Source organism: Hyperoodon ampullatus (genome assembly GCF_949752795.1).
Source record: "Hyperoodon ampullatus genome assembly, chromosome: 2".
NCBI classification, from domain to species: Eukaryota; Metazoa; Chordata; class Mammalia; order Artiodactyla; family Ziphiidae; genus Hyperoodon; species Hyperoodon ampullatus.
Genome location: NC_136915.1, coordinates 18,050,208 through 18,121,088, shown reverse-complemented (window position 1 = coordinate 18,121,088; position 70,881 = coordinate 18,050,208). Strand labels below are relative to the sequence as shown.

The 70,881-nt window shown below is 48.9% G+C and overlaps 2 protein-coding genes across 5 annotated transcripts; one reads left to right on the top strand and one right to left on the bottom strand.

The window, feature by feature from the left end:
• The first annotated feature begins 1,145 nt into the window (after positions 1-1,145).
• WNT4 (Wnt family member 4) lies at positions 1,146-27,280 on the top strand. Of its 3 annotated transcripts, none has more exons than XM_079697619.1 (6): positions 1,191-1,276; positions 15,339-15,392; positions 16,220-16,455; positions 25,667-25,756; positions 25,853-25,995; positions 26,709-27,280. In XM_079697619.1, exons 1-6 carry the CDS (start codon positions 1,200-1,202, stop codon positions 27,174-27,176), a joined length of 1,068 nt encoding a protein of 355 aa, XP_079553745.1. In that variant the 5' UTR covers positions 1,191-1,199; the 3' UTR covers positions 27,177-27,280. The 3 variants fall into 3 exon arrangements, with proteins under 3 accessions (XP_079553746.1, XP_079553745.1, XP_079553744.1); XM_079697618.1 differs by having other exon boundaries at positions 25,625-25,756; XM_079697620.1 differs by lacking the exon at positions 15,339-15,392 and having other exon boundaries at positions 1,146-1,276; positions 25,625-25,756.
• Positions 27,281-48,625: 21,345 nt separating this feature from the next.
• Positions 48,626-67,813, bottom strand: CDC42 (cell division cycle 42). Of its 2 annotated transcripts, none has more exons than XM_079697572.1 (5): positions 67,692-67,813; positions 65,184-65,256; positions 54,736-54,845; positions 54,416-54,613; positions 48,626-49,753 (listed from the first exon to the last, which is right to left on the bottom strand). In XM_079697572.1, the coding sequence occupies exons 1-5, from the start codon at positions 67,794-67,796 to the stop codon at positions 49,664-49,666; spliced, it is 576 nt and encodes a 191-aa protein (XP_079553698.1). In that variant the 5' UTR covers positions 67,797-67,813; the 3' UTR covers positions 48,626-49,663. The 2 variants fall into 2 exon arrangements, with proteins under 2 accessions (XP_079553698.1, XP_079553699.1); XM_079697573.1 differs by lacking the exon at positions 48,626-49,753 and adding an exon at positions 51,112-51,243.
• Between the last annotated feature and the right edge of the window lie 3,068 nt (positions 67,814-70,881).

Here is a 70,881-nt window from a genome sequence, read left to right as displayed (position 1 = left end):
TTCATTTCATTCATTCATTCCACAAACATTGCAGCCACCCACGCTGTGCCAGCTAGGGGCTGATCTGCCGGATCTGGAAGGATAAATAAAACAGGCACACAGAAAACACAAACGCAAAGCAAGACTTGGCGAGTGTGCTAAAAAGAGACCTTCCCTAATCTCCTTCCACCCTCACAACCCCTAGGTCTTATGTCCATTTCTTGGAGGAGAAAACGGAGGACTGGAGAGGTAAGGGGCTCGGTCAAGACCCTGCTGCTTAGGGCGCGCCCAGATCTTGTGGCCAGCCAGAAGCGAGGTTTCGGATTCCGGCAGTCTCCGGCCACTGTCCCAAGCTGCCCGAAGCTGGGGAGGCCCCGTCCAGCTCCCGGAAGGCTGGAGGGAGGTGAGCGCCAGGGAGGGGCTGGGCCAAGAGGACGCGCCGGCCGGGAGGCAGGGAGGGGCCTGGCGGGGGGCGGCCGGGCGGCACCGAACTCCCTGGTGCGCAGCCCGGGTGCGCAGCTCCTGGCGCCCGGAGCGCAAGCGGCTGGGTGCGCGCGAGCGGCAGCCGCGCTCGGGCCAGTCCGCCACAGTCGGGCAGGGGTCGGGTTCCGAGGCGCCGGCGGGGGGCGAGGCGGGGCGGAGAGGGCGGCGCTGCAGTGCCCGCAGCGGCGGGCTGGGGGAGCTGTGCCCGCCTGTCCCCCAGGCTCGGGCGGGGGCCGGGCAGCTGGGTCGCCGCGCCTCTAGCCCGGCCGAGCTAGGCGACGCGCAGCCAGGCGTGCCTGGAGCGGGCTCCGGCCCCAAGTCCTCTCGGGCGCCCGGCCGGGGAGGCCCCCGGAGAAGCCAGTCCCGCGGGCCAGGGCGGCCGTGGCCGCCGCCGCTCCGGCCCGCCCCCGGGGGGTGTCCCGGGCCGCTGGGCCCGCCCAGGTAACCCCATCCTCGGCCCGCCCCCGGCCCGCCCCCCCGGCCGCCCGCCTCCCTCCGCCGCCGTCGCCGCATCCCGGCTCTGGGGCGGCGCTGACAGTCTGGTCCGCGCCGGGCAGCGGGCGCAGCAGCGGGCAGGGCTGCCGGCAGGCACGGAGGCAGAGCCCCGCCGCGCGCGCGCCCCGGCCCGCGCGCGGCGCCGCGCCCCAGCCCGCCCGCGGGGCGCCCACCTGCCGCCCCGACGGGAGGCCCCCAGCGGCCGCAGCCGCTGCCCGGGGCCGGGCGCCCGCGGCGGCACCATGAGTCCCCGCTCGTGCCTGCGTTCGCTGCGCCTCCTGGTCTTCGCCGTCTTCTCGGCCGCCGCGAGCAACTGGCTGTAAGTCGGGCCGGGACCCGGCTGGGCCGGGCGGGAGCCGGGAGGGGCGGGGCGGCGCAGGCCCCGGGGGCAGCGGTCGGTGCCAGGCAGCGCGGGGCAGCGGGCGCGGGGGCGCCCGGCAGGTGTCTCGGCCGCGGGACGCGAGGCTCGTTCGCCCTCTGCACTGCCGCCGACACCGCCCGGGCCTCCCTCCGACACCCCTCTGCCCGCGTCCCAGCCCAGAGGCTGCAAGGGTGGCGGCGGCTTCCGCACCCCTAGGCGGCCTCGGGAGCCCGAGAGCGCAAGGGGTGCGAGAGCGAGACCGCGGCCGGCGTGGGGTGCCGGGCGCGGGGCGCAGACCGGGCTGGGCTGACAGGTCGCCGAGGAAGCCCATTACGGGGAAGAACCCTGGCTCCTAATAACAGGTTAATCCCCAGAAGTCCAGGGGCGAGTTCCCCGCGCCGACCTGCCCCGCGCGGCGCTGCGGGCTGGGCTGGAGGCGTGCAGAGACCTGTTTCTGCTTGGGGGGCGGGAGCCGGGAGAGAAGGAGGGAAGGGACGGGACGCCCGGCATCCGAGAGACCGCAGCCGACGCTGGACGGCCTTGGTTCTCCCTGGGGCAGGAAGAAACTCCGTCCAGACCTTAAAGAGCACAGCAGCCCTCCACCTCCCTCAGTCTCACCTAAGGAGGGATGGGTAGTGACCGCTGATGACCTGTTTCTCCTTGACTGGGCCTGGCTCAGGGGACTCCCTGGGAAGATTGGCTCGGGGGGTGGGGGGATTCTAAAGGATGAGCTTCCATGAGTGGGTGAACAGGGAAGCAGGAGGACCCTGGACCCCTTCTTCATCTCCCTCAGTCACCATTCCCCCAGTCCCAGGCTTAACCCTGGTCCCAATTCCTTCTGCCCAGAGCTCTGCCCCCATCGGCTGTGGGCAGCCAGTGGGGAGCCCAGCTCCAATATTGATCTGAAAAGCATGAGGTGGGAAGGGGGATCGCCAACAGTGTAGCTGGGGTTTCCATGGAGACAGCAGGAGAGGAAAAAAAATTCTCTCTGCATCAAGACCAAAGAACAAATATCTCCCATGAAATTGCCCCGAGTGTCCAATGGCTGTTGCTATGAGGTCATTGCAGCCGCCAGGGCCCCGCAGGCTGGAAGGAGTGTGTTCGTTGGGGTCAGAGCCACCCAGGGCTTGGGGGACGGAGGTGATGTGGAATTCTCCCAGCTGTTCTGAGAGCAAGAGTGAGCGACTCCAAGGCAGGCTGAAGTGGCTGCGGCGCTTTTGTTTTTCTTGGAGACTGAATTCGATTAACACTTCAGGGGCAGTGGCAAAGTGTACAGAAACCAGGGCACCACCACCTCCCTCCCACTACCCACAGTAGGCCATCCCCCTGAGAGGGGCCTGGGTCGCAGAGCCAAGGAGGGGAGCTGATTTGGACTTGGGGAAGTCCGGGGTCCCTGGAGCTGACTCTGGAAAGCATGGGTTCAGAGCCGGGGTCTCCAGAGCGAGCGTGAGCAAGAACTGGGTATGACCAGCCCAGGGCTGAAGGCTACTAAAAGGCAGAGGAGGAAGCGGTGGTCCAAGGGTCTGACCCAGGCTGTCGGGAAAGAGCGCGACATCCACAGTGGAAAGTCCTTCAAGAGCATCTAGCGTTTTGGCTCATTTTACAGATGAGGAAACTGAGGCCCCAGAAGGGGAAGCTACTTGCTCAAACTCAGAGCTGAGAACTGAACCCAGGTGCTCTGATTCCCAGCCAGTGACACACGCCCTTCCCTGAAGCCATCCCAAGGTTGAGCCAGTGTGGCCCAGGTGGTGTCACCACCCACCCTCAGCCACATCCCAGCCCAAAATCCCAGCCAGGGAGGCAGCCCCAGCTTTGGGTCACGCAAACCATGGGGAATTCCAACAGCTCAGTTCTCGTGCTGCGCCATGAGGGGGGTGGGGTGAGGAGGGGCGGCCTTCTCAAGAGAAGAGAGGTTGGCAAACCTGTTCTCTGCAGCCGCGATGGTTCAGGTTGCCACGAAGCAGGTCTCCGGATGACCCAGCTCACTCCTGCTCCACCCTGGGCTTCGAGCCAAGGGTCTCTCTGCTCAGCCCAAGGCAGGGAGAACAAGGGGCTTCCCAGGACGCTGCCAAACCAGAGAGGCTATGATGGAGAAGAGATCTCTGGGCACATTCCAAGACAGGGTCCATCCCCAGGCCAGGGACTGGTCCAGCTCTGGGGGAAATAGATGTCACAGCCTGGTCTCCAAGAGGAAGACAAGATAAAAGCAGATCACGAATGGATGAGACCATGGACATGCTGTTGCTGTCAGAGGAAAGAGTTGAGTGTGAGCTGGAGTGGTCATGGAGGGGACTTGGCCTGGAGGTTGTAGAATCATGACAGTAATGATTATAGTAGCTCCCCCTGTACTAGCTAAATCCTGACAACATCTGAATCCCATTTTACATATGAGAAAATTGGGGATCACAGAGGTAATTGCCCCAAGTCACCTAGCTAGTAAATGACAGAGGCATCTGACCCAAAAGCTACCTCTAGAAGGAAAAGCTTCTGGAGGGCAGATGTCCATCCAGGCATGGTAGCTGGCACTGTGTCTTTTCAAGTGTGAGCCACGCTGGAGGTCTGGCTCCAAGAGGATGGCTGGCAGCGCTCTCAGAGGGGCAAGGCCCGGGTGTCCACTCCCCTTCTAATACCTGGAGTCAGGCTTCCGTCCAAGGTCGGCTGGCTGGCCGGTTGCAAGAGCCAGTGCTATCTGTTGTCTCCGAAGGGCGGGTGGCCTGGAGGGGAGGCCAGGTGTCCCGCTGCGTGCAGCTGTTGGGCAGGATGGAGCTTGGAGATGGGAGGGCTGTGCAGCCTGAGGCCTGGGCAAGCCCAGAGAAGCTGGAAGCTGTTGATTAGACTTGTGTCTGGCACCAGGAGTGAGTTGACAGCTTGTGGCAGCTCCCACCGAGGGAGGGATGGAGGGATAAAAACAGTCCATCGGTGGAAGGCCTGGACTCTGCCACAGACCTGGGCTCATAAATGTCTCTGAATGTTCCCCCCGGCACTGGGGCTATGCTGGAAGTCGGGAGACCAGGGTTCCAGTCCCAGCTTGGTCCCCAGTGCTGGGTGGCCTTGGATGGGCCTCTTTTTCCCTCTGGGCCACAATCCTCAGCAGATTGTTCTGAACCCCAAATGGAAGAGTTAGAGAATAGATAAACTAAAGTTTCATCATTGTGGGTTTCCCGAAGAAAGGCAGTGATGTGCTATGCTGGGGCCCCAGCAGAGGCCCAGTAGGTGAGGGCAGGGGGCCTGTGCTACACTCAAAGGTAGTCCAGCAGAGTGGCTAGGACAGTTTGTATGCAGTTCCATCCCAGGTCTGCCACTGACAAGAGTAGTGACCTTGGACATGTTACTCAACCTCTCTGAGCCTCGGGTTCCTCATCTGTAAAATGGTACCCATGCTTGGGGGTGACGAGGCCAGAGAGAGCCCGTGCATGTGGCATGCTGAGAACAGTGCCAGGCACAGCGATAGAAACTGCAGCCATGGCTGCTGCAGGACGTGGAGGGCAGCTGTCACTGAACTGGGGGAGCTGTGCCCCTGGTTACAGAGATGATGGAGGGAATGGACCTTCAGGCTGCTGCCCCTAAGCGCCATCTACCCAAAACGGTGCTGTCCAGACCCTGTGATCTTACACAGGTCACACAGGTAGGATCCGAGGCTGCTGCCTCCCTGCTCTTCAGCCAGGGCCCCTGCAAGAGCCTCACCAAGCCAGGGAGACCAGCCGGGCTCCCTAGCAAATCCTGCCAGACAGAGGGGTTGCTGCTGGGAGTGCCCTTCGGTGCCCCTGGGGGAGGCATCTCCCTGCGCACTGGATCTGACTGCCCACAGGTGTGTGCCTCCGTCTCCGGGCCAGGCTCCCATGTGCCTGCTCACGCAGCAGAGGTGTGTCACTGCCCTGCCTGTGGGCAGAGTGAGGGCTGGCACTCTGGGTGCAACTTGCTGGCCCAGGTGTGGGCAGAGCCAGCCAAGATGTGCAGTGCCAGCCCCACAGGTAAAGGTGTGGTCTGTCTCCCCCAAGAAGTGTCAGCCTAGTCTCCAGCTATAAAGGATCCCTCGCTCCCTTCTAAGTAGCAAAAACCCACCCCCTTGGATCACCTCCCATGGCTCTGGGCATTGAATCATAATCACTACACACCCACAGCTGTTTACAGTCTACAGCAGGATTTCTCAAATCCACCATTGATATTTGGGGCCTGTCCTGTGCACTGTAGGATGTTTACCAGCATCCCTGGCCTCTCTACCCGCTAGACACCAGTAGCACCCGCCCAACTAGGTGACCACCAAAAATGTCCCCAGACATTGCCAAATGTCCCCTGGAGGGCAAAATCACCCCTGGTTGAGAATCGGTGGCTGACAAAGCATTTTCACAGCCATTTCCCTATGAGAACCACATAACTTCTCCCCCTCCCCCTTCAGAGGAGGGAGTCTGTATTCTCTTCAGCCCCACTTCAGAGGCCCAGAGATGCAGTGACTTCCCCAAGGACATTCTGCACGTCAGAAGCAGGACTTGAACTTGACTTGCTCTCACATGTCCAGATCTCATGGTTTTTATCCCCTGCCTATAGAACTGTCTCGTATTGTATATAACTATAGTCTAATAACGTGGCTCCTTCTACAAGGTTATAAACCTCTGGAGGCTGAGGCTGTGGCATCAACACTGCTCAGCAGCCTCAGTGCCTGGCATATGTCTGGCATGTAGTAGGTGCTCACTCGACATTTGATAAACAAACAAAGGACAGGCCTGTTCGCTCCAGAGGGTAGTAAGTTGCTGTCACATCGTGCCCCACTTTCAAAGACCTCGAGTGGGAGGGAGGCTCTGCTCTACTGCCTTGAGCCTCAGGTGATGCTAAGATGTGCCAAAGTGGGTGTCAGGACGTGTGGCTGTCACCCGGCAGATGCGCTGCCCTGGCCCGCAGCTCCTGGCCAGGCCACCCGCTCAGAGCCAGGCTAAGCGCTCGCTCCCCTCACCCTACTCCCAGGGCCCCGGGACCAGGCTCTGCCCGAGGGGTTTGCTCAGGCAGCAGTCACGACCCAGCTGTCTGCTGTGGCTTGACTTTCTTCCTTCAACCCTGGATTAGCAATTGAGCAACTCAGCATCTGACAAGACAGTGCTCCCCAAACCTGTTGAAACTCGCCCAACTCGGGCCCTGTGGGTGCATTTGGAAAGCTGAGCAATTGTACCACGGCTCCTCCTCTTGTTCCTCCCTCTGGGAAGAAGGGCTTGGCCTGAGCCAACTGGGCACGGAGTTGGCCGGGGAGCCGCTGATGGGGGTGGGGGTTGCATCACAGCTGCCCCCACTCCAGTCACCCCCGCTCCAAACGAGCTTGCAAGAGCTGCTCGGCAAACTCAGCTGGGAGGCGAAGCTGCGACCCCATGGTTGCTGTCCAGATTTCTACAGGAGTTGCCAGGTTTTATCTCTGAGTCCTGAACTGCGTCTTCTGTGATTCGGCCAAACCCAGGAGAAGGCATGCTCCCTGCCGTGACCCCCCCGCCAGCTCCCCCTTCCCTGCTCCAAACCCCTCTCCACCTCCCCCATCTCCTGGCAAACTTGAAACCAAACTCTGTTTTTAAAGTTCCCTGGCCAAGTCAGAACCCCCGCAGCAGAGGGGACCTGGTCTGAGAAGAGAGGCTGGGCGGGGAGGGTGGAAGGAGGGAGGGATGTGTCCTGGGAGGGAAGGAACCCCCTGACAGCTCGAAGTTCACAGGGGAACTTTGGAGCGGCCCATTGGAAGCAGCATGAAATTGCTGATGAAACTAGAGGGGCCTCTTCCCTGCTGTGACCCTGGAGGGTGCTTTCAGACCCTGTTTCTCACTCTGTTCACACACAAGTCATATCATCGCAGGGTTGGGTCCCAGGAACTCTTTGCCGAGGACTGGAGACAGCAGGGTATTCCTCTTGAGTCAGTGATGCCCAGCTGTCCTGGCACCCCAGGCATAGAGGGCAGAATCACAGCCATCAGAGTCAGAGGGGTTCTCAGAAGTGATCAGCTTAGCCCCCTCCCGGGACACAGAGCCTCCAAACAGGAGAGTGAGTGCCTGGTAAGCCCTATTCAGTCATGTCAAGCACTTACTTGTCCAGACCTACGCTCCCTCAGGCACTGTGCTAGGCACTTGGGGTCACAGAGCATATTAGTGGTAGAGCTGGAACTCGACCCCAGGTCTCCTGACTGTCTTCCCAGAACTTTCCCTACAGCAGGTGAAAGCAGAGCTGCAGCCCATACACCTAGCCAGTCATCTCTGCTGGAGGTGATGAGCAACAAGGGAGGAACCAAGGTTTTCCTATCTGCCCTGTTGGGGTGGGCATGCAGGCTCAGCCACAGGCTCTCCCAGGACTGGGCCTTTAGAAGGGGTGCACCAAGGCCAAGGCACTCGCTAGAAACCTGAAGCCACCAGAGCATGAGCCTCAGTCCAGGAAGCCAGCGCCGGCCCTGGACAGCTCATGCAGCTTCCCCATCCCTCCCTGGTCCTCATCCCCAGGGCTCCCTCAGCCGAGCTAGGGAGGACAGTTCAATGGTTCGATGGCTCCAAGGTCAAGAAAGGCACCCTGGGGACGAGGGTTGGATGGGTCTTTGCAAGGGAGAAGCTCTCTGCTGGTAAATTAGGGGGGCAAGGCAAGGTGAGGAAGTGCCTTACATTCGACACCCACTCACCCCACAAGCACACCTGCCCCAGAGAGAGAAGAAAAATTCTCACCTCTGGCACAGCTCTGGAACCATCCAAGCTCAGGTCTGAGTGGCTACTTCCTGGCCCTGAGACAGCCACCAGCACCCCTGGGAACAAATACTGTGAGATGGGAAATGGGGGGGCTCCCAAATAAGAGGTGGGGGACAGGAAAGACATACAGGGAGCTGAAAATAATGGAAACTGGGATGTCAAGAGACGGAAAATACGGGTGCTGAGGCTTCTGCAGATGGGGAGTAAAGGGAGCTAGGGATCCCAGGAGACAGGTAGAGGGGGAATTAGCACCCTAAGGTGCAGGAGTGGGGCCTTGGGCTCCACGCCCGCACGCCCACCCCAACAGGGCAGATGGGAAGACCTTGGTTCCTCCCTTGTTGCTCAGAGGAGGCTGTCATTTCCCCCCAGCTGGGGAAATGCACTGGGGACAAAGAGAACGTGACTTGGGCATTGAGAACTCTAGAGTTACGCTATGTCTGGGAAGAAGGTGGCGTGAAGGCAGCACCCGCCACCCCACCACCACTGGGAATGTCTCCAAGGCCAGCCCCTCCTCGCTGGCTGCCCCTCCAGGGGGTTCAGGCCAGTGACAGCAACTCCTTCCATTGCCTGAGTAGCTGCAGAGACCACCAGCCCAGATGCTGTCCAGGCAGCCACATAACCCCTGAGACATTGCCCTCCCCAGCACCCCTCACTCCTGAAAGCAGCCCTGAAAGATGCCTTTACCATAGTTCAGAAGAGACATGGGGCTCTAGAAAGACTCATCAATCGAAGAAGAAGACCACCTTCCTCAAATCATTGTCCACTGATGCCTAACCATCATGCCCTCGATGCCCTGGGCTATCTCTGGAGCCTGATCAGCCAGCCCAGGCTTAGGAGCCAGTATGACCTGTTTTCAAATCCTGACCACCACTGACACGGCCTTGAACACATGCCTCTCTGAACCTCAGTTTCCTCATCTGTAAAATGGAGGGGACGGGGCTTCCTTGGTGGCGCAGTGGTTAAGAATCCGCCTGCCAATGCAGGGGACACGGGTTTGAGCCCTGGTCCGGGAAGATTCCACCTGCCGCGGAGCAACTAAGCCCGTGCGCCACAACTACTGAGCCTGCGCTCTAGAGCCCGTGAGCCACAACTACTGAAGCCCGCACGCCTGGAGCTCGTGCTCCACAACAAGAGAAGCCACCGCAGTGAGAAGACCGCGTACCACAACAAAGAGTAGCCCCTGCTCACCGCAACTAGAGAAGGCCTGTGCGCAGCAACGAAGACCCAACACAGCCAAAAATAAATAAGTAAAATAAATGTTTATTAAAAAAAATGGAGGGGATGATACCCACCTGGACAACCCTGCATGGATATATGGATATATATCCATATAAGGATATAGTAAAGCATGTGGCTGTTGTTTGAAGAGCACAAGTGACAAGGGACATGAGGTCCCTTTCTTCTAGTCATCTAGTCCCATGAATGGTTTCCAAGTCCCCTGGGCACACCTGAGCTAGTCCTACATCCCCACTGTCCCTGCCCTCCCCACCCCAGTGTCCCCAGCTCCTAATCTCCTAACAGGACCATCCCCCCCCATCCCATCCCTCATACTCTCGGTCCTTGGAGGATCCATCTGATGGGCCAGAATCATCGGAAACATGTTCACCAACTCTGCATACTCCGTCCAGAGACTATCAAGAATCTACAGCTGGGGGGACTTCCCTGGTGGTCCAGTGGTTAAGAGTCCTCACTCCCACTGCAGGGGGCATGGGTTTGATCCCTGGTCAGGGAACTAGGATCCCGAATGCTGCGTGGCCAAAAAAAAAAAAAAATTCGACAGTTGGGATCGAGGCTGAAGTGATCCACTGTGCCCCATGAGCGTGTGCCCTGCCCTCCGGAGTGCTCAGCTGAAAAACAGGCTGGGAACCCAGGTGGAAGAGAGCTGATGGAACCAAGCCAAAGAAGACAAATGAGCAGAACTGTCTGGGGTCCAGAAGAGGGTCCAGCTCAATGGACTGTGACAAGGCTTTGAGAGGGCAGTGATGATGACGATGACAATGATGATAAACATCTTAATGATGATTATGTAATACTGTTGCCAACAGGGGAAGAGTGCCTACTATGTGACTATTTAATTCACTTAAGCCTCCTGAGATCAGAACTATTCTTCTCCCCATTCTAGAAGTGAAGACACTGAGGCTCAAAGATGTTCCCTCTCTTGCCTCAGTAACACAGAGATGGGACGCTGACCCAGACGGTCCATCTCTCCTGCACAGTGCACCACGCTGCCTGCCACGCAAAGGGATAAGAGTCTCCGGGGCCGGGACACTGTAGGGAAGAGGACAGCAGGAGACTAAGACCACGGGTACAGAAACCCTCAAAGGTCTGACGACAACTGGGGGTGTGGAAGGCTCCTGGGGAACGAGGTGCTCCCCACCTGCCTCGAGCGCACAGTCCCGGATGGGTCTGGGTCCCTCTCACCCTCACCCGGCCACGCCTCCCCAGACCACGCCTCCCCAGGCGGCTCTCGGCTCATCAGGGGCTCATTTCCTTCCGGCTCCTCCTCCTGCCGCTTGGCCCCCTTCCTCCCTGGTGTCGCCGGCAGGCACGACCGCTCCTGAGGAGGCTCTAAATGTGGCCCGGCCGGGTGGGGAGGCCAGAGGGAGGGGGTAGAGAGGCCTGGGCTGGCGTCCCAGCCCCCACCTGGAGACCATGGGGCCAGGACCCACGACGCTCATCTGCTTGGCCTCCCAAACGCTCCAGCTATTTCCCGTCCCCTGTCCTCTTGACGCGCAGAGCAAGAGCTGGGCAGGAGTCGCGAAGAGGTGCGGATTTTCCTCTAGGAATTTGTATATTTTTTTAAAAAAGCAAGCAAACCTGGAAAAGCTTGGGACAAGCCCAGCTAATTTTAGTTTCTAATGAAAACAGCAGGTGGCCGAGAGGATCTGATCTCCCTGGCAGGGCCAGGGCCCTCCAGCCTCGCAGGCTGCAGGCACGGGCCGGGCGTGGGGAGGGCCTCCTGGGAGGAGCCTGAAGGACCGGAGCCCCTGCTGGAGAAGACGGGGCACGAGCTGCCTGGCAGCGGGTCGGCCCGGGGTTGGGGGGTAACCTGATCGATGGCACGGCTGTGGCTGGAGTCCTGCGTGGCCGGGGCAGCGGGTAGCAAATGGCTAAGCCTGTGCTCAGCAGTGGCAGGAAGAAGCCAAATCGGGGCGATGCAACCAGAATGAGAGAAGAAGCAGGGATGGCCGAGGCCCTCCACAGGCCGGCCCAGCCCAACGCAGTCAGCGCCCCCCCGCACACGCCCAGGCTCTTGGTCTCCTCCAGGAATGGCTTGTGCAGTTGACATTTGAGCCGGCCCGGCTCCAGGTCAGCAAGTGGCACGCGTGTCTCTGGAGGAAAGGTTGAGCCACCTGAGGGTGCAGAGAGGGGATTCCTGAGGCCCCTGGAACCAGCTGGGCCTCGCCCGTAAGGGTCTCCAAGTCCTCAGCAGACCAAAAAGCCACAGAGCCTCCACTTTCTCCCCTCACCGCCCCGCCCCCAACCCTGAGCACTCTGCCAGGACGGGGGCAGAGGGGACCTAGTCAGGACAGAGCCATCCATTTATGCTGCAAGCATGTATTGAGCACCTTCTAGGTGCCACACCCTCTGCTAGGCATCGAGGAGGCCACGGACTGGACATGACACCGAGGGTGGTGTTAGCCCCCTGCAGCTGTCAAACAAGGCAGATCCACAACCAGGGTACAGGGGAAAGAGAGGTCCCAGTTTGAGCTGGGTTTGCATTCCAGCTTTGCCACTCACTAGCTGTGTGACTTTGGGGAGTCACTCCACCTCTCTGGGCCTCAGTTTGCTCATCTGTAAAATGAGGCCAGGCACCCTAACCAGATACCAGAACGAGCAAGCAGTGTGGGCAAGGGCGTGTGATGCCTGAGGTCCTAACTCTCCCCACTCCACTCCCAGTTCCATTTCCAGTTCTGATACCCAGCCCTTCCCAGGCAAGACCCTGGGATCTGAGAGAACCAGAGTGAGTTGGGGCCATGCCTCCTGTGGCATGGCAGGGGACAGCTGTAGAGCCAGACGAAGGCAGGGGCTGGGGGTGGTGGGCATTGGTGCCAACCTTGGGGGCAGGGACACTCCTCAGCGGAAGAGGGTTCTCAGCCTCTTCCTGGGAGCTGTCCCAGTGACTCACACCCATGGCAGGCCAGCAGCTCACCCCTAAATCCCTGTTACTGTTATTTCAGCCCGTGTCCCTCGTTGAGTCCTGAGCTTACAGGAGGCGGGGGTGGGTGGCCCCTCAGGTCCCTTTCACGCCTCTTCAATGGCAGGGGCTCCGTCTATCTGCCTGGCATGGGGCCAGGGGGACTTTGAGGCTTGAACCCCCCCCCGTCCCAGCGGACTCTGACACAGACCCACTCATTTATGGTACCGTGCGGAGACAGGCTCCGAGTGGGGCGGGCACTTGCCCAACGTCCCACAGTGCGTTGGTGGCTCAGCCAGGCCTCCCCAGCTTGTTCCTCCTGCCCAGAGAACCCCTGCCTTGAACACAGAAGCCAGGGCCCAGCACAGCCCCACCTGGCCCCTTGGCAGGACACAGAGGGAGCAGAGGCTGAGATAGGGACAGGTCAGCTCTGTGCCCCCATGTCACAGAGGGAATAGGGGGCCCCACCTTCTCCTAGAGACCAATCCTGGCATCTGAGCAGGAAAGGATCTAGCTTTAGGCCCAGTTGCTAGTCCCCTCACCCGTGGCTTCCCAAACGTGTACCTGGCCCACGGCCAGTAGCCGAGCTCTTGGTGCCCCCTGCAGGCCAAGAGCGCCAGGTGGGACTAGCTCCGTAGCTGGCAGAGGCGGGGGATGCACCTAGGTAGGGCAGAGGAGCTGTCAGCCCCCTCCCCTTGCAGATACACCCTCCCCGGACCCCCAGCCACCTTCCCACCCTTGTCTCCCTTCTGAGAAGCTCAGGCTTCTGCCCAGGCCTCTTCGGGACACTACCAGCCTCTGTGCATCCTCTGGGCAGGACCTGGTAGAGAAGGCTGTGAGGCTCCCGGGAGGCAAGGAATTCAGGAAAAGCGAGGGGAGGTGGGACTGCCTCAGCCCAAGACCACCCACCTCCCACCAGCCTGAGCTGCCAGGGAAGGGCGAGATCTTCACAACTACGGCGCACCCAAGATGTGCCGGCCGAGAGCCAGATGCACCAGCCACGTCAAATCACGTTAATTTCTCACAGCAGCCTGTGGGATTGCCAGATCAAGAAAGCCAGACGCAGAGAGGCCCCGCGGCTTTGAGGAGGAGAGAGGGTCCCAGAATCAGATTCCTTGGGACTTAGAAAGAAACATCCCCAGTGGTTACTCACAGACTTCCCCTAAAGTGCCCTCCAGGCCATTGCCAGCCTGGCTTCACAGCTGCTGCTGGGAACGTGTGAAAAGCCCAGATGCCCACCAAGCCCTGCCTGGAGTGGGGCCCAGACACCTGCACTTTCAGCAAACCCCACAAATGTTTCGATGCGCAGCCAGATATGAGAATCATCACTCTGGTCCAGCCCACGTGCCTGACAAATAGAATCCAGCTGCTGATTGTACACCCCCGGGGGTGGAGAGCTCAGCAACCCGCAGGCGGCCCACCAACTGCACCCTGACCCGCATCCTTAGGTCAAACGAACCCAGCTCCCACCAGCCTCTGCCCACGGGTGACGTTCAAGTCCTTGAGCCACATAAAAGAATATTGTCTCTACCAAAGGTTTTGAAGTCAGGCAAAACCAGGTTCAAGTCCTGGCTCTGCCTTTACTAGCTGTCTGACCTTGCCCACAAAGCAAAGTACTTAACTTGTCTGTGCCTCAGTTTCCTCCTCTATAAATGGGGGTTCATTGGCTTGCTGGGAGGATTAAATGCAATCATGTAAGTAAAGTCTTAGGCTTTACTGATTAAGGGCCATACAAGTTACCTATTCTTATTGTCATTGTCATAAAAATCTCCCATATCTTACTAGGCTTTCTGTGTGCTTTTCTATCTGGGTACCATGCATTTATTCATTCCTTCACTAAGTAAACAGATGTCAAGTTCCTGCCCCATTGCCTGAGGCCCCACGTAAGACCATCTTTCACATACAGGATCCCTTTAGCGCCTGACAACAGTTCCCTGACTTGGCCACAATCGGTGGTCTCCCCCTCACATTACAGGTGGAAAAACTGAGTCCCAAAGAGCAGTGGCCTTTGTCCTTCTTCAGACAAGAAATCTGTGCAGCTTCCCTAGTAAAGATGCACTGGCATCTTCACCTCTACCACCCAGAGAGCCATTCCCCGCCCCCCCCCCCCCCCCCGCCATCAGGCAGACCTGGGCTGCTGCACTGGTTCACTGTGGTCCCTGGGGCAGTGGGACACTTGCTCTGCTTTTGTTCAGAGCCCCTGATCTGTGGGGCTGAGGCTGAGGGTAGAGCCAGGGTCTGGGTCTCCTGCTGGGAGGTGGTGGGAAGGCCCCTTTCCTTCTCTGAGCTTACCTGTAAAATAAGGAGTCTGGACCAGACCACCTGTCAGGGAACATTCCTTAAGGCTGTGATTCCGTGCACCCTGCTGCTCCTCCAAGAATCTGGAAGGCAGCTCCAGGCAGCCCTGCCTGCCCTGGGAGGTGGCAGGTGCATCTCCCACTGAAGAGCGGGGAAAGGGAGGCAGGGGAGGGAGAGGGGGCCTTCCCGAGTCACCACTCAGCTCTCCTTCCACCATTAGGCTGCTACTTGTGTGCCTACTATGTGCACTGGGCCCTGGCCAGGGACGCTGGGATGGGGTGAGGGGACAGCTTGAGGGGCAGTGGTTGCAGCACAAGCCTCAGGGTGATCCAGACCCAGGCTCCAATCCAGGTCTGCCCTACAAGTTGGGTGACCTTGATGGTCATCTCACTGCTCTGAAACATGCCTGGCACTTAATAGGTATTGTGTTAATGCACACCCTTCCCTCAAGGGGAAAACCGGTTTCTTCCTCACAGGGTCTTTCCCTCGCTCTGCTCCCACCCCGGTGAGTATTTTTGTCTCTTACTCCTGGCCCCCTTGCCTCCTGGTCCAGATTGCAAAGTGGCCGTCATTAGGGACTTCCCTGGTGGTCTAGTGGTTAAGACGCCATGCTTCCAACGCAGGGGGCGCGGGTTCGAACCCTGATCGGGGAACTAAGATCCCACATGCCACGCAGCACGGCCAAAAATAAAAAAAACAAAGTGGCCGTCATTAGGGCAGAGCCTTCCAGGGCCCTCATGAAGGGGGTCGGCAGGGGAAAGGCCCATGGGGTTTGGAGGGGTTTGAAGCTTGGCTCTGACACTTGCTACCTGGGTCACCTTGGGCATGTTACCCTCTTAGCCTTTATTTTGGAATCCATAAGATGGTCGTAATAATTGTCACCTCATAGATTTGGGGTGAGCTGGCAACAGGAAGAAGTGCCTGCCGCCGTGCACAGCACATGGTAGGTGTCCAATCAACAGTAGTGCTCTCTGTCCTCTGCTGAAAGGGATGCAGTAAAGCCCCTTCCCACATATGCCTGGCCCCAGAGTGCCTTGGACATAAGCTATCTCATCTGGATTGTATATCCTCGCTATAACCCTGTGAGGTGGGGCAAGCATTGGTGCCCCGTTCTCTGGCTATAAAGACTCCAGGGGCTGAGGGGAGAGCATGGCACACTTTGTTTTCAAAGCCCCCTCCCCCAGCACTATCCCCAGCCCCCCAGCCCTCACTGCCCTTATTGTCCTAAGTGCTACAGCAGTGACACTGATCTCTGCCTGGTGGCCCTGGGATATGGCTGGCAGTGAAGATCGCGACCTTGTAGCCAGAGGTGGGCTTAGGTCACTGGGGTCTCTGCCTTGGGAGGGGAAAGAGAACACCAGGGCAGAGAGCGGCTCCAGCCTCCCATCTAGAGGGCATTTCGACATGAAGGGCTCGGAGCCCATGGGCGAGGTCTAGGGTAACATCGGGGCACAGATGCCAGTGTAGGGGCCACCCAGGCAGGGAGGAATCCCACGGGGGTCTGTCAGCCACCCTCCCAGTGCTCTCCCTGCTTTGGCTAACTTGAGATGGAGGCCTTGTGCAAGACAGCACTTCCCCCCTTCTGGCCCTGGGAACCAGGCAGGAGGGCTGTCACTGGATCCAGAGAGAAGCCGACCTCCAGGACCCATCCCTGGTACAAACCGGCTCCCAGAGACCTGGGCAGGGTGTGGCCTCAGCCGGGGCGAGGAAGGAGGAGGGAGGGGGCTCAGCATCACGTCCCACCCCCATCCCCAACTCCCCTCTCCCCAGGTACCTGGCCAAGCTGTCCTCAGTGGGGAGCATCTCAGAGGAGGAGACGTGCGAGAAGCTCAAGGGCCTGATCCAGAGGCAGGTGCAGATGTGCAAGCGGAACCTGGAGGTGATGGACTCGGTGCGCCGCGGCGCCCAGCTCGCCATCGAGGAGTGCCAGTACCAGTTCCGGAACCGGCGCTGGAACTGCTCCACGCTCGACTCGCTGCCTGTTTTCGGCAAGGTGGTGACGCAAGGTGAGGGAGGGTCTCACGGGGGTGCTGGGGACCCCGGAAGGGACCACTGTTTCCTGGGGTGGGGACTCATGTACTCATGAGTGGCCTGACGGGTCCATCACTCATCACAGGATGCAGATGGAGGCATGGGAGCAGGCAGGACCCAGCGGGCGGCAGTCCCCTGCGGGAGGGCCAAGGGAGGAGAACGCTGTTCTCTGGCTGTGCAGCACAATACGGTGTTTTCAGTCCTGGAGCCACCATCCCGTTTTAGAGTCAGAAACTGAGGCTCAGGCAGGGGAAAGGACGGAGCTGCCCGGGGCTCCTCAGAGGGTGAACAGCAGGAAAGAATTCAGACCCGGGCTTCCAGCCCTCCAGCCCCGTGCTATTTTTACCTTAGCACTGGCCTCACCTATGCAAGCGCATCTCGTTCGTCCGTACCTTTGACGAACCGTGTTGAGCCTCACTTGCCCAGCCCTGAGACCCCGGGAAGAGCAGCACCCAGATCCTGTCCTCCTGGGTTCACAGTGGAGGCAACGATGACACCTCAGTAGGGGCAGTGGCTCTCACACCTGTAGCACCAGCGAGGGACCAGACACTGTTTAAGTGCTTTAAGTGATATGAACTCATCTGGCCCTTTGAGATGGGCTTCCGTATTGCAAATGATGAAACTGAGGCACACAGAAGTTAGGTAACTCGCCCAAGGTCACAGAACCAAAAAGTGGCCAAACCAGGACTTGAGCCCGTGCAGTCCAGCTCCAAGGTCTTGCTTTTACCCAGGATGAGAGGGGACACAGAAGCCTCGGGGGCACAAGGGTGGACCCCTGCCCCAGCCAGGGCAGGTGCTCAGGGAAAGCCTTCCCAAGGAGTGGGTCCTCGGCTGACACCAGAAATATGAGAAGGCATCAAGCCAGAGGAAGATGGGCCAGGGCATAGAGAACGTTCCATGCAACTGGAAGTCTCTTTAAGAGGTCACCAGGTCAAGCCGCTGCCCTCAAGGGAGCGCTCTAAACCAGCTGCCTCTTTTTCTACTTCCAGACTGTGAAACTGACACTAGTCCACAGACCCCTTGACTTGCTCAGGCAGCAGGAAAGCGTTCCTGGGCCAACCTTTGTCTTGGCACCTGTGGTCCTGGACAGCGAGGGCTGCTGGGCTTGTGGCAAAACCATTTGGATGTTGTTGGAAACCAACTGGGATAGAAATTTGGAAGCCATTCTCCTGGGAGTTGGCAGGGGCCAAAAAGGCACGATTATGCTTGGCATGACTGAACATTGCTGCTTCAGAGAAGAAGCAAAGGCCCAGTGAGTGGCCTGGGAGCGGAGGCCCTCCTGGGACCACGGTGCCCCTGCCGAGGACCCAGGGTTGTCTGATGAGGCCCAGACACTAGGCTCAAACAGCAGACCCTGGGCACAGGAAGCTCCTGGCACACAGTAGGTGTTCTGTGTTCTAGGTGGACTGATGAATAGACTGGCAGGGTTACATGTGCCAGGCCCTTCATACCTCCGCGCCTTTGCACACGCTGTTTCCTCCACCCCCAAACACCCAACCCTCTTTCTCCACCAGCTCAGCAGCTCCCTCCTCCAGTCTGCCCAGCTCCTGCAAGCAGGTGGTTGCTTTTTCCACTGGGCTCCAAAGCTCTTTGTTCATGCTGGGGTTTTTTCCCTTTTTTTTTTGGTAATTGTTTTGATATAATTTCAAACTTACAGAAAAGTTGCAAAAATAGTACAAGGAATTCCCATATAGTACAAGGAATTCCCATATACTTTTTTAAAAAAAATCTCTATGTGATGGGTTTATTCAGTCAGCTACTTTCATTTTCTTCTTTTTAAAATGAGGTATAATTGAGATATTATATTAGTTTCAGGTGTACAATATAATGATTCAGTAAGTCTCGTTAACATCCATCACCACACAGTTGCAAACATTTTTTTCTTGTGGTGAGAACTTTCAAGATCTACTTTCTTAGCAACTTTCAAATATGCAATACAGTATTATTAACTATGGTCACTACGCTGTACATCACATCCTCATGACGTATTTATTTTATAACGGGAAGTTGGTACTTGCTGACCCCTTCACCCATTTTGCCCACCCCCCATCCCTGCTTTTGCCTCTGGCACCACCAGTTTGTTCTCTGAATATATGAGTTCAGTTTTTCCTGTGAAGAATTGCCATATACTCTTTACCTAGATTCACCAGCTGTTTACATTTTAACCCATTTGACTTATCAATTTCTCTCTCTCTCCTTTCTCTCTCACTCTCTCTCTCCCTTAATACACACGTGTACACACACACACTTCTGTCTAAACCATTTGTGTCCACGTGGCTTTCATTACACCTTTCACACTGAACTGTGATGCCTGTCTCCCCCACCCCACTCCCCCATCCCTAAACCTTGAACTCTTCCAAGGCAAGGGTAATGTCTCATTTACCAGTTTCCCAGCACGTGGCAGAGCCTGGCATGGAGGAGACAGTCAAGGGATGTCATCCAGTGGCAGAGAGCAAGTTGGGGCAAGGACTCAAGGGGCAGAAGAGGGGAGGCATGGGTCAGTGCAGCCTGATGCAGGTGAGGGACCCCGTCGAGAAGTGCTTTCCTCACCTGTGTTTGCACCAGGAACCAGGGAGGGGGCCCAGCCCCGGCTCATCAAGTTCAGGGAGATGCTGAGAATCCTACCAGGCTTGGCTGGAACCTGCTGTGGACTAAAGTCCAAGTGACTTGGTCAAGCATCCAGTCTCCTCGGGGCTGAGTCAGGGCATGCACTCGCCAAGCCAGCCACATGCCAGGCAAGGGCAGTCGTGTTTGGAGGAGTCTGAACTCTTCCCATTCGTCCATCCCCTCACTTTTGCATTTTCCGTTTTCTTCCCTAGTAAAATTCCTCCTGGAAAAGTCTCAATTTATCTCCACTGAGCAAGAGACGGGACTTGTCCCTCCCGAGGCCACAGTGCTGCTCTTGGAGGGTCTGGGGTTGATGAGGCCGTGTGGGGAGAGCACGGGCAGCAGGACCTTGGGGGAGGGACCTCACTCCTCCGAGCCTCAGTATCCTCACCTGTCAGTGGGACCTGCACGTGTGCTTACCTCATAGGGGCATCACCATTTAGGGTGGACCTTGACCCCAGAAAAGCCATCTGTCCTCACCAGCTGCTGTGATTTGGGGCAGCAGCCGGCTGGGCGGGCCTCTCTCACAGCCCCCAGGTTTAGGGGTTGGGGGGCTAGGCCAGTGCCCGCATTCATGGGCTGCCTGGCTGGGGTCCTGACCTCAGACCTGGAAAGGTAATAGCTCACAGATCCCTCCAGGAGCCAGGCCATACTTGGAGGAGAAAAGGAGCCCCATTTGTTGAGGGCCTCCTCGGTGCTGCCTTGCATCCGACCACCCTCACGACAAGTCCGAGCATGTAGTATTGTTCCCACGTTACAGCTGAGATAGGAGGCCCAGCAAACAGAGGGTGTGATGCACCTAGATCCGGGACCTGCCGGCTCTTGGCATGAGTCCCCGGGCAAGGTCCATCCCCTGTCCTAGCCTCAGCATCCTCCCTGGATTGGAGGGGGGGCAACCCCAGGCCCCAGCTCCTGGACTTCCCATCAGGATTCAAAGATGATGTCTCCAAAGGCCTGCCTGACTCCCAGGGCACCTGGGGGTGGGAGCAGCTCTCTTACGGCCGGCACTGCCCGAGGCCGTACAGTTCCAACCCACACCCCCTCCCCTCCCGGGCAGTGGAGACCCCCTGCTCCTGGCCTACAGAGGCAAGACAGACGGTGACATAACGGTGACTGGTGAGGACAGTGTGTAAGTCAGGGCCAAACTGTGCTCTAGGCTGAGAATCTGCCAGAAATTTGGTGAAGTTGGCATCGGGGGCAGCCAGGAATGGGGCAGCCGGTGGTTCTTGGCTGAGCAGGCGTGCAGGGCCAGATGCGGGATGGCCTCTGTGTGGTTTGGTCACTGCTTAATCCCTGTGCCTGGGGCAGCACCTGCACAAGGTAGGTAACTGATAAGTATTCGTGGAGGGTTTGAGGGTGGGAGGGAGAGGCCAGGGAGTCTGGCGCAAGTTCAGTGTGGCCGTGAGCAGGAGGTGCTGGGGTCTCAGGGTGGGCCGGCCCGAGCAGCACGGGGAGAGGCACGGAAGGCAGTGCAGTCTCCTCTGCGCCTGCTTCCCTCTATCTGTAGACAACGCTGAGCCTTCCCCTGCCTTCTCACACCTCGCTCTGCAAGCTTGATCGTGTCCCTGTCCCGAGAGAGGGGACTCCATGAGCCCTGAGGCCCCTTTGGGCTCTGGCTGCCGTGTCGGGAGGTGATGTGGTACACTGGTCGTAGCCAAGTGAGGATTCAGCCCAGGCTGTGGTTCCAGTCCCCGCGTGTCTAACCTCAGGGCACCTGAGTGATGGTGACTTCAGGCTGGATCTAAGAAGTAGATGCTTTTCAGTCCTGGGCTGTGACTCCCTAACACCTGTGCTCTCACCTTTGTCCTCAGTGTTGGCATCACTTTGGACCCAATGAAGGTGACAACATGTCTTTCTTCTGGGGACCTCTCAGGCCAGCTTTTGGTGCCATCAGATACATCACAGGAGGTCTGGGGAGGGGTTACCCCAGAGACACTTTGCACTGGGGGTTCCTTGAGGACAGGCTCACCTCCGTCTCCCTCGTGCTGGCATAGGGCCTGGCCCACAGCAGGTGGCTAATAAACATCTGGTGAGGGAGGAGGTGTCTCTGTGCTAAGGAAGCTTTTAGCCCAATGGCAAATATGTGGACAAGTGGCCCTCAGGGGGTAAGTGCCCTACTGATATTTGTTAGCAAATGAATAAAATGGCATTAATCGCCCAACAATAACATTCACAGTAGCTACTATGTCTCAAGCTCCTACTCCAGGCCAGTGGCTAAGCACTTCCCATGTTTTACGTCATTAGATTTCCATACCCACCTGAAGAGGTCAGAACTATTGTCAGCCCCATTCTATGGACATAACAACTGAAATCACACATTTAGGAAGTGGCAGAACCAGGACTAGATCTCAGGCCTGCCAGGCTGAGCATCCATGCTCCTCCCAATACCCACCTCTGTCTCCAGGGAGCTGGGAAAGGCCTGTTCTTGCCAGCTCTGTACTGGGCTCGAGGTGGGGCAGAGGAGGTGGTGAGGGACAGCGTGGCCCCTGGAGCTTCCAGTCTGGCTGCAGACAAGCACACAAGACACTTAGAAGATGAAACAGTCCGAGTCCAACTCTGACTGCGTGGGGAGGGCAGGCCAGGCCAGCCAGAGCACCCGGGGTCCCAGGAATCCATGATGGTGGGAGGGATGTGCAGAAGTGCCAGGGCCTGGCCTGCTGGGCCAGCGTTACTTTCCCCACGTTAGCACCGGGAAAGGTCACTACACTAGTAAGAGTCTTAACACGGCTTTGTCCAACTCCAAAGCCTTTACTCTTTCTCCTGCCCTACATTGTCTCTTAAATCCAAAGAGGCTTCCTGGAGGTGGTTTCAAGAAAAGGTGAGCCTTTGCAGACAAGAGAGCAAAGGAAATTGGAAAGGCAGGCTGGGGGCAGGGATGGGGAGAGGACAAGGCCAGCGACTTTCTCAGAGGGCCGTGCCTTTCCTGCCCCACCTCCCGAGGACTTCCGCTGGGTCTGCTTTGGAAACATGTAAGTTATGCTCGGAATGACACTGCCATCAGGACACCTGCCTGATGCACCGGGGATCCCCACACCTGTGGCTTCCTTTCTAGCCCAACTCAGCCTCATCTGTTTCTCCTCCAAACACTCTTTCCTGCTCAAATGTCCTTCCATCCAGCATCTGGGGAGACAGCGCACGTGATGTGCTCAGAAGAGCACTGGCCTCCAGTGAGGCAGGCCGCGGTTCCAATTCCCTCTTGGCCACTGACCGGCTGAGGGACCCCAGACAAGCCCCTGAGCCTCACTTTTTCCTCCACAGAGCAGAGCTGGAGAGAGCTGGTTGCTCAGGTCGCCATGAGCTCATGGAAAGGCCCTGGCACATCGTAGGCCCTCAGAAAGGGTAGTTATCACTGGATCCCCAGGACAACTCTGAATTCCCAGGCCCAGGCAGCCTTAGCACCCTGGAAAAGATGGCAGTGACGCGGGACCTAGAGGACGCTCAGGATTTAGACCAGTGGAGCCAGGGAAGAAGAAAGAGCAGGAAGAAAGGAGTTGGGTGTGGAATGGGGCAAATGGCATTATGGAAAAGGCAGAAGGCTGTAGGGCAGCTGCTAGCACCTTCGAGAGCTCTGCCTGTCCCTCGGCCGGCTCTGCTGTCCCAGGAGGACAAAGTCAGGACTGTCCTCCCCCTGCAGCTGGAACAGGCAAACCCCCAGACCAGGGAGCAGTTATCGATCAGGTCGCCGGGGAACTCCCCTCTGCCACCCTCACAGCCACAGCACAATCCTTTTTCTGTATCTCAGCGGTCTCTGCCAGGCACCCCACTGGTGAGCAAGGCTCCAGCCGGGCAGAGGGGATGAGCCAGGAGGGGCCACAGCCCTGGAGTCAAGGGATCAGGACCCAGGGCCAGCAATAAAAGGCTGGAGGAGCCACTGCCATCGGCTCTCGGGACACAGTGGCTCAGCCACATTCTTCAGGCCTTCTGGGGCCTCCTGTGCTGAGCACAGGCCCACTGCTCACCATCCCCCAGGGAAGAACCCACAAAAGGAACTGGACATGTCCCACAGCTCGTGGCTTCACACATGGAGGTGGGAAGAGATGGGCTGTATATTCCTGGGGGCTCCAGGCTCTGGGGTCTGGGTGGCAGGATCATGTCAAGGTGGAAACTCTGGAGCTAGGCTGCCTGCGTCCAAATTCTGGCTCCACCACTTCCTGGCTGGGTGTCCTTGGACAGGTGCTTCATGGCTCAGTGCCTCGGTTTCCTTATCTGTAAAATGGGGAGTAAAAGTGTCTACTTCGCAGAGTTGTTGTGAAGAGTATATAAATTATGTCAAGTGCTCAGACAGTGCCCAGACAGTGCCCAGCACAGAGTGAGCTCTCTCTAAGCTTTAGCTCGTGTTATTATCTTCCTTCCAGAACCTCTTCCTTCAGGCCCGAGTGGAGAGAACTATAGCGCCCTTGCTCCCGAGGCCAGGACAAGGGGGCCTGTAGTCCTGGCAGATGAGTGTTGGTTGGGGATGAGGCAGGGGTCTCCCTGAGCCACCTCACAGGGAGCCCTGCACCCAAGGCTACTAGCACTTAGGGGAGGAGGTGGGCCCAGGGCTTGGGGCAGGCCAGGGGCTGCTTGAGGGCCCAGAGAAGCAGAGGAGAGAGGAACATGCCAGGCCAGGAGCTGGGGCCACCCTGCCAGTCCCATCCACCCTAATCCACCCTACTATCTCCTGCTTTCCCTTCCCCCTTGGTCTTTGGGGCAAAGATTTGTGCTGGTTCAGGCCTGGAAATACCAGAAATACCAGAAACTAAAGTCGTCTCTCTTTGGGCGGCCACAGCACAAAACCAACCAACATGATCCTGCTATTAACCTCGATTAACTTGGAGAGGATTCCATCTCAGGCTGTCAAGGCCCCCATGGCTCCAGCCGAGCCCCCTCATGCCGGCCCAAAGTGTCCAGGCCAGGGCAGAGGGTGGGCTGTAGAAAGTGGGTGGCGGGCAGTATCCCCAGCTCAAGGGCCGAACCGAGAACAGGGCGTCCTGGGCCATGGGGGCCTGAGCTGCCCCCAACCCCAGCGCTCGGCCTCCCCTGCCTGTCCACAGACACGGGCACAGAGGAGGTGATTGTTTCTGTCTGACCACGGCGACTGCTCCCCAGGGCAGCCGAGAGCACCGGCCTGGGTGTCACAGAGGTAATTGCCAACCACGAGGCCAAAGCCTTCCCGCTTTGCTCCTGTGGACACAGACACTCCAGCAAGAGACAGAAGGACAGTCACGGGCACACAGAGGCCCTCACAGGGCCCAGAGAGGAGCAGGGCCCGTCTGGTCACACACCCAGCCAGCCGTGTGCACACGCACCACACACACACACACAACACACACAAAGACACTCCCTCCCACCACCCACACCCCCAGAAAGGGGCTACATAGCAGCTACACCCCCTGAGGCACAGTTCCTAGGAGGATAAAAACACCCATTCAGGCAAGAGACAGGGCAGGCACCAAAATAGAACCATCAAGAAGTCATGGGGCGGAAGGGAAAGACAGGCAGCAGAGGCGGACAGACCGGAGTTTGAGTCCTGGTTCTATCACTTCCTGACTGGATGACTGCGACCCACTTCCCCTCCCCAAACCTGCACTGTGCCATCTGTGAAATGGGCACAGATAAAGCTTCCGATGGTAGAGGGCATCCCCTCTTCAGCAGTGATCTGGTAAGCGGTGGGGCCGTTGTCCTTACGGTTTACTCTTAGAGGTATAAGGAAGCAAGGTGGTCTCAGAAATGGGCCCAGGGCTTCCCTGGTGGCGCAATGGTTGAGAGAGTCCGCCTGCCGATGCAGGGGATGCGGGTTCGTGCCCTGGTCTGGGACGATCCCACATGCCGCAGAGCGGCTGGGCCCGTGAGCCATGGCCGCTGAGCCTGCGCGTCCGGAGCCTGCGCTCCGCAATGGGAGAGGCCACAACAGTGAGAGGCCCGCATACCGCCAAAAAAAAAAAAAAGAAAGAAATGGGCCCAGCCTCAGCAGGAAGGGCTGGGGTAGGTTCCTCGGGCGGGGGACCCCATCAGAGCCTAGAGGGGCCAGCTGGGGAATAGGCACAAAAAGAGCTGGGTTGGCAGGCCAGCCTGCTACTTCTGTAGTCCTGCTAAGTTAATTCACCTCTCCCACGCCTGTCTTGTCTCTCATAAAATGCCGTTAACATCAGTAACCCCCCGGAGAGGTTGTGAGAATAGTAAGTGACGGTGCGCAGAGCGCTGAAGCTGGACCATCTGGCTGCTCAACCACGTGCGGTGTGGCCTGGGACGAGTTGGCTAATCCCTCTGAAAGCGGGGGTAATAATTGTACTCACCCGACGGGTGTGGGGAGGATAAATGACCAGCACACATGAAGACCGCAGGGCAGTGTCCGGCGTGTGTGAGTATGTTGGCCATTGGTGGGTAAGAATAAGAGCCATTGCGGCGTGACTCCTGCCCCACGGGAGTCAGCCCGCCTTGCTCTCTCCCTGGGCCTCCGTCGTTCAGGAGTCCCATCTACGCCTCTCCTCTAAAAAGGAGGGTGCGGGGAGGAGCACTGGGACCCAGCCCTGCCCTCCCTCTGCCTCCCTCCCACAGGGACTCGGGAGGCGGCCTTCGTGTACGCCATCTCTTCGGCAGGTGTGGCCTTTGCGGTGACGCGGGCGTGCAGCAGTGGGGAACTGGAAAAGTGCGGCTGTGACCGGACGGTACACGGGGTCAGCCCACAGGGTAAGTGCGGGCGGTGGGGAGGGCATGCATGGCAGGGCAGGAGCCGGGGCCCGGGCCCTCACTCACACGTGGACCCCGCATGCCCACCCCACCCAGGCTTCCAGTGGTCGGGATGCTCGGACAACATCGCCTACGGCGTGGCCTTCTCACAGTCATTTGTGGACGTGCGGGAGAGGAGCAAGGGGGCCTCGTCCAGCCGGGCCCTCATGAACCTCCACAACAACGAGGCCGGCAGGAAGGTAGTGCGTGCGGCCCCAGCACCCTCACGGCCAGCCGGGAAAGGGCGGGCTCGGCAAGGTCCCCAGACGCTCTCCCCCGCCCACCTGCCCCTCAGAAAACACTTGGGCTCTGGCCGGTACCAGGCAACCCCTGGGGGCGGGGGGCACGGGGAGGGAGCGGACAGGTAAGCAGGCGTCACAGAACAGTGTGAGCGGCCCCCAGTGTAGCACACACGTCCCCCAACACGCCGCCACCCACACATATATGTGCACACAGGTGTGTCTCCATCCCTCTTTGTCATGCACACCCCCCCCCAATAAGTAGCAGGGTTAGGATTTCTCCGTGTCACTGCGAAGACCGTGTGCTTAACTACAACACCATCTGCTATTTCAATACCTACTCTTCAAGGTTCCTGTGCAGGTTCAACGCAGCCATGTTCTTCCCCAACACATCACTTTTCACTGTTACGTATGACACTGCCCTTTAACATGTCTCTCCTCCATCAACTCCGAGTGCCCCAAGGGCAAGGACAGTATCTTTGTTCCCAACACAGCTTACCAGCCCACCGTGGCATACAGCAGGAGCTTAATACAGAGGAAGCATGACCGTACATCTTTCTCCAATTCTGCGCCATGCCCCCGTCCCTGCCCCCGCTCGTCCGCCCCCCAGCAGCCCCTCCCCGGCCTCCCCTGACATCTCCTGATGGCCCCTCTCCCCTCCCCGCCCCCCGCAGGCTATCCTGACTCACATGCGGGTGGAGTGCAAGTGCCACGGGGTGTCGGGCTCCTGCGAGGTAAAGACGTGCTGGCGAGCCGTGCCGCCCTTCCGCCAGGTGGGCCACGCGCTGAAGGAGAAGTTTGACGGCGCCACGGAGGTGGAGCCACGCCGTGTGGGCTCCTCCAGGGCGCTGGTGCCACGCAATGCGCAGTTCAAGCCGCACACAGATGAGGACCTGGTGTACTTGGAGCCCAGCCCGGACTTCTGCGAGCAGGACATGCGCAGCGGCGTGCTGGGCACGAGGGGCCGCACGTGCAACAAGACGTCCAAGGCCATCGACGGCTGTGAGCTGCTGTGCTGCGGCCGCGGCTTCCACACAGCACAGGTAGAGCTGGCTGAGCGCTGCAGCTGCAAATTCCACTGGTGCTGCTTCGTCAAGTGCCGGCAGTGCCAGCGGCTCGTGGAGCTGCACACGTGCCGGTGACCGCCGCCCAGCCCTGTGCCCAGCAACCACCTAGTGGCCCAGGGAAGGCCGATAATTTAAACAGTCCCGCACCACCCACCCCAAAAGATACTGGTTGTATTTTTTGTTTTGGTTTGGTTTTTGGGTCTTCATGTTATTTATTGCCAGAACCAGGCAGGCGACCCCAAGGGCACCAACTGGGGCCTCCCTGAAGCCTGGGCCTTTGTGGCTGCCACTGACCAAAGGGACTTTGCTCATGCCTCTGGCTGCCCACATGTGGCCACTGCTAACCACTCGTTATCTGTACCTGTTTTTCCACTTGCAGACTTAAGGTGGGTAATGAAGTGTTGCAGCCACATGCCTACTGACCCTGCCATCTAGGGAAAGGGGCAGCCCTATGGCAGGGGAATGGTGCCATCTTGACGGCAGTTGCACCCCACACTTACATACGGACCCCGGGCAGCTTCAGCCTGGTAGCTTTGTCTCTCAAGCCCCGTGAAAAGGAATGGGCAGACACCAGGTCCAGGGCAGAGGGTTAATTTCAGGCCTCCATGAGCAGCCGGAGGTTCAATCTCTGTGGGACCCTCCAGGCAAGAACAGCAGATGAGGCGAGAGCCAGTGAAGGCTGCAGTGCCCCCACCCCTAGCCCAGCCGCCAGGCCTCCCCTCAGAGAGGGAGACCCTCACTCCCTGGTCCCTCCCAGGCAGGAATACGGCTGCGTCCTGGATCAGAGACCCCAGCTGGGCCTTCACGTTGACGCCGTGAGCATCGCTCCACGGTGCTGCTCCTCCATGAAACTAAGAATGGAAATGCCACATGCACACAGGAGAGGGCCACGTGAAAAAGCCATCTCCCAACTTTTATTTCACTCCCTTAACCGAATCTATTGAGCAAATACTGTTCTGGGCCCTGTACTGGGCCATCTCACTAGATGACCACAGCAATCCTGGGAGGCCAACAAGACAGGGATGTATGCTTGTGCCCATTTTACAGGAGAAAGGGCAAGGCTCAGCTGGGTCCCAGAGCCAGTAGAGGCAGAGGCAGGGCCAGAAGAGCCCCCAGCCAAGGCTCCTCCTGGACTCCTGTACCCAAAGGCCCAGAAACCGTAGGTCCCCCTGGGTCTGAGCCTCAGGGATGGGGCTCTGGCTGGAGGAGAAGGGGCTGGGAAGCAGCAGGAGCCACAGACCACAGGCTGAGCCAGAGCCCACTTGGTTCCCAAGGGAGGGCAGAGCAGGCTCTGAGGGAAGAGGTGGACAGTGGGAAGGCCGACGAAGTAAGGTCTCAGCAGCAGAGGGTACCGTGGGTACTGAAGCAGAGCCCCCAGAGCCAGCACCAGCAGCCCGGGCCTGGCCCTGTGCACCAGCCAAACCATCAGGGGCCCAGCCCAAACTTCTGTGAGTAGGACCTGCACACAGCAAGCCCTGGCCTGACCCAGCTGCTTCTCAGGTGGGCTCCCAACCACCAGAGGACCTCACTCTCAGCCCTCTCTCCAAGCTGCACCAACACTGGGGCTTTCGGCTCCTGGTTTGAGGTCTGAAGCTCCAGGCTCCAGGTTCTCAGACTCCAAGTTCTTGGCTCCAGGGTTCAGCATCTGAATTCAAGGTCCCAGCAAGGTCCCAGATCCAGAATACGGGCTCCAGCCTGTAGACGCTCTCCTCCAGGCCTTGCGGTTTGTGCCTCCTGGTGTTGGCTCCCTCACGAAGACAGGGTCAACACCCTCGGCCCCCAGCCAAGCTCTCTGCTCAGTGTCCATCCAAGAAGGCCAAAACCAAGTGAGATGCTGGACCCACATTCAAATGTGGGGATAATCTTGGGGCAGGCAGGCTCTGATGTGGATGAAAGCTGAGCCGACTGTGTCCCCACAGCTGCCCAGCTGGGCTCACTGCTCCTCTGGCGGGCTCTGTTCAGCTGTCTGCTCAGAGCCAGGCAAAATACTATCCCTCACCGGCAGAGGCCCGACCCACACAAAGGAAGCAGTGGAGACCCCTCCCCCACCCCTAAGTCCTGTCCCCAGAGCCAGGGGACTAGTAGATTCAGGTTGGATGCTGGTATGCTGGGCACTGCCCCAGGGAGAAGAGAAAGGATCTGCGCTTATTCATAGGCCTCACCTTTCCAGCTACGAGGGGGCTCCTCAAAGCTGATCCTCCCGGCGTTCTGAAGGGTGTAGCCTCGGTGAAGCAGACTAGAGTCTAGGAACCTCTGCCCAGCCCTACCACCACTGCCACCAGCACCCCAAAGGCCAAAGGGATCCACAGCTGCAGGAAAATGGAGCTTCCTTGGACACACCCAGCTCTAAACTGTCCAGCAGAACAGTTTAAAGAGGAACCAGCACAGGACTGACATAGCCACCCATCCTGGAAGCTGGCCAGAGGGTTCAAGCCCCGCCCGAAACCCTCTCCACTAGTCTTACCGCAAGGCAAAGGTGCCCTCGGAGGCCTAGGGCTGGACAAGCCCCAGCTCTGGATGCTGCTACCCCCTCTGCTGCCCCCACCTCGTCCCGATTTTTATACTAGGCTCCTTGCCTTTGTGACATCCCCATGAAATAGTCTGGTGCACGATAAAATGATTATTTCTTTATCTTGCAATTGTGGCAGTGACTTTTTTGTCGAAGAGGGAGAAGAGAGACTTGGGGAATGACATGGGAAAAGCAGATAAACATTATCAAATTCTAGATATGGGGACACTCTTTGCCCCCTCTCCTTCTGAGTATCACCTTTAACACCCAGAGGCTGTATCCGCATTTCACTGAGCCATGATCAGCTGTTCAAACCTTTGCCTAATCCAAGGTCTCAGAACCCTTCTTGGGCATTGATTTGGAAAGGAGGCACAGATACTATGACAGAGGAGGGTGTGGTAAAGTGGAGGTCGATTGAGGAGGTGGGGGACAAATAGAAAAGAATTTAGTTCCTGCCCGAGGACACAAGGATTCAAGGCCTGTGGCTAAAAGTAAACTCCAAGATTGGAGCCCAGTCAGAATGAGGAGTCTGGATGGAAAACTCCATATAACTCAAGTCACAGCTGCTGGGGAGACCCAAAGTGGCTTCCCAGGAACCTCAGTTTAGTGGAATGAAGTCCTCAGCCTTACCAAGGGGGCCATGGTCCCACACGCACACCCTGCCCCTACTGCAGTAAACCCACACCAGGCTGGGAACAGTTAGGCTACTATGTGCTTGGCTTTCCAAAAATTTAATGGGGTAAAAAAGGGCCAAAGCAAAGTGCTTTCAGGATAGCAGTGGTACACACAAATTTGTGAAGCATTGTGGAGGGGATGGGGTCTAGAGTACGGGTGGATAGAAAAGGACACATCCGCAAATCAGGGTCAAACGCAGAAAGAGACTGGTGATATAGAGGGTCCAAGATGGTAGAGCAAAGAGGTGGGGATGTCTGTGCCCAACCACCTTCCAGAACTGGGAGAAGGACCCAGGCTTTGCAATCAAACCGACCTGGGTTGGAATCCCAGCACTGCCACTTCTTCACTATATGGAACCTTGAACAACTCTTTGTCCCTCTCTGGAACTCATTTTCTTCATTTGTAATATGGGGCTGCTCCCCCTGCCCCAACTTCATTCATAATTTGGGGTTAAATAATAATAGAACCTATTTCTTGGGGACGTTAAATAAAACATGTGAAGCTCAACAAATGGCAGCTATTACTATAAATATTAGTATTCCCTTTTCAGGAATGCAGTGGGCAGTTAAGGGAGCTCTAAGATTGAGGGGATCCGAGGGAAGATGAGACGAGGAGGAAAGCGGACAGTGTGGGATAGGTTAGGGGCTGAAGGCAGGTGTGCCCCAAGACTGCGGTCCTACTTTGGCCCCATCCCAGAGATCAGAAGCAGGCGGCTGTCTCAGGGCAGAGATCTCCAGGCAGGAAACCGAGAATCCAAGGGATCGGGGTACCCAGGGAGCAAAGCAATGGCAAAGCTGCCCCTAGGCACCAGCAGGAGAGGTTGAATCAAGGCTCCAATGTGGGTGAGAGGCAGGACTAGGACAGGGAGTGGGGGTGAAGGAGGCCATAGTCAGAAGTAGAGGTGGGTGTGTCGGAGCTGTGGGAAGCTTATGCAGTGGGGCCCAGGGGCTCCGCCTGTGAGGGTGGAAGGTTTCCAGGGCTCCCAGGCCAGGTCTGCTCGCAGAGAGGCTGTGTCCAGATCCATCCTTGACAATGCCCTCAGACTCAGGCCTGGAGGTTTCTAAGAAGGTTGTGAAACCGTGTGATAATAAAGTGGACCTCCTTCTCAGCTCCTTCTTGACAGCCGGTACTCCAAGGAAGTCTTGGGGAGACCAGAGGCAGGGTTTAAAGTGGATCTTGGGCCAAGAAAGGGCCAGAGAACACAGGAAAGTGAAGGGTAGAAGGAAGTATAGGGAGGGTTCTGGGCAACTGACAGGGGCTAAGAAAGGCTGAGTGAGGAAAAGGCAGCGGGTGGGAGGGCAGACACAGAAACACAAAGACACCAGAAGGAAGAGAGGAAGGTGCTGAGGGACCAGAAGGCATCCGGGCAGAGGAGCCCAGCAGCTTCCTAGTAAGAGGAGAAAACGCTGAGCTTCAGGAGAAGGCGTCTGACTCGAGAAGGTCTAAGGGATGGGGGGAGGGGGCAGAGTGCGGCCTGGCCCGGCCTGGCCCAGGCGATGACCTCATAGGCATCTCCCCCCATTCCTTCCTGAGCCGCCAGCCCTGCTGACCCCCTGCCCGCATCTCAAGGGTCTAGGCCAAGCAGGCGCTGACAGGGGAGAGAAGGGGCCCTTCTGGGCCAGGTCCCCAAGCCTGGCATAGTGCCTGCTGGGGAGGAGGGGCCTAGAGGCCCAGCCCTTGTCAGCATCCCGGCCGGCACTTTGGAGGCAATTAGCAGCCCAGCTGAGCTAATCCCCCGCCTGGCGAGGCCAACACAAACAGGCCCAGGCCGGGTACACACTCGCCTCCCTGTTTGCTGAGGGGCCCGGTGGTCTGCCAAGAACAACACCAATAACCTGGGGCCTTCTCGAGGTTAAGAGGAGGACCAGGGCTTGCTGAAGAGCTGACAGTGCCTGACAGAGCATACTCTGGCCAGGTGCCCTGGCTGCCCCAGAAAGGCAGCCACTGTTCCCAAGCCTTTGGCCAGCCAGGAAGAGGAAGCTGGACACAAGGAGCCATATACTCTGATTCAGTGCCCACCCCCACCCCCACCCCTGCCACCTGTGAGCGAGAAGGGCCAGCCCAGGCTTGTGCTGCCTCAGCCAGCCCGACAACTGAGGCCAGGAGGGGCTGGGCCCTCTAGGCAGGACTCGAGGATTACATGCTCCACGCTGGACATGGGAACCCAGAGGCAATTCAGACCTGGACCCTGCCCTCAGGGGCTCACAGTCTAGCGAGAACAGACTGCGTAGGACCCTGCAGCAGGGCCAGTCTCCAGCCGCACTGGCCACTTCCCCAACTTGGAAACGCCATGGCAGAACTCCCACAACGGAGAAGGCAAAGGCGGACCCAGAAGAAACAAACTGAGGCCCAGAAATTGATAAATGGGGAGACAGGAGGGATCCAGAACCAACTTTGGCACAGACTGGTCCCGGTTCAAGCCAGCAACCACTGGGCGAGCCCAGAGACAAGGCCCTGCTCTGCATCCCCGCTTCTCGATTCCAGCCCAATTCCACCTTCATCAGCCCGTGGCCTGGGAGCATCTCTGTTCTGAGCCAAACCCTCTATCCTCAGTTTGGTTCCTCACCCCCACAGGTATGTATGGACTTTGCAGCAACATCAGGAGCCACAGCCCCTTTGAAGGGTCTACTTGGGAAAGTGACATGGCCTCCTGCCTGGCCAGGCCCCTTGGGACACTGTGCTGATCATCAATAGCCAACACCATCACCGTTTACTGAGCATCTACTGGCTGTGGGGTCAGACCCACACCAACACTGCCTACCAGCACTATCCCGTGTCGTGGTCACAAGCGAATAATGGAACAGGAATACTTCCTGTCGGATCAATCAGCTGGGAGGCAGGTGCACGATTTACCCCCACTTTACAAATAAGGACACTGAGGCCCACAGAAGGGAAGACTTGCCTACAGCCAGAGCCCAGACCTCCAGGCTCCTGGTCAGGATGCAGTGTGTCACCAGGCTCCACCCACAAGCCCCTTCCTTTTTCTTCACACCACCCTGGCCTAGACCCTCCCGGGTCAAAAAGCCTCAAGAGCCTTGAGCCTACCCCTCCCCACAAAAATAGCATTATCTGTCTCTGGCTGGGCTAAGCTCAACTCTGCCACTCTGCTGGGACCCTACACATGGCTATGTAGACAGCTTTCTCTAGGGCAGAGGGTGAGGAAGGCTGGAGTCACTCCGCTTTGGTGGACAAAGCCACATCTGGAAACAGCAGCCCTGCCTACTACCCCCTGCCCTGGCTGGTGTGGCAGAAGACTAGGTCTGGTTCCAAGCCTGACAGACAGGCTGTCAGGATCCTGCCCACCACAGGAAGGGGCTGACAATCCTGAACTCTCTTTGGGCTGCTCCCATACCTGGCTCTAGAGCATCTAGCCTTGGACCAAGGTATCGATGAATAGATGAGTCCTTTTCCCCTTCAGTTCAGCCAAAAGGGGAGGTATTTTTCAAAAAGATCTTTTACTAGGAAATTGAAGGAAAACAAATAGATTATAAATACACAGAAACAAGCAGATTCCTAAGCAGGACTTTAACCAGCACCTAACCAGAGCCCTGTGGACACCACTTCTCCCTTCTCTCCTCATGAAGCCTCCTTCTAGACACCAGGACACGGGGTGGGGGGGTGTCATTCTAGCTCCACTGCTGGCAGCCTGTGGAGCAAGTTAGTAAACTCTAAATCTCATCGGTAAAAGAGAGATGAAGGTAACGACAGAGCCAGGACTGAGCTCACTTCTGACTCCAAAGCTTCTATTCTGTACAGCCTCCCTACCCTGCCCCCCACCACTATGGCTTTCAGAGGACCACACAAAACACTGAATGGGGAAGTGCTTTGTGGACTGGGAAGGGCTGTAAAGGACACTGATGGTCGTCATCAACCAGCACCCTGGCTCTTTAAGAATGAGGGAAAGCGCTCTCTGGGGGTGTGGGGATGGCATTGTAGGTTCCCATCCCCATCAGGTTTAGATGACACAAGAATTTGCGGGGTCTCTCTTCTCCTTGGAGTCTTCCCATCGCTCCTTCTCCCTCCTTTCAGCACCTCAGGCAGCCTGGGCCTCCTCCTCATCCCCTTCTTGGACTGCGGCTGGAGCCACCTGGGAAACTTCAGAAATAGCTGATGGTTATCACAGCCAGGACAGGGCGAGTTGCTGCCCCTCTGATTCATCACAGAGCTGGAGTGGATCCAGAGAAGTGACCAAGAGGATGCAGGGCTGCTGCTATGAATTCAGACTGCTTCAGTCCAGAAAGAGAGAGGCAGGGAGCTCATTCAAATCATAAGGGGATAAGGAAACGGGACTCTGGAATCATTCTTCAAAAGAACAGGCACGCGGGGTGCTGCAAGAAGCCTGAGCTGAAGTCGCACAGATCCGGGACTGAACCTCTTCTAGGCCTCTCGCTAGCAGGGTGACCTCGGATATGTTAACCCCTGTGAGTCTCAGCTTCCCCATCTATGCCATCTCAGAGGCTACTGTGGGAACTGGACCATAATGTAGGTGGGTGTCCAGTAAAAAGTTCTCTGTCCCAGTCCCTTCACTTCGACCTGGGACACGTGTTCCCCTCTTCTCCCTTCCCACCTAGCCAAGTACCAAAGCCACCACCCACGCATACCCCAGCCCTCTCCTCTCAGCACCAGGGGAAGCTCAAAGTGTCATATGATTCCTAGGCCCAATGCTGCTCAGGCTCCCGTCTGCAAGCCCCACAGGCTTCAGTTAGATAGGAGGCCCCCAGCTCGGTGAGGAGAAAGGCAGGTTATCCCCCTCCAACTTGCCCTCAAGGGTAAGAGCTCCATCCAGTTCACCCAGCAGAGGCTTCAGCTCATTAGCAAGAAAGGGGCTCTCAACCTTTAACCTATGCCCCCCTGCCTTTGAGCAACAAAGCCCTTGCTTTGTTAGTTCTATGTGACATTTCAAAATAAATCTTGTGACTAAAACGAGCACTTCAAATTACATACACCATTTGTCCCCTGGCTATTCTGTTGATAATACTTCCCCTCGAGGGAAGTCTAGTGGTCAAAAGCTCTGGAGTCAAATAATCCCAGCTCTACCATGTCCTAGCTGTGTACCTTGGGTAAGTCATTTAACCTGTTTCCTCAGTTATAAATAGAGCTACTGTGAAGATAAAGCACATAAAGCACTTAGCACGTTGCCAGTCACACAGCTGGTGCTCAGCCATTAGCTATCACTACTGCTGTTAACAGCAGAGAAGGCTCCCAGTTGCTGAGCCAAATGCGTCAGGGTGCGCTCCCGACTTCAGCTGGCAGAAGATACACTGCACAGAAAAATGGGTGGGTGTCCCTTTTACAGACCCGTGCTCCCCTGAAGTACCTGTCCCACTGTGCCACACACACTGTTGCTTCTAATGTTCACATCCTCCTCCTCAGACTGTGAGCTCCTTCAGGGTGGGATCTGCATCTTCTATTTTACATGGCAGGGAGCAGGGGAGTGTCAGGAAGCATTGAATAAATGTCAAATGACCCGAGGCATGCACTCTAGGAAAGAAGGCAACGCAGCCATCTGCCAAGCACTAGATGGCACAAGGCGAGCTACTGGACTGATAAAGGCCAGCAGAGGAGGGGGCTCGAACCCTTGAAAGCCCGAAACACTACAGCTCTATGTCTGTTACTCTAGATTCCTTCTCTAGAACAAAGGAGTCAGGAGAGTAAACTATCTCCATCCACTACTACCCCTGGATTACAGGACCCCACCGTCCTTTCAAGGCCCCGGAGAAAAGCCTGGCCTGAGCCCACGAGCCCTGGTCCCTGTGCAAGGACCCCTGGAGAGCCAGCTCACATGGCTTTGTTATAAATGATGCCCTGACAGCCATCTGACCCACTGCCTCCTGGTCTCCCCATCTCCAAGTTCCTAAAGCCTCAGCCAAAGACAACAGTGAGGACTCTTTTCTTCAGGGCCCAGAGTGGAAGGCTCCCCAGCACCTGGGAGCAGCTGGAAGTTGGAACTCAAGGACTCATCGCTGCTGGTCTCCCCATCTCGAGCCAAACACATCTGTAAACAAGCCTTCTCAGTGGCTCCCTGCAGCTGCTCACCAGGAGTCAAAAGGGAGAGAAGCAGGCTAGAATCAGGGCGGCCCAAGGCTTACCAGTGAGAACTGAGCCAGGCGGGGCCTGGTCTGAAAGATGGCCCCTTGGTATAGCCAGGCCTGCGCTGGTGGCCTTGTGCCCAGATCCTTGGATGGGTTCACCACTGCCCAGGACTGCTGCCCTGTGCCAGGCTGCTGGGACCCCAAGAGGCATGGGGTCTGTGTCACATTGCTGTAGGTCCCACTGTTTTACAAGCTGGCAGAGAGAAAGAACTTGCTGGGGCGGAGATGCCTGGATGCTGGGCTGTTGTGCGTGATCCTGTTTGCTATAAAACAGCCAGACATTCCTAGGACCTGGAATCGCGCCGAGGCCATGGAGCTAGCCTTCCCGACCATATATCTCCAGGCGAGGGACAGGCCTGAGACATCTGAGATAATAAAGACATGATTGTCTCAGCCCCGGGGCTTGTCTCCCCTTTGTCCCAGGGCCCAGCAGCCAGCAAGAAGTTTAAAGACATCCACCCCCTTCTCCTGGGAAAGTACAAATGCATCAGATTCTATAGCCCCTGGGGTGAGCTTCCCAAGAACCAGGCCTGGGATTCCTGCTCTCAGCTCACCAGAGCAGAAGACAATCCAGGGTCCATCCCGTGGCAGCACACAACTAAGTGGACCGTAGAACACTCGTCTGGGGAATAGGCCATTCTTGGTGCAGACGCCTCAATCTTCACCAGCCCTACAACAGAGGAACTCTTCAATTTTAGGGATGAAGAAACTGAAGCTGAGAAGGGTTAATGCACTTGTCCAAAGTCACAGGTATTCAAAAGTAGATGGTTTCAAACCTAGATCTGTTTTACTCCAAAGCCTGCAACGTCCGTGTTAACTCTAAAACTCCTCCACAACCCCAGACTTCTTTTTAATGCTCTTTCTTCCCTAATGTCCAATTTCTCAATTCCAAAGCAAGAAGGTTTACCCTTTAACATCTGAAGGGAAAAATTCATGAAGGAAGCAAAACCCAGACTCCTGAATCTAGAAGCCAAAACAGCAGTTGCCAGCCTGGTTTCCCCGAGTCATTTCTACCTCAATCTGACCAAGTGACAACCACCACCTATCCCAAGGGAGGGTGGCTTCACAAGGGAAAATATAGACGTGAGAGGTGCTGAGGATGAGCCCCAGCCATTTTGTGAATTAGTGCAACGCCAGTCCTAGCTTTCCTAACCACAGGACCCACTGAGTGGAAAGGGGGCACCATCCACATGGAAGGGTGGGCTCAAGGAGAGGGAGCACTGGACGCAGAACCAAAAGACTCTGAGATTCGATCTGTGAATCTTACAGAAGCTCAACTCTAAGCCAGTTTTCCCATTTGTAAAATAAACACCTGTCCTACTTGCCTCACAGGCTTTTCTGAAGATGAACACAAAAGCATTTTATCAACAGCTTTACAAATAGATGGCATTACGACCCATGCGTGGTTTCTTCCCCTGTTGGTTTCTTTTGCATTCCTGGCTCCCCACTCTTCTCGCTGCCTTTCTTCTGTTCAAACATCTGAACTCACTATGTGCTTAACACCATGCTGGATACAAGGAGAGGCTCACACACAGGGTAAGAAAAGATGACAGAGACATAAGATCAGACAGTGTGAGACCACAGCCAACTGGCTCCCAACAAACTGAAGAGCCAGGCCCGCTGAGGAACGGCCAGGGTCTTGTTAAGCCTCAGGCCTGCCCAAGGCCCTCTCAGCCTGGCTGTGGGGCCCTAGGACTAAAAGTTTAGCTTTCCCCTAATTCAGACATTCATCTGCCCATAGGCAAGGATACAGACATGATCTTTCAAGGATACTTCCAGCCCCAGGATCCCACCAATCTGCCACTAAGTCCTTGATTTTTCCATCCTCTATTTGTGGGCCTTACCAAATTAAAGAGCCTCAACTCTATTAGATATAAACTTCCCTTCTTGGGAGCAAAAGGGCACTAGGCAAAACCAAGCAGTAGGAAACCTTTCTGAATGCCCCCAGGGAAAAGCTGAAAATCCCCCTTACCCACCCATTTTGGCCATCTAGGCTCAGAACTCTTAAGAGGATATGGAGGTCATCTCATCTGATGGTCCCAGTGTATACCCTTAAGGAGTTCTCTGCTTACACACATTCCAACCAAGCCCAACAGCCCTGAAATAAACCAATTCCCTCCGACTCCCATGCCACACACAGATGTTTCACTCTTCTCTGGCAGCCCAAATTCGATGCTGCTGCTTGCAGGGACAGAACATATCTGTCTATACAGAACGTGTCTATCTATACATGTCTGCAAGGTCCCCAAAGACAGAGCCTGCACAAAGGCTTGGTTCGTGATCCAATTTAAGGAAAAAAACTTAGGGAGAATGAAGACTGATGCTTGGCTGAAGGTTAATTGAAAGATATTCAGTTATTTGAGAAATGAGAAGCAAGATCATTGGCTCTGGAGGGTAGTAATTGAAGTACAGGCTGCAGGTATGGGTGACAAGACACTGTGGGCAGTGGGCTCTTTTCCCAGCAGTTTGAGAATTTGTACTCTCTTCCCAGGGGCAATGAGAAAGGCAGCAACTCAAGAAACCTTGCTAAGCTAAGTCTCAGGTGCACAACCAGCCAGATTTTTCTTGCTGTTTCTCTGCCATCTAGTGGCTCCTCTGGAGCACTACAGGTCCACCTTGTGGCCATTTTCCTCAGCCCCTTCAATATCTTCCTAAATAATGGTACCACTTAGACAGCCAGGCATTATACTGATGCTGTATCTACATTACTGCTGATCTTCATAACACTGCAAGGTGGGTATTGATTCCACTTTTCAAACAGGAAAACTTACAGAAGTCAAGTCACTTGTCCAGGGTTACACTAAGAGTCAGTGGAAAATATGATGGCCGTCCTCATGCCTCCAACCCACCTGGAGGAAGAGAAGGCCCCAGAACTAAAAATAATCTCAGTTCTTCCATAAATCCCTACATGCTCCAAGTTCCTCATAGTTAGTTACCATCCTGGTCAAGTAGATGGTACCACAGCCTCCTCCAGCCCCAGGATACACGGGGCACAGCACTGGGAATTGAGCAAATCACCCCACTTAATCTCTCTGTCTGCAAACTGAGAGGCCACACAAAAACGTCTACACAAATGCTCACAGGATCGTGACACATAATAGCCAAAAGGCAGAAACAACTCAGGAGTCCATCAAGTGATGGATGAATTAATTAGACAAAATGTTATCCATACAATGGAATATTAGCCACAAAAGGGAATGAATTTCTGATACATGCTAAAATATAGATGAACCTTGAAAACACTGTTAAGTGAAAGATACCAATCATAAAAGACCACAACATCGTATGGTTCCATTTATATGAAATGTCCAGAATAGGCAAATCTATAGGAACAGAAAGTAGTATTAGTGGTTGCTTAGGGATGGAGGAACTGGGGGTGGGGGGAGGAGGGTTTAGGAGGTGATAGCTAAAGGGTACGGGGTTTCTTTCTGAGGTAAAGAAAATGTTTTAGGGACTCCCCCAGCAGTCCAGTGGTTAAAACTCCATACTTCCATGGCAGGCGGCGTGGATTTGATCCCTGGTCAGGGAACTAAGATCCCACATGCCATGCAGCACAGCCGAAAAAAAAAAAAAGAAAATGTTCTAAAATGTATCATGGTCATAGTTGCACAACTGAGTGAACATATAAAAACCATTGAGAAAAAAAAAAAAAAAGGGGGCTTCCCTGGTGGCGCAGTGGTTGAGAGTCCGCCTGCCGATGCAGGGGACACGGGTTCGTGCCCCGGTCCGGGAAGATCCCACATGCCGCGGAGCGGCTGGGCCCGTGAGCCATGGCCGCTGAGCCTGCGCTTCTGGAGCCTGTGCTCCACAATGGGAGAGGCCACAACAGTGAGAGGCCCGCGTACAGCAAAAAAAAAAAAAACCATGGAAACTTCCAGTTATAAGATAAATAAGTACTAGGGATGTAATGTACATGATAAATATAATTAACACTGCTGTATGGTATATATGAAAGTTGCTGAGAGTACATCACAAGGGAGAAATTTTTTCTATTTAATTTTATATCTACATGAGATGTTCACTAAACTTATTGTGATAATCATTTCATGTTGCATGTAAGTCAAATCATTAACTGTACACCTTAAATTTATACAGTGCTGTATGTCAATTGTATCTCAAAACCGGAAGAACAAAAACACTGAACTGTACCCCTTAAATAAGTAAATTGTATAGTATGTGAATTATATCTCAATTGTTGCACCAACACCACCACCCCTCCCAGAGTAAGAGGGCTGGTCTAAATAACCTCTAAAGGCCTTTCCAGTTGTCATTTAGGGGACAGAATCATCTATCACTCAGTCCAGCACTGATTACTTGGCCTTAACAGATGCAACCTGGTATTACCACCAGTCCCATCAAAGGCCACCACAATAACTTTGCTTCATGCCCTCCTCCCAAGCCCTGAGCAGCCTCTGCCTCCAAAAGGTGGATGCCTTCTCTTCCTACCTTTAGGAACCCAAACCATAGACATCTACACACTCACTGACTCTAGGAAAGAAAAACAGGGCAGATGCGGCCCACCTCAAGCTCTGGTCCTTTCTCTTTTTACAGAGGTCCTCCAAAGGTGTGGCTCCAGTTTGAGCTCAACCTTTCTGAGAATGTTCATTCACACTTGGAGGAGGCAAGCATGTTTTGTAGGAAACATACTGGCTTCGGATCAGATAGCTCTGAAGCTGAATCATGGTTTCACTATTTTGAAGCTTCATCTTGGGCAACTTACTTAGCTACTCTGAGCCTAAATTTTCTGTCAGATGGTTCTGAATATTAGCTCCCACTACTGTTATGGAAGTAGCATGTATATCACTTGAGGATATCATTCCATAAGCCATGTACACTGTACAAGACATCAGGAACATCCTCTCCTGTAAGCCTTGGCTCAAACACTCTACCCTCTGAGAATTCCTACATGACAGCCCCACCTCACTGATTATCCCCCTGGCTTTCAATGGTGCTATTCTAAAGGCCATTCTGTGAGTTGGTCAAGAGAAAAGAGGAAGGGTACCAGGTTTCAGAACTGGCACTCCCATCACCCCCCCTCCCCCGGCCTTGGATACTCACTAAGGTCCAGCTTTCTCATCAACAAACCCTGCTGTGCCAGCCCACAGGGATGCTATGATGAAAAAAAGAGTCTCTACAGTTGAGCAGAGACTACAGGCAGACTATCCAGATTCAAAAGCACCTCAAGGTCCTCTAAATCTACGCAAAGGAAAAGGGTATCATTCTCTCATGCTACAACTGTTCCTAAAGTCACCTTCCCCAGAAAGGTCCTACCCAATTAACCTGCCAGTGTAGATGAAGGTTTTTATAAAGCTATGTTTGCCCTTGGCATTATACCATGCTTAAACTATAATTTTCAGCTTTGTAATTAGTCACATACATTTTACTTTCACAACAAGATACATATGGATAAGCACACAGGTTCCAGAATCAGACCTGAGTTCCAATTCTGGTTGGAGATATTAAGCAATCATGAAGTCTCAGAGTCCTTATCTATAAAACAAAGTTACTTGTAGCAAAAATCTCACAGGGCTGTTTTGAGTACTAAATGTGATAATACTGTGGGTTCAACACAGTGCAAAGCACACAGAAAGTACTCAATACACAGTCATTCTTTTACCAAAGAATATGCTCCTTTCTTTCATGAACCTCAGTAATTAGAGCTGAGCCCTCCCTGAGTGTGACTAACGTTCCCCCTTTAACTCACTCATTTGTTTATGGGGGCCCCTAAGAGCTATCTTTCTTCATACTACACCTATCCCTAAACAGGGCTCCTGACTACTCCCCGAACACGCCAGGTATCTCTCATCTTTGTTCAGTTTCCATTCACCCAGAAATCCATACTCATCCACCTGACCCCACCTCCACCCCTATATATCTCCGCATGTCTAAATCAGACCCACCTTTCACCTTTTTCAAGAGGCCTTTCCTGATTTACTTTCACCACCCTCTCTTCCTCTCACCAACAACATACACACACAGCTAAATGTGACTTTTCTTCCTGGTATGTTCTGTTACCCTCCCTCACTTTCATTCTTATTAGAACCACTCTCACCCACCTTGCTATCTAACAGAGGGCCTCTGAGTACTAAATAAACATGTAAAATTGACACTGCACAAAACAAAAGCAGTGGAGAGATTTGTGGTTCTTAACCTAATAATGTTTTCTGAACAGCTCTTATCCCTTGATGTTCACAAACTGGCTCAGACCAGCAAGATCCTCATGCTAGCTTCAGGGATTTGGCCAACGTGAGACAACAGTCCTGATAATTCTGGGACACAGGGGAAACTGCACAGCTGACCTGATCTTCAGAGGTCTGTTTTGTTTCCCTGCCTCCCAGGGGTTCTAGAAAGAAAGCAATTTCAGAGATGAAGCATCTAAAGCTCTTTGGATACAACGTACTATGCACATGAAGTACTTTTATGAAATTAAAAAGCCTGGGAGAAACCCCATCTCTGGGTCTTAGGTTCTTCTTAAAGAAAGCTCTGAACTACCTTGAGCTCTACCATCCTAGCTCTATAAATAGTGAATCTGTACTCCTATAATTACTAAAACACAAAATCTCCAAATACACCCAGTAGCATGACACAATGATATTAGTAAATACTTCCTCACACAAACCTAAATTCTTCCCATTGCAAAGCAAATCTAGTAGCTGTTAATATTTGCATTGCACTTGTTTACAAAACATGTTCACATATATGATATCATTTAATCCTCACACTCACCCCCGAGATGTAGAAATTAGCATTATTCCTATTTACAGATGAAGCAAATGGAGCTTAGGGACATTCAATGACTTATCCAAGATCACACAGCTAATAAGGCCAGAGTTATAACTTGGGGCAATTATTTCCCTACAGCACATTGGATTTTTATACTTTGACTGACTACAAATTCTCTGACTCTTAACCTCTCCTAGATAATTCAGAAATCCCCCTAGTCCACAAGTAAATTTGCTCAGCCAATATTCCTTTCTGCCTCACCACCTGCTCCCTACCCTCTGCCATCAACACCCCACATAGGGAATCCCCTGGCGGTCCAGTGGTTAGGGCTTCACGCTTCCACTGCAGGGGGTACGGGTTCGATCCCTGGTCAGGGAACTAAGATCCCCCATGCCGCACAGTGCGGCCAAAAAAAAAAAAACCACAACAAATAAATAAAACAAACAAAACACCCACATAAAGAGTGGTGTTCAGATATTAGATAAAGAGCACCCCAGAATCAACTGCCCGTTTTAACTTAGATTCACCACTAGGTGGAGGTAATCTCAACAATCCAAGAAGTTCATGGGCTAGCTCATTGGGAAAGAGAGAACAGTGGGGCCAGATTTCAAACTAGCTCACTACTGTGCTCTAGAGCCCGCGAGCCACAACTGCTGAGCCCGCATGCCACAACTACTGAACCCTGCGCGCCTAGAGCCCGTGCTCTGCAACGAGAAGCCACCGAAATGAGAAGCCCATGCACAGTAACAAAGAGGAGCCCCCGCTCGCCACAACTTGAGAAAGGCCGTGCGCAGCAACGAAGACCCAACGCAGCCAAAAATAAATAATAAAATATAGAAATTTATTTTTTTTAAAAAGTAGCTCAATAAATTGTTTAAAAGAAGAAACAGATAGCTCGATACGGGCACAAGTTTCCCCACTTTTGTGAGGGTATGCCCCAATACCCAATAGCCCACTATCAGGGAGTTAAGAATTTTCAGTTCAGAGCTTATGGCTCAAAAGCACTGAACATGTGCAAAACCACACAGGTACTCTGCTCCAGTTCCTGCCTCTGAGAAGACTGGTCACATGACTGCGTCAACTACAGCTAAACCACAGACCAAGACACAGAAACTAAGACCCTATCCAATCAAATATTAATACATCAGTATGGGGCTAATACAACGAAGCAACTATCTGTTTAATCAGTCAGACTTCAAAAAAAAAATATCAATCCACCTGGAACTATACTCACTGACAAGAAAGAGGAGGAAATAAAGCCACATAACACTGGCTCACACCCTGCCCAAAGGTCTGACAAATAACCAGGGTGTGTGTGGCGTTGGGGATCTGCAGCAGAGAAACAAAGTGACCTTATTTTTAACTTAGCAAGAGATTTCATCTCCTAGAAGTCCAATTTAGTCTGCTGGAATAACTTCAATTTCATACTCATTTCTAGCACTAACTTACACTTTGGAATTTGGACCTGTGTACTCCCTGCAGATGAATTAGAATATTCCTGGACGAGTGAAAAGGATATCCATCTCCAGTGAAATCTGTATAGTACACTTGTCTTGAAGTTACCAGGGAAATACAGTCTTCCTCTACATTCTAGCTTTGACTTAGAAAACCTTAGCTGAACTCTACAACTCAAATACCTGTCCCCTTCTCAAATTGCTGCCTAAGTAATTTAATTACTTAGGTGACTGCCCAAACTATCTCAGTGCCAGTCCAATAAGACTATATGACTATGAATTTTGTAAACCCTCTTTCTGATTAAGGGTAAGAACTGAATGCTGGTTTGGAAAACCTCGTCCTCAAAGGAAAAATGCTGTAAAGATCTGGAGCCCAAAATTACTCTAAAATTCATGTCAGACATAAATGAAACCTTAAGTGATCATGTAGTGCCACAGTTTTCAAACCTGGGGGTATATTAAAATATCTGATGAGCTTTAAAGAAGTGATGCTCTGGGCTTCCCTGGTGGCGCAATGGTTGGGAGTCCGCCTGCCGATGCAGGGGACGCGGGTTCGTGCCCCGGTCCGGGAAGATCCCACATGCCGCAGAGCGGCTAGGCCCGTGAGCCACGGCCGCTGAGCCTGCGCGTCCGGAGCCTGTGCTCCGCAACGGGAGAGGCCACAACAGTGAGAGGCCCGAGTAACGCAAAAAAAAAAAAAAAAAAAAAAAAAAAAAAGAAGTGATGCTCCTACAAAGAATACTTTGAAAAAAATTGTGATGCCCAGACCCTATCTCCATTATTTTCTTTTTTTAAAATGAGCTCAAACCTATTTTTGAATTTACTAAATATGAGGGAATGAATGTATGAGTGGCAGACTTTGGGCTTGGCTATGTTGAATCCTCTGGGCAATGGAACGTGAGAAATTTCAAATGTGCTTGACCTTGTACCCCCTTTGGCTCACCACATGAAGTCCTCTCAGGAAGGCACTGCTCTCTGGAGCCAGGCTCCAGAATGAGAAACATGAAGCCAACCTGAGCCTAATCTGAAGCCTGGAGGCAAAGCCCAACTGACCCCTCAGCGAGAAAAATAAATGCTTGTTGGAGTAAGCCGCTTGAGCGTTAGGGTGGTTTGTAATGCGACATTACTGTAGCAATAGCTAATAAAATGGTTTTTAAAAAAAGAGGAGGGGCTCTTCAGAAAAAACTCAAAGTAATACATAAAGTATTGTAACAGCCTTGGAAAGAAAATATTAAGATGAGGTCTTCTGTTGAGCTATGTAGTTAAATCACCATGCTCTGAAGTTCGGGGAACCTGGGTAAGTCTTACAGAAAACACTGAGAGCTAAATTAGGAATGTGATTTAAAGATACTCCCCTCACATATTATTCAGATACACTAACCATGAAGAGCTCAGCCCTTTCTGAAAGATAATGGAGTTGCTACTTCTTGGTGAAATACCGTCCCTTCCCCAGACTGTTATATACCAAATTTGCAGTGTATGTTAGCTGTACCCAATGGAGGCTAAGTTCCAAACCTCAAGAAGCAGGGTCCTTGTATACCAGTTTCTTAGCACTCAGCACCCCAACAACCACTAACAACATCAAAATGGGAGAAGGAAAAAAAGAAAATAGTCCAAACCTAATAATGAAGAAAAAGTATTATTTTATCCATTCTATGAAGGTATTATGAAGATACCAATAAGACACCAATGATTTAACAACAGCTTTTCGGAACCAAAAAAAAAAAGCACCACTACATTAAATGTATACACAAATTTTAAGAGGTATTCTGATTATACTATGAAAATGAGCCCCCCAAAAAAGGAAAAATTCACCTCAGAATAAAGGAAATATTGCAATCATTTCTTAGATTCCACAATCAATCCTCTCTTCCACTTAGAATATATTCCCTCTACTGGCATAAAATCCAACTGAAAGGGAATTCCCTGGCAGTCCAGTGGTTAGAACCTGGCTCTTTCACTGTTGGGGGCCTGGGTTTGATCCCTGGTCGGGGAACTAAGATCCCACAAGCCACATGGCGCAGCCAAAAAGAAAAAAAAAGAAAATCCAGCTCAAAGGATGCCTATTTCTAAGACCTTCAGTAAAACAAACAGTGATGTACTGGTGTTGTATTAGCCTAGATACTGTAAATTTTGCCATAAGCTAAGTCTGCTAAGGCCTGTTTCAAAATAGCACTTTTCCAATCTCTAGATCACACTCCCTGGGCAGTATCACTCACTAAGCCAAAGATAACAGACAAGTTTGTTAAATCAAATAGAAAACAATATTTAAACAGAAAACAATGTTAGCTTCATCCATTTGCCACCCATGTTCATCTGATATGTGTAAGTCAAATTGAAATATTTAATTAGAAAACGTTAGCTTCAATCAATCCTCTTGTCACCATTGTTCTTCTGACGTGTGGATAATTCATCAACACAACCATGTAACCTGCTTTATTTCATTTATTCATTCTTGAAAACATGTACCCATCCAATGACTTTTTTTTTTTTTTTTTTTTTGCGGTACGTGGGCCTCTCACTGCTGTGGCCTCTCCCGCTGCAGAGCACAGGCTCCGGACGCGCAGGCTCAGCGGCCATGGCTCACGGGCCCAGCCGCTGAGCGGCATGTGGGATCCTCCCGGACCGGGGCACGAACCCGTGTCCCCTGCATCGGCAGGCGGGCCCCCAACCACTGCGCCATCAGGGAAGCCCCCAATGACTATTTTTAGAGCCATTTCTTATGTGTCAAACACTGCTCTAGGCCAGGGCTACAGCAATAATCAGGATGGACCTATATGCCACTGTACTAAGAACTAGGGATACACATACACAGTTTCTGCTCCCTTCAGTCTCATAACATGATCCAGGTGTCTCTCCCTGGTATGGTCAACAAGGAATAAGATACACTGGTTAAAACAGCAAAGGTTAGATTTGCCTTTTCCTAACCCATTCCCAACCAGCCCAGCTTAGTTCTAGCACAGTATGGAATCAAGTCAAACATGACTCCATATAGAAAACTATCAAAATGAGGCTATACACTGTATCAACCTTATTAACTGGATTAACAGTCCTTAGTTTCTAAGACTCTCATACAGATCAGTATAATGCCCTTAAGGGAAATGAATCATTCTTGTCACCTACAGGAAATGTGTCCCATATTCAGATTCAAAGCACAGAATCTGGAATCTTATAGAAGCAGTTTGAGGTTAACAACCTAGGAGCAGTGGTTCTCAAACTTGGCTGCATAATGTAAATACCTGGAAAGCTTTTAAATAACCCACTGCTCAAGCTCCACTCTACTAAAGCAGCAAAGTTTGAAAACCACTGATACAGAAAACTTGGAGAAAAATGGCTGCTTTCCAACTGATGGATGGATTTGGAAGTATGCTGCCATTTCCTTCCAAATACATGAGCAGTGAGCTTCCAGAACACTTCTTCACTAAGAACTGTTATAAACCCACTTGGTATTAAAGAGGAGTCTGTAGGTTACCTGCCAAACTTAGGGGAGAAGGCACAAACCTGAATGTGAGGGGAAAAAAAATCTCAAACTGAATTCCACAAAACAAAGTACATTAAATCTTTATGCTCTAAATCCTTATCTTGAAATCTGTTAGAAATTGATGTCATTAAGAGTCAAGTTCCCATTCCTAAATATCTAAAAATTAAGAGGCGGAGGGAAAATAACAACCCCCAGGCTGACTTGTAATGGGTTTTTTTGTTTGTTTGTTTAATACATCTGAAAAGAATGCATATACAAAGAATTCAGACATAAGAAAGCATTGGTTCAACACTAATGAAATCTACAAGAAGTAGGATTTGGGGAAGGTGGGGAAGATTACCTAACATTTTTAAGACTTGGAAACTGCAACCAAAATAAGCTGATAAAATCCCTATTAACACTTAAGAGGAGTCTTCATAAGACTCTCCCCAGGATTTTTATTAAACTAGAGAGCCTCACCTGGCTGCTCTAGGGTTCCTCATATGCAAAACAGAAATAAGGGGATTCCCCTGCCTGGTCCCCATGTTGTTAAATGTTCTCCCCACCCCCACCCTACCCCACCCCACCCCCAGCTTCTTAATGAAGCAGGTCTCCATCCTCATAACTTGAAAGAGGATGTGAATCATCCCATAGACATCTGTCTTCTAGCACCACCCCTCGGATTTCCTCTATATACCAGCTCTTCAGCTGTGTTCTAGGAACACTGTATCATACACTATTAAGCTGCACATCTATGCTAAGCATATTAAGACAATGACTGACAGGGAAAAAAAATGTTTTTTAATTACGTACTCCATTTGGTGTATTTCAAAAGGTGCAATACTTTTCTTCATTTATCAGTGAAAGAAGTTAGAAATTAACTTCAAAAAAAATCAGCAAATGGCAAACAAATTTCCTTGAGAGTCACAGTCACATATATAGTGCATCCTAGAAAAGAGGAGGGGCAAGACAGGTTCCACCCACTTTCATGAGTTTCATCAAATACTGGACCTACTCAAGGGTGGAGAGAAAAGGCAACTTTCAAAAAGGAGTATATTATTAAATGAGGCGTTTACTATACTCCTTCCTAAGAGCACCAGGTGGGGAACACGTTTTCTAAACTAGATCTAGGAAGTGGAATGTGGAATCAATCTATCCTCCTCCCCTTAAGGGCTGTCCAATGGTTAATGAATTAAAAAAAACATGACTAAATAAAAACAAATCCCACACACACTCTCCCGCCCCCCAAAAAAAAGAAAAGAAAAAAAAAAACTAGATATCCCAGATTACTCGCCAGAGTGGAACCCGGAAACAGCTTCAACAACCAAATTAGTCTGTTACAGAGTCATCACAAGCATGCCTTGCTTTTAAACAAAAAAAAATAATAATAATTTTTTTGAAACAACAAAACAAAAACTAGTACTGATCACTTTTCTGACAATACACAATTACTCAAAATTAACTAGTACTGAGAGGGGGAAGGGGGCCATACCTATGGGCCTCGTCTCACACGAGTGCATGTGGGTAGGTGCAGGGCATTTGTCATTATTGCAAAAACGAATTTTAATTTTTAATCTTTAGTTTGATTTAAACATTGCTTTTAGTATGATGCCGACACCAGCTGTGCAGAAAGGGCTCTGGAGAGACGTTCATAGCAGCACACACCTGCGGCTCTTCTTCGGTTCTGGAGGCTCCAGGGCAGCCAATATTGCTTCGTCAAATACATTCTTTAGGCCTTTCTGAAAAGGGGTAGAAAGAAAAAAATGGGCAGTCTGATATTCAGTATAACACAGTTGAAGATCAAATTTAAAACATTCAAAGCCTCAGGAGTTGGCAAATAATGAAACATTAAAAACAACCCTGAATCTCAACACAATCATCTCACTTCACCAAGTTCTGTCCAGGCAGGGCACTGGAAGGCTCCAGCAGTTCAGGAGCAGAGGAGCAGATACTCATGAGTGAGACAGTGGTCCTCTGAGAAAGCTGTTTGCAGACCAATGTATGTCACAAGAAGCCAACAAGCACATGTCATTTGCTCATTCAATATGAGTTTTGTAATATGCTGCTGAAACATTTTACATAAAAACAAGTAAGCAGCTCTGCATTCAAATGAAACAGCTGGATATGGGACAGGACTGAGAGGTTGGGCACCGGGCAGTGGCATCCTTATTATACGGAAGGCGCAGGCAAAGATGGAGAGAGCGATTACAGTAGCTGCATCAAAGACAGTCACTCTAAACTCCCTTTATCCCACCAATTAGAGCCAAGGGGATTCAAGGAAGCAAAAATGTGGGTACCTGATACATATGTAAAACTAGAGCCAGTCAGTGCAACAGGAATAAAGTTTCATCAGGCATTTATACAAACAATTGTATATTTTTAATTTCAAAATTTGAAGGTAACCATAATTGTATGTTTCCCTCACAACAATAAAATCAGAAGCAGGAAAATATAAAGATGGCAGCTTTACATCTCAACATTAACAAACCTTAAGTCAACTGTTAAAATGGATGCTACTCTTAAAAGATAATGTAACAAATGATCTCATAAAGCAGTAGCAGGTACATCAATTATCTTTCCCACCCAGACTGACAAATACTCCACTACAGCACAGACAGCCAAAGCAATAGCAACACAAAGTTTCACTACACAAAGGAAAACCAGAAAAGAATCCTCCCTTCCCCATTACACTGTACTAGGAGGTCACCCTTTTTCCATAAATTTTGTCATGCAATTACAGTTAACAATTGATTGTTAAGAGTAAAATGATGTTTGTGTTATTTTCTCCATCTAGAACTAAGATCTAGAAGTGTTAAACTCTTCTTATTTTCTCCAAGAGGACATTCTTAATGCCAGACCAAGTTCCCTTTTGCAATAGTAATCCAAACCAAACAGCTCTGAGCATCAGGCAACTCAAGCAGCAGAAAGTTAAACAAGTCCAACTTGACTACTGATCACAAAAAATATTCTATAAGATATTGCATTCTTGATCAAAAACTAATACAGAGGTTGCTCTAAGGTGGTGAGTAAAAAGACGCAGAGGCTTTCAAACAGGATGGTTTTATTCCTTTGTTTTTAAACGATCTTTCTACAGTAGTGGGACAGGAAGCAGCAGCAAAGAGGGGAAGGAGAAAACAGTTTAGAATATACAGCACTTCCTTTTGGGTTGAGTTTCCGGAGGCTCGAGGGCAGCTAGGATAGCCTCATCAAACACATTCTTCAGACCTCTCTACAAGACAGAGGGGAGGAGAGAGAATAGCAGCCAGGTTAGAGGATTAGAAAGACCAGCAGATACAACAGCAGTCTGGATTAAATGGGCTGAATTCACAGAAGCAGTGTGCGTTAAGAAAAATAACTGCCAGAAAGCTAGATCTTAAGCCTGTTATCAAGACAGTAAATAAGAGAACAAACTTCTTACCTCAAAAAAGGTTAACTGAGCAAGAAAACAATTTTTGTGAAAATGCCATATGTTGACTTCTATAACAATCACACTTTGAAATCTAAATTACAACATTTTAATGAAAATAATGCCAGAGGAGAGGAATGGATATGTAAGCACAAGATACATGCAGCGAATAATTAGGCCTTGCAGAATTCCCTAGTACTGCTAATGATAAGAATGGCACACATATTTTGGAACTACACCTATTACAATTTCAGGCTTCTGTGAATTCATCCCCTGAATAACTGAAGGACACAAATAGCAGGCTAACAGGCATGCTACATGTTTCTAGATTCAATGACATATCTGGATGGGATTAATCAGGATTTCAGAGTAAACCAGTTTCCCAGAACAAAAGGTTCAGACACTTAGAAAAAGTGTTAATTGTTCAGCAGTACCAACTGGGAGAAATTTAAACAACAGACTCTAGAAACAGCATACACCTCAGTTATTCAGTAATGTTATTAGAGCAAGTAACCACCACCCAATAGGAAAACAAAGAACGGGGTCCTAGAATGAGTTTTAGCAAGCAGTCCAATGCTTTTAGATGTCCGCATGGGTATCAGAGCATAAAGCATGGAGTGAAAAACAAAGAATATTCTCAGATCTATAGGGATTAAGATGCAGAAATACACTTACACCTCAGCCAGAACTCCAGCATGACAGTGCGACTCAGTAGTACTGGTACCAGGTCTACAGACTCACCTAAACTCACCTAAATCTGAAGCCACAGATTTACCTCCCCAAAAAGTTCCACATGTTCTTTAGGTCAGTTGGATCCCAAGTAAAACCTTCCCCCAAAGCCCCAGAGCACGGCTGCGATAACGAGAGCCAGGCCCAGACTACCCCAGCCGCCCCCACCTTGCCCTCCCCCCACCACAGAAGCCTCGAGAACTGGCATTCACACATTCCACTAGGGACAAAATAAATGAGAAATAATAGTAAGCACTTGGAAAGAGGCAAAGAGGTTAAAAAGTTTCCTTCCGTCTGTGTCTGTTACAAAGTAGAAATGATGAAAGTTAAAGTTCCTCTGAAATTCTTTCTACACATCTAGGCGCAAACTCTGGTTGCCAAACATAAAAGGAAGGAGGGAAGATAGAATGAGAAATAAATTTTATAAGGGAAAAAAGAGGAGGACGACAATCAGAAACTAGGGCATGCCTTAATAAGAAGCAAATACTTTCTTGCTTATTGACAAAGATCAATTAATCCCCTACAATACAAAACTAACCCCTGCTTTAATCACACTATCTGATTATATTAAGAGCTCAATTCTAAAGGAACCAACAAACAGAATCTGGAATCCTAAAAAATTCTAGCTCCCAAACAGTACCCAGGGACCCCATTTTCTATCTTCTCTTTTGATTTCTCCGAACTTCAAAATCTGGTAAGAAAAATGTAGTTGCTAAGACCTTTTCAAATTTCTGTTCTCTGGAAAGTGACTATATAAACCTGTTCATACTGTAAAAAACTTTATATGGAAGCATCCAATTCTCTAAAATAAGCTTCACTACAGGCCTAAAATTGGGTCCACATGGCCTACTTGCCTCCATTTCCCCCAAAAGCAACCCGTATTTAGAGAATGGGGATATGCAACAGTTATCTGACTCAAATGTTCCACACACATCCTTCTTCAATACACACACACACACACACACACACACACACACACACTCTTCTGGGGATGGTATCAAAACACAAAAGCATCAGGCATTTAAAAAAATCTCAGTTAGTGCTACATGTGAGAAGATGTAAAATCTTCTCAACTTTTAGATATCTGAAATAGCAATACAACAGAACTAAAACTGCCATGGAAAACTGGGTTTGGGAGAAGAAATTAGGCCGTTAAGTCATCCTGTGAAATATCCAGCTAAGAACAAAAATTTTATCTTTACACATCCAACCCAGGGCTAAACTGGAGATTATTAAATTATGTCTACACACTACATACTAAATACCTAGTACATGTATAATATGTAACTATATATGCTATTTACCTTAGTATACATATCATCAAGAACCCAAGTATTTTTTTTCAAACTTAATAAAAAAGAAAAATCACCTGAAAAAGTAGCATGAGAAATATGTGAATTTCATGTAATTATAAGAAATCTCCACCCTTCAGTCTTGCCTTATTTTAATTAGGCGTGTTTGCTCATTGTTCAAATGTCAAAGTAGAATAAAAGAGTTCTGTGCTAATCATTTACATAATATTTTCCTTTGGTCCCCAAAACAGTACTCAGAGGGGAGAACTGGTTGGCGATACCATGAAGGTAGAGAAAATGAAATCACACAGGTCAGTTATAACTCTCACTCTAAATACCCTAACACTGCTCCCTATCCTCAGAATCTGAAGTTTCCCATCAAACTATGAGAAGAGTTCCAATTAAATCGTTCAGAAAGAAGAGAGGACTGCATAAAGAAGGAACACCTCCAAAAACATAAGAATAGAGACACTATATAAAGGTATGCTTGAGAAATGGCTTAGGTAGCTTTCTCTGACATGAAAGTCTCAAAGATTACAACCAATTCCCTATCCCAGTTGAATTACCCCAGAAACAGTATAGCATCAATTATCAGTACTGATAAAAAAATCAGGTTTATTTAGATGAAATTTTAAGTTGGGGGGGAGGGAGGGGAATCATTCACAGACTCTTGTAAATTTGTGCTAATCTGGACCTTTCCGTTAATTTTTGTTTTTAACACAATCCCTGACCACTACAAATGATTCAGTAAAATGTGGGAGCTCACCAACACAAGAGCTTTATTTAGAGACTAATAATTTTCTCCATAAAAACAGAGACCTCTAACAAAAGAATATATACTGTGAAGCTGGTCACAGTCTTCCTGGGCAGCTTTCTTGAGCACTGCAGACCGCTGTCAGAAATAAGCCCTGAACCCTAATGCTGCTCAAAACCACTCCACTGTAAATAAACGTGGGGTTCCACACAGTCCTCACCTGTGTAAGTGCCGAACACTCCACATACTTGACAGCCTTCAGGTCACGGGCCAGTTTTTCAGCAGTCTCTGGGGTGATAGGCTTCTGTTTATTCTTGGCAAGTTTCTCAATAGTAGAGGGGTCATCTCTGAGATCAATCTGGGTCCCAACAAGCAAGAAAGGAGTCTTTGGACAGTGGTGAGTTATCTCAGGCACCCACTAGAGAAAAGATATTTTAAAAGATACACCTGCATTAATCCACAAGCCTCCAAAGCTACTTACAATCAACAGAAGTTCTATGACAACCTTTTTTTCAGGGCAAGAATATCTGACTAACTCACCTTTTCTTTCACATTTTCGAATGAGGATGGAGAGACCACTGAAAAACAGACTAGAAATACATCTGTTTGTGGATAACTCAGCGGTCGTAATCTGTCATAATCCTCTTGCCCTAAGGGGAAAAAAAACTGGAGAAATCAGCAACTGAATCTGGGTGCCCTCATAGCATTAAAATCACAAATCAGTCAACAGATTAAGCATGCAGCTAACAGCACACTTATCATTAATAAGAAGGCAACTTATTTAACAAAATATATGGCTTTGTAATAGAATATTTGAGCAATATTCTCACTCAGCTAATTCTAGTTAAGAGGTACAAACTATCAGTTATAAAATAAATAAGTCACAGGGATGTAATGTACAGCACAGGAAATACAGTCAATAATATTATAATAACTTTGTATGATGTGTAATATATAAAAATATCAAATAACTATGTTATACACCTGAAACTAATATAATATTGTAAGTCAACTACACATCAGTAAAGAAAAACAAAACCAAAAACCAAAAAAAAATTTCAGGTCCTTAGAACAGCAATGAATTTGTTATGTATTAATTATTTGCTTTGTTACTGATTTGTAGTTTTCAATCTTTGTGTCTACTAGCAACCAAACAATAATGTAACAAAAATAAACTGTTGCTACAGAAATAATTAAAAATCAAATCTACTCAGATCTGATTAAGAAACAATCACAGTTGGGCTTCCCTGGTGGCACAGTGGTTGGGGGTCCGCCTGCCGATGCAGGGGACATGGGTTCGTGCCCCGGGAGGATCCCATGTGCCACGGAGCGGCTGGGCCTGTGAGCCATGGCCGCTGGGCCTGCGCGTCGGGAGCCTGTGCTCCGCAGCGGGAGAGGCCACAGCAGTGAGAGGCCTGTGTACCGCAAAAAAAAAAAAAGAAAAGAAAAGAACCAATCACAGTGAAACTATCTAAGGGAAGAAAAATCTCAATGAAACCCAGCTGACAAAATCCACTGCCCATGACTACCAAAGCAGGTTCACATGTTTAGTTAATGTGTACATGTAAGACCAGTACCTGAAACTGAAAACACATAGAAAAAAATTCAACAAGAATCAATGGATGCTAAATCAATATGGAGGAAACTCTGGTGAAAAGGAGAATATTTGTATGGTCTTAAAGATTATTAATAAACCACAAGGGGAAGAACATAACTACATTGTGAAGAAACAACATCACCTTGACTGAGTGATCAAGATTGTCATCACCAATGAGTGGCAGATGAGTATCATATGCCTCTACATTTATATCTTGAGAAAGACATCACTAAGGTAGTATTCCAACCGAAATAGCATAACTTGTATCTAATCATGAGGAAAGAGACCAAACCCAAAATGAAGAACATTTTTATAAGGGGAGGAGGGAGAGAGGATTCCTGGGCCAGTATTCAATAAAAACATCATGAAAGACCAAAAAAAAAGGGGGGGGGGGGCAGGAGGGCTGAAGAACTGATCCAAATTACAAGAAACTAAAGAGACATGACAATTAAATGCAGTACATGGTCCTATACTAAAAGCAGAAAAAACTGGACTTGGATCAACTGATAAAACTGGAATATAGATGTTAGATTAGAGTATGGTATCAATGCTAAATTACCTTAAGTTGATTACCATTATACAAAAATGTCTCTGTTCTTAGGAAATACATACTTATTCAAGGCTAAATGGCAACTTACTCTCAAATAGTTCAGGGGGAAAAAATTATGTATAAATATGTTGAAAGAGAAAAATACAGCAAATAGGGAAAAAAATTAACAACTGGTAAATTTGGTTAAAGGATGTATGTGGGCTCCTGATACTATTTTTGCAACCGTTCTGTAGGTTTGAAATTATTTCCAGATAAAAAGTGTTTTAAAATATCCATACACATTTCCAAAACTGTGAAGGGAAGGGAAGAGTCACAGAGGAAGGATTTATCAGTCCAATTTCAAAACTGAGCTACAACAATCCTATGTATTAAAAGAATAGCCCTAAAAAACAAACAAACAAACAGAAAAAAAGAAAAAGGGAATTCCCTGGTGGTCCAGTGGTTGGGACTCTGCACTTTCACTGCAGAGGGAACAGGTTCAATCCCTGGTAAGGGAACTAGGATCCCGCATGCCGCACAGCCAAAAAAAAAAACCAAAAAACAAACAAATACAAGAATAGGTAAGTACTTAATGACACTGAACCGTATGCTAAAAATGGTTAAAATGGTAAATTTTGTGTTACATTATTTTACCACAATAAAAAATAACTTTAAGGGGAAAAAAGGAAAGTTAAATATTTTGTATGCCACTGATTTTTTGGTTTTGTTTTGTTTTTGCCAGCATTGAGAGAGAATACAAGAATTCAGGGTAGCTATCAAAACATGATTAAAGATGTCACTCTTACTGCCACTTAAATAACACATCATAAGTAGACAATAAAGGTACTGTCAGGATAATACTCTATGGAAAGTGAATAAAGGTTGAAGGAGAAGTCAAAATAGCAGATATTACAAAACAATAAAACTACCATCAGTAGCTCTAGCATTTACTGAATACTTACTATAGCAATATGCTAGGGTTAGAATCAAAGGAATTCAAAGGTACGCACTAAGTGTAACTCTCACTTCTTAAATTATTAATATAACGTACAACTGTAGACATAGAAGGGATTTGGAAAGGAAAGAATGGGGAAAACAAAATCAGCCAAACTCTAACAATTGTCTCAAACTGCCTGGGCTCTAACACGAGCTGGAGCTTTGAGCCATCACAACCAAAGCTCCAATAAAACAACAAAACAAAAAGTAAATGTAGAAAGTAAGACAACAAAACAGTTAACCAAGCTGTGTGAAAAGTACAGACGTTCACACACCTTTTCTTAGCCCTAGACCCTATTCAAATGGAATATATTTCACAAAAATTAAGTCTGGCATACTAGAAAAGGCTTCATTTTTAGTCATTCAGCTCCTGCATCAAAAACAGATCCAAGTCTGTATTCCTGAGCACCACTAGGGGCATCTAAATAAATGCCCAATGTTTTACATGCAACCAACTTTCTATTCAGATGGACTGGTGACAGAAAACAAATATAGCCATTCTTTTTTAACACTAGATCCAAAGCAGTACTGGTCTGTCCATATACTTGCAATGAACAAGGCCTCAAAGCTATACATCTTTTCCTTTCCCAAGGAGAAAAAAACTAAAATTGTTCGATAAACAAAAAGTAGGCTACCTTACATCTCCATCTGCTACAAGTGCTACATTTAAGAAAACAGAATGAGTACGATCCCTTAGATGAGCAAGATTCTTCAATATCCAAGCATAATTTATCCAGCTAAAATCTATCCTCTAAGTATGAGGCGGCACTATCATTTAACATACTTTAAGGTACACAACATGATCAAGAAAACTTCACTCTACTGTGTAAGACAGGTTTTGACTACAAGTCTTAAATTATATCTACTCTAACAGTACACCAGCTCATCACTTAACTTCTAATACTTGACAAAAAGCAATGATACATCTCATGAGTTGCTGGTTTTTTTCCTTCCTCACAATCTCATATTCAGAATTTGAATTCAAGAGAAACTAAGTCAGTTTGAACTGAGGGCTCTGGTCCATATGAAAAATCTGAAATGGTCTCATGGTATGAAAAGTAAGAATACTGCTAAAAAACAACACTTTCAGAGAATTCCAGTAGGACATTATAAACCCAAGAAGACAAATTAAACATTTCACAGAATTTACCACTACAAATTAAAACCTAAACATTTTTTCTACAACCAAGTACTCCAAATTTAATGGCACTTAGTGATCCCTGCTTCCTCTGTGCTACGGAACTTACTCCTAAATAATTCCATACCTTTTATATCATAAAAGAAAAAAAAAATCCAAAAATAAATGGGGACACTCTGGAACCTGAGATTCCTACCATTATATGTATAACATCTGTAAAAATCTATACTATTGCATGTTAATGCAGAATTTACTGAAGATTCAAATCTTAGTCGTACCGCCTTTGGAAGGTTCTACAGTAGCACTAAACTAGAGACCAAAGCAGCTATAAATATCTCTATGGAGAGCGCTGTCATTCCTGATAATGTAATTGATCAGTAACTGCAGAAGGTTGCCAGATACTAGAAAACACCTCAATGAAAGGAGTTTATTTTTCAAAAACAAAACAAACAAAAAACAGAATCAGCTAAACCAGGTCAAAGTGCACCACTATGACTTGTTCTGAATATTCTTCTTCTGCTAAGGAAGAGAATAATATTAGCTGTACACCAAACACATTCCAGTCCTTGTGCTGGGGTTTTTTTAATAGTGAAGTGCGTGAATCATAAATACACAGCTCCTGAGTTTTTACATACGTATACACTTTATTAAACTATCACTGAATCTTCACAACACCTCTAAAAGGAAAATATTTAAACATTTTATATATCAAGGTAATTAAGCCCCACACAGTTAAGCAACTTGTCAACTATCTAGCTAACTGCTCTATCTAGCATCAAAGTCCAACCTTTCTCTTATTTATTACCACGGTAAGTCCAGAATGATTGACTGTGACAATGATTAAAATGTAAAAATGAAGCTAGCTTTTGAAAATTGAACCTAAGAAAACAATTAAGACTATATATAAATAAAATAAATGAGAATGGGGAAAAACAAATTTAATGTAAACATAAATGAACCCAACTGTATTCCAAATAACACAGCCACACTTTGGGGGGGGGGTGGATAACAAGTCCAAGTAACTTTTGAACAAGGAACTTTGTATGCTATTAGACCAAAGAAAAAAATTACTGCAAACAAATCTTGAACTCTTCTTACATATTTGTTTTTCACAGTGGTATGGTATTTCAATTCTGAAACTATTTTGTGTGTATTGCAGGACTGAAAACAGGTACATCTTTTGGGGAAACTAGCTTCTAACTATAGAAGAAATGGAGATGAAAAATATGGAATTGGTGAGGGCAAAGAAGACTGCCTGAGTTGGACTAAATTGGAGGTATCAACAAAAACTCATTATCCAGAATAAACGTGTTAATATTTTCTTCCCTAGTTGAATGAATGATATTCAGGACAAGTCACTGTGGTGCAGAACAAGTCACTAGCATGTTACAACTCTTTTGCTGTCTTATCTCTGTCCACACCTCTGTAGCAATGAGCATATCTAGCACCTAGATTCCCATTTTGCAACAACTGTAGGAAAAATTGATTCAGGCAAGAATTGTCAATGGTTATTAAATCTAGAGGGGGTGCTATTTAATGACAACAGAATATTTACACCATTTTAATGTATGTCCTCACAAATTAATTATTAATTATAAAAGGAAAAATTCTAAACATATAGTAGGAAAACTGGACAACACCTTAATCAAGTGATCAAAATTACTTTTACCAAAAGGTGATACTCTGAGATGGACGTAACATTACTGATCTGGTATTCTAACCAAATATGCAATATCCTGAATCTACTCATGAGGAAATGGACAACCTCAAACTGAGAAACATTCTGTAAAATAAGTGGCCTGTTTCCTTAAAAAAATGCCAATACCATAAAAGGCTGAGGTTCCATACTAAAGGATACTAACCAAAGAGAGTGACAACTACATGCAGTGTGTGATCCTAGGTCAGAACCTATACAAGAAAAATTGCTCTAAGGGACAATATTAGGACAACTGACAAAATTAGAGAGTTGACTACAAGTTAAAGTTTAAAATGTTATATATAATGTCAAATTTCCTAAATTTGATAAGTGCACTGTAAGAGAATATCCTTGCTCTTAAGAAGTATACAGTGAAGCATTAAGAAACAAAAGGGCATGATGTATGCAACCTCTCTAATGGCGTAGAAATAAAAGCAATATGCATATAGAGCTGGAGAATGTCACAAAAGGTTAAGAATTGGTGAACCTGGTAAGGAGTTCTTTGTATTAGCAACTTTTCTGTAAGCCTGAAGTTAAATCAAGACAAAAAGTGACAAAAAAGAATGTGTGTCCAAATACTAAAATGTTTCGGTAGTAAAGATCATAATATGAAAGAAAATTGCAAACAGACCCCTATATTAATAACAAAAGAAGTTAAACAAATTGTGGTGTGAACTGCCACACAATGGACTACTGTGTAACCATGAAGACTATGACACACAAGTACAACACTGAGAGGTATCACCATGCTTTTCTTTTAAGAGATAAAGTCAGGTACAGAGAGAAGAATATCCTTTTTTTTCCTATGTATAAATACAATGAATGTATAGGAAGAGCTCTGTTTAGGACATACACTAAGATGTGATTGTCTCTGGATATACAGATGCTTTTTCATTTTCTCCTTTTGCTTATCTATATTTTGATTTTCCTGTAATAAGCAAAACCTGTGATCTCTATAATAAAGAATAAATTTTGACATAGAAAGGAATTGGTGGTGGAATTGGAATTATTCAATATGAAAAAGAGCCTATGATAAACATATTGTGAAAAAAGCTAAGTATAGAACTATATACACAATAGTAAAACATGTGCAAAAAAATAAATAAATAACTGTGGAAACTCATTAAACAAGAATTTGGGGGACTTCCCTGGTGGTCCAGAGGCTAAGACTCTGCGCTCCCAATGCAGGGGGCCCGGGTTTGATCCCTGGTCAGGGAACTAGATCCCACGTGCTGCAACTAAGAGTTCGCATGCCTCAACTAAAAAGACCCCGCGAGTCACAACTAAGACCCAGCGCAGGCAAATAAATTAAAAAATATTAAAAAAAAGAATTTGGTGTTGTGACCACAGGGGCAGAAATAAAGCTATGAAACAGAGGGAGAGTCCTATCTCTGGTCTTAAGCGATATTATTTTAATATATCTATAAGAGTTTCAGCCAAAGACAGGAATAGTATAAAAAGAATTCTAAACGACTCTATTCAATATCTTGTAATAACCTATAATGGAAAAGAATCTGAGAAAGAAAAAAAATATATATATATATAAAACTGAATCACTTTGCAGTACACCTGATATTAACACAACATTGTAAATTAATTATACTTCAGTTTTTAAAAGGTTTTAAAAAAGAATAAATAAATTAAAGAATTCAAAATAAAATAACACCATCAAGAGGTTAAAAGTAACCAAACAGTTAAAGGAAGTCAGAGGCTATCTCAGTGGGGATGAAAGCTTTAGCAGAAAGAAAATTGAGTTAATGGCATGACTTGAACCAGGACTCTGAGATTAAGGCCTTTGGAGAAGGACACACAGTCTCCCTGTAGGTATGTCAAAGACAGGAGACTCGGGCCTCCCTGGTGGCGCAGTGGTTGAGAGTCCGCCTGCCGATGCAGGGGATACGGGTTCGTGCCCCGGTCTGGGAGGATCCCATATGCCGCGGAGCGGCTGGGCCCGTGAGCCATGGCTGCTGAGCCTGCGCATCCGGAGCCTGTGCTCCGCAACGGGAGAGGCCACAACAGTGAGAGGCCCGCATACCACAAAAAAAAAAAAAAAAAAAAAAAAAAAAAAAAAAAGACAGGAGACTCAATCTGGATGCCTACAGTCCCAGGTCTCCAGTGCCTGTCAAAAAAGATCTCTGGCTTATAGCGACCTTAACCAGTTGAGGTGAAAGCTCCCCAATTTGCCTGGTATAGTCAAATAATTTCCTTAGTGAATGTCCTTTAACCCCTAGAAAGATTCAGAATCTAATATAGAGATGAAATAAATCAACATTATTATTGTTAATTTTCAGTTACAGTTAGGAATAACCTATTCTTATTTAATACTCAGTGTCTATAATATTTAAAACAATCACCATGGGACTTTGCTGGTGGCACAATGGTTAAGAATCTGCCTGCCGATGTAAGGGACATGGGTTTGAGCCCTGGTACAGGAAGATTCCACATGTCGTGGAGCAACTAAGGCCGTGCGCCACAACTACTAAGCCTGTGCTCTAGAGCCCATGAGCCACAACTACTGAGCCCGCGTGCCATAACTACTGAAGCCTGCGTGCCTAGAGCCCATGTTCCACAATAAGAGAAGCCACTGCAATGAGAAGCCCGCGCACCGCAACGAAGAGTAGCCCCCACTCGCCGCAACTAGAGAGAGCCTGCACGCAGCAACAAAGACCCAACGCAGCCAAAAATAAATAAATAAATAAATAAATTTTTAAAAAAACTATCACCATGTTAAAGAACATGATAGATTAGTTTTCTGATTCCAATTTAAACTGTGTAATTGAGTAACTGATCTTGAGGGGTTTTTGTTGAAAATGTTAAGAATTTTATGAAAGTTGTAAATAATACTGTTTAAGATAAATTAAAACAAATACAGAAAATCATAAATTATCAGGTTTATTAAAGTTACATATGTAAAAACTTGGAAATGTTTCACTTGTCAGGTCAAGCAAACTGAACTGCTTAAAACAGAAAAGTAAATACATTAAGTTTATAAATGCAATCTGAAGTGCTAGAAGAAATTTAACAGTTGTAAATGAGGCTGACTGGGATTAAAGTCTGACCAATCCAAGTTAAATAAACCAATATTAATCAAAGGACCCTAAGCCACCTTGAGAACAATCTATCAAAACTGACTGTTTTAATAAAAGATTTAGTAAGTGTGCAACTAAATTTAAAGGCTTACCCACTCCCAAACTAAGACTATACAAAGACCTGCATACAAATGTTCATAGCACCATTATCCATCATAGCTTAAAATTAGAACCCAAACAACCAGCAACTCGTAAATGGATAAAACAAATTGTGCTATATTCATAGACTGGAATACAACTCAACAATAAAAAGAAACAAACTACTGATACACATAACATAGATGAATCTCAAACAAATTATGCTAAGTGCAAGAAGTAAAACACAAAAGGCTACAGACTGTATGGTTCCACTGATATGAAATTCTAGAAAAGCAAAATCATAGTGACAGAAAGCAGATCTGTGGTTGCCTAGGGCCAGGTCAAGGGAAGGGACTGACTATAAAGGGCAAAAGGAAACTCTTTAGGATGATGTATCTTGATTATGGTGGAGGTTACACAACTATATGGTCAGCAAAAATAATCAAACTGAACACTTAAAATGAGTGAATTCTATTGTATTATACTTCAATAAAGCTAAAAAAATAAACACATTAAAACATAAAGGTTTATAAAAATAAGCTTTGAAATTTGAAAATAAAATTTAAAATTAATTTTCAACCCCAAGTAGCCATAAATTGTCTTCTCTCTGTATATAGATTGCCTCCAAGGGCACACAGAAACACAAAAAAATCCCTCAACTACCACGAAATGTAGGTCATTATCTCATTTTGTCTATCTTCCAAGTTTCCTCTAATATACCATTACTCATAATTTTTAATTCATAAAAACTTTAAAGGCCTAAAACACCATTAGAAAGCCACTGATCTCTGGGGCTTCCCTGGTGGCACAGTGGTTAAGAATCTGCCTGCCAATGCAGGGGACACAGGTTCGAGCCCTGGTCCGGCAAGATCCCACATGCCGTGGAGCAACTAAGCCCGCGCGCCACAACTACTGAGCCCGCATGCCTAGAGCCCATGCTCCACAACAAGAGAAGCCACCGCAATGAGAAGCCTGTGCACTGCAACGAAGAGTAGCCTTTGCTCGCCGCAACTAGAGAAAGCCCGCACGCAGCAACAAAGATCCAACGCAGCCCAAAATAAAAATAAATTAAAAATAAATAACTTTATTAAAAAAAAAAAGCCACTGGTCTCTTAACTGTTTACTATTGTCTCTCCATTTCACCCTCCCAATTGAATCTAGACAGCTCCTTATAGTGGGCAGTATGATACACTCCATACGAGCAATATGTCAGCTGACAGACAGTAAGAGGGTAACTCATAAAAAGCGAAAAAGTTAAGATTCCTACATACCAAAAGGATACCTTTCTGAATTTCTCCTTTGCCTAACTGAGCTGATGACAACAGAAACAACAGAGAAAAGTCAGAAATGAAGATGTGCAGCTACTGTTAAAACAAGGAAAAAACACTGAGAAATTGGGAATACTTAAGGAAGAAAGAAATTTGTTCCTTAAATCTAAAAAGTTGACCACAAATGTCAATACTGTGAGCTAGATATTGGTTTGCCCTCAAAATATTTTCAAATGTAGTATAAAATAACAAGCTATAGTATGATAATATAAGAAGCTACCTGTACATATAATATGCAGACACATAAAGTAAGTCTTCAAATATCAGAGTGATAGTACAGCCTGTCTAAGGTACTCTGCTCTCATCCTATTTTATCTCCTTCCACACCATCCATCCAGGGTACCCCAAATGCCTATTTGCTATTCCAGGTCTGGGACCGCTTCTCGGTCAAGCATCGACCATCATAATATTCAATCCTGCTATTAACAAAAGGCAAATGGTTTGCTAATATTCTAGTTTCCCAAGTGTCCAAAAAAAGACAACCACCAGCTGTTATAGTTACAGACCAAAACATTGTAAAAGACATCAAGTTTTCACCTGCAGTATCAAAAAGTCCAAGAGTATAAGGCTCTCCACCAATCATAACTGTGACTGCATAGTTGTCAAAAACCTAAAACATAAAAATATGACATTGTTAGTGTGCAAGGGGATGGTCAAAACAGGACAGGACAACTCTTAGGCTAAGACAATGTTTCCTTCCCAAGACTCAACCACCTCTTAGTCCATCTTTCTTTTATGACCAACCTTGCCAACTAAGCCCTTGCATGACCTAATAGTTCTTGAAAAAAGTGGCAGGAGATGTATTCTGGGATGTCTGCTCTACCGCAGCAGCTTGGATAAAAACCCACAGAAGGCTTAGCGGTGTCACAGGAGCAGAGTCCCCTGGCTATACAAAATGATCCTATTCAAGTTTGAAACTTTTGAGACAGTAGTTTAAAGTTTACCTCAATTTTCAACCTGATTTCTAAGAGACTATTTCTTCATAGACCATTTCCTTTTAGTCTAGTATTAAAATCTCCTAGATCCATGATAATCTTTTTCCTTTCAGGGTTGAAGGCAGGAGCAGCCTTGTTGCAAACATTCCCATTAGAGAGAAATGTAGGTTCCCTCAAGGTACTCAAGGAAAGTGTCTAAGAAACGGCTGGCAGATTTTTTGTTGGGACTTCATGAATAAAACTCATGTTATTGGGTACAAATCACATGACCTAAGGTACCTTCTTTGAATTGGGTATACTTAAGGATAGTATATAGGTAGGGGTGTGTGTGTGTGTTTATGTACACTTAAGGATAGTGAATAGGGTACACTATTTGTAAACAGACTGTAAAACCCATTAACAAACTTAGTATATACTAATATTGGTTGTACTAAGTTATTTGTGAAAATGGGAGCTAACAGTGCTAAATGAAAAAAGACCCAACACTAATTCATGGACTCCTCTGAATTAATTTACAATTGAAAAGCAAGGCTTTGCAACCCGGAGGAGGATGTTACGTTTTAACATCAGCTCTGTTTAACACTAATTTTCTGGTTCACGTTTTAGTGGGTTGTTGGGAGCTTGTTTAAATGTAAGCAAGAGTGGACTGGAAGCAAGGGCTTTGGGGGAGGTGGTAGTTAAAGGAAAGTCAGTTCTTGACAACAAGAACAAGGAAGTGTAAAGAATGTGGTTAAGCTCTCAAACCATTCAGGTTATTTTCTTAAGTCATACCTAACCCTTTTCCAGAGATCCATATACAAACACATACATAAAGCACCCATAAGCCCTCCTTAAATAGAATGCCTAGACTCAGAAACCATGTTTATAAGAAAACAACTTTAAATGGAGACTGAAACACAAACAATCTGACAGTTGCCCTCACTCAAGATCCACAAAATCGATGTATCTCTAAAAGTCCCCTAAAAGTCCCTTTCAATCTCAGAACTTCTTTCACTTACGAATGTCCCCAAATGGGCCAACTCAAAAATACGATTTTGTATTTTAAAATATGATTTATCCCCCTCAAAGAAACCTAATTTTTCTTCCAATAGCCTGGGCCTACTTCAATCACTTTATATGCCCTGGGACATTATAGACTTTCAATTACAATTAAACATAATCACCAAGGCTTTAACCTGTCACCCTCTTAAAAATGCTCTCATCTCTGAAGATTAACCTAAAATAATGATACACTTTCTTCCTTTTTCCTTCCAAACAATACTAGTCCCATATTAATCATACACAGGTGCTTCATAACCCACCCCTACAAGAGCTCACTTCACAGAGGTGGTTACTGCCAGGCCAGGCCAACCCTAGCTCCTCTCTCACCACAGAACAGACATCTATGTTTAATATAATTACACAACTGGACTGGTCAACCAACCTGGGACAAACACTGGATCCCCAAACACATTCACAATGAGTGTTACTCTAAATAACTGTCTCTGTCTCTCTCTCACTTCAGTATCTTTGTTATTCCCATTTTCCCTCTACTCTTCCAAGGAGCTGATAAAAAGCATTTGTGGGAGAGCATCCCCAAAGGCTTCTTCTGTTGATGTACTCATAAGAAAAACAGGTCTTCTGCGCCTCTAAAAACCAGTCTGGAGCTCCATTACTGCTAGGACAACAGCTCCATAAGCTTTCCTTCTATTCCCTAAGGAGAATAAGTGGAGACACATACTACTTTCCCTGAAGTTACAAGACCCCCAAAATCATCCCAGAAGACCTCCAAACACTGATTAATCATTGGCCAAGATATCAAAAAAAATCACCTCATTCCAAAATGTAGGGCATACTTCTCCAAACTGAGACCACCACTCTTTAGAATCTTGTCTATTGGAGTTTTGCCTCCCAGCACTTCTTGCAAACCCTTGTATCACCCCTTCTGACTTTCCACTGATTTTTCAGCTGTTTAATTTTAAAGTGTATATAATTTACCCATGAGAAGTCAAGATCTTTAAAAACAGGAAACAAAGGCAGACAACAGAACAATTTCAGTACACAGAGAAAGTTTTCAAAAGGATATTAAATTATAATATATTTCACTAATAGATGGAAGCTTTATACTTACAGTCGGTACATACTCAGATGGAAATTTGTTTGTTGTGTAGGATATCAGGAGACATGTTTTACCAACGGCACCATCGCCCACAACAACGCACTTAATTGTCTGCATTGCTGAAACAGTTTTGTATCCACTTTAAATATTTCAAATTTGATGATGACCTACAAAAGGATTAAAGATATTTCTGTTAATTATTTGTACTTATACGTGTGTTTTTTTTTCCTTCAATTAGCAACAGGCTCTCTCATTCAGAGCAATAACAGAACCAGCAACCCAACTACTAGGGCTAAAAGAACCTAAAAAGAGAAATAGTGACTTGCAAATAAGAGTCAATTTTCTAAGTTTCTGATCCTTGCCTGTTTCCTCTTTTTTTTTAATTAATTAATTTACTTATTTATTTATTTATTTTTGGCTGTGTTGGGTCTTCGTTTCTGTGCGAGGGCTTTCTCCAGTTGGGGCAAGTGGGGGCCACTCTTCATCGCGGTGTGCGGGCCTCTCACTATCACGGCTTCTCTTGTTGCAGAGCACAGGCTCCAGACGCCCAGGCTCAGTAGTTGTGGCTCACGGGCCTAGTTGCTCCATGGCATGTGGGATCTTCCCAGACCAGGGCTCGAACCCGTGTCCCCTGCACTGGCAGGCAGATTCTCAACCACTGCGCCACCAGGGAAGCCCAGCTGTTTTCGACTTAAGTGTTTTTTAAAAAATCAAAAGTAGCATAAAGAGCAGCATGTCTTTTTATAATGAAAGAGAAGAGGCTATTTCAAAATGAATCCCACGTACTATGTCAAGTGTTACTTTGTGCAACTTTTCCTTCAGTTGTACATGCCGACACATGTGTGTGTACAGGTATATGTGTACTAGACTGCAATACAAAGACCACTGCTTCAAAGAATGGTCCATTTACCCAACCTCAGAGCTATAGTTACTCAGGCTATAACCAATAAGCAGCAGAGCACCACCACCTCCCGTCTAATAGATGAGCAACATGAGGGATGGGACAAAGATCAGGGTGATCCCTGGTCTCAGTAGCTCTTTTAGCACCAAGTTGCCTAGTTACTAATTCAATATTCATGGCATGAAGAGGTCAAAACCTAGATTTTCATAATGAAAAAGTCAGATCACTCTAAAGCATTCTAACTTACAAAAAGATACAATTACTTTAGCTTCTCTTACTGTACTCCTTCATTCTAAGAAGCTATTGATTACAAATGCACCAAGGATTTATGACATTTCATCAATTCTGAATGCTTGTTTTCACACTTAAACATTTCTAAAATCAGAACATATCTTTACCGAAGGTTCCTTACCCTTGTTACCAGCCACTTTCCCCCCACATTTTGACATCTACGAAATTGGGATATATGACATCTTAGAGTCAATGAAAAATTATAACAGTTTTTCTGGAAGAATAAAGAAGAAACACCACACCCTCTATACCTACATTTTAAGATAAAATCCTTTCTCGATTATAATTCTGAAGGGATTACAATTTCTTGTTAGCTAAAGCTGCCAGCTTATTAAACATAAAAATGTCACAGAACCATCTAACTGTGGATTGGATGCCAGGCCTATATGCTCGTACAGTAACCTTCACAACTCTTAATCATGACTTATAAGTCTGTTAACATCTCTGTATTGGGGCTTCCCTGGAAGAGTGGTTAAGAATCCGCCTGCCAATGCAGGGGACATGGGTTCAAGCCCTGGTCTGGGAAGATCCTACATGCCGCGGAGCAGCTGGGCCCGTGAGCCATGGCCACTGTGCCTGCGCGTCCGGAGCCTGTGCTCCGCAACGGGAGAGGCCACAACAGTGAGAGGCCCGTGTACCGCAAAAAAAAAAAAAAAAAAAAAAAGAAAAGAAAAAAAAAATCTCTGTATATACAAGTGAGTAACCTACAGGAAATATACATTCTCCTGTTCCTCATCAAAACCATCTTGACTACATTTTCCCTGTAATGCACTAGAGGAGCACTCATACTAGGTTAAGGATCTTAATCCCTAAACTAAATCAAATTACCTATCAAAATAATCACACTAAACCAAGTATTAAATTAATTCTAGAGAATTATTCTAGAAGAATATCTTTTACTTAATAATAAAAGAAGAGAAAACAGGAATAGCTGTCTTCTCATGGTTCCTCAGTCCACCTCTGAAAAACAGGATAACATTCTGCTAAAAAAACAAGGTCTTCGGTAAAATTTCTTTCCAATTCAGAGTGAAGAAAAGAAAAGTAAGCAGAGAGAGTTCTGATCATCCTACAGAATATTTTCCAGGTGCCTAAAAATCAGTTTCAAGTTCAGTTCCTGTATCTTGTATTTCTCATGACCATTATTATGGGGCAATTTTTTTTACAAAGAGTTTAATCACAAACACTGGACAGAAAGTAAGGTTTGATCACTGTGGCAGACACTGCTAGCGGTCTGCCAATTCTTCCTCTTCTTTAGTAACAGAATTTTACTGAAGCATAATGGCTCTTAGTAAAGACTACATTTCCTAAATTCTTTTGCAGCTAGATGTGACCAAGTTCTGGCAAATGGGAATGGAAGCGATGGATGCAATTTTCAAGACTAGCCTTAAAAACAAGGGGAATAGTTTCTCCTATCCCGGCCTTTAGGCTGGAATGCAGACATGATAATGGAAACTGAATGAAGCAGTCACACTGAACCAGAAGACAGAAATTACATGCTAAGGATGAGTAACACAATAGGAAGGGCCAGCCCTGTATTGCCTTCCAAGACTTTTACATGAGAAAGAAACTTCTCTTTCATTAAGCCCCTATTATTTTGGACTTCTCTATTACAGCAGCAGAACTGAATCCTAATTACTATGTTTCACGGATGCTAAGAAGGCAACAATTTTTAAAATACATCCTAAATTTAGACGTGTTAAATGTAAGAGAAAAAGTCTTAGAATCAATAAAATTATAATAATATTTGGATTTATCAAGTAACTTTACAGTAAACTTGACCACTTTTGAGACTTTGTCTTAAAAACACCTAAAATAAATGCTATTATTAAATTTTAACTGTGGTTAAAATCAATTGTCATCCCTAAATATGAAGATCCTTATCTTCAGTCTACCTATGGTATTCACTTTTAAGACTTGTAACCCATACTACCTAGCAAATACAAAATCATCAGGCCATTTATAAACTTGAAACTTCTAGTGAAGGAAGAGCTACCATTTCCTGAAAGTTTC

Bases quoted from the DNA above. Each gene is read 5' to 3' on its own strand.
- WNT4 (XM_079697618.1), top strand. From the start codon at position 1,200: ATGAGTCCCCGCTCGTGCCTGCGTTCGCTGCGCCTCCTGGTCTTCGCC. The intron at 1,277-15,338 runs GTAAGTCGGGCC...GTCACCTCATAG, and splicing joins GCCGCCGCGAGCAACTGGCT to ATTTGGGGTGAGCTGGCAAC. The intron at 15,393-16,219 runs GTAGGTGTCCAA...CCCTCTCCCCAG, and splicing joins GCCGCCGTGCACAGCACATG to GTACCTGGCCAAGCTGTCCT.
- CDC42 (XM_079697572.1), bottom strand. From the start codon at position 67,796: ATGCAGACAATTAAGTGCGTTGTTGTGGGCGATGGTGCCGTTGGTAAA. The intron at 65,257-67,691 runs GTAAGTATAAAG...TTTATGTTTTAG, and splicing joins CATCTGAGTATGTACCGACT to GTTTTTGACAACTATGCAGT. The intron at 49,754-54,415 runs GTGAGGACTGTG...ACCCCTTTTCAG, and splicing joins AGTGTTCGGCACTTACACAG to AAAGGCCTAAAGAATGTATT.